The sequence below is a fragment of the Suricata suricatta genome, chromosome 1 (genome assembly GCF_006229205.1).
Source record: "Suricata suricatta isolate VVHF042 chromosome 1, meerkat_22Aug2017_6uvM2_HiC, whole genome shotgun sequence".
NCBI lineage: Eukaryota > Metazoa > Chordata > Mammalia > Carnivora > Herpestidae > Suricata > Suricata suricatta.
In genome coordinates this window covers 125,838,312-125,892,988 of record NC_043700.1, presented here as the reverse complement: position 1 = coordinate 125,892,988, position 54,677 = coordinate 125,838,312, and the positions used below count along the sequence as shown (strand labels likewise).

At 38.9% G+C, this 54,677-nt stretch overlaps 2 protein-coding genes across 3 annotated transcripts in view; both read right to left on the bottom strand.

Annotated features, from left to right (window-relative positions):
* Positions 1–13,968: 13,968 nt before the first annotated feature.
* Positions 13,969–38,512, bottom strand: HSD17B13 (hydroxysteroid 17-beta dehydrogenase 13). Of its 2 annotated transcripts, XR_003910427.1 has the most exons (8): positions 38,124–38,512; positions 33,549–33,656; positions 32,506–32,637; positions 25,021–25,127; positions 22,205–22,342; positions 18,553–18,669; positions 15,435–15,527; positions 14,895–14,984 (listed from the first exon to the last, which is right to left on the bottom strand). XR_003910427.1 is itself a non-coding variant. In XM_029943379.1 (7 exons), exons 1-7 carry the CDS (start codon positions 38,331–38,333, stop codon positions 14,894–14,896), a joined length of 903 nt encoding a protein of 300 aa, XP_029799239.1. In that variant the 5' UTR covers positions 38,334–38,508; the 3' UTR covers positions 13,969–14,893. The 2 variants fall into 2 exon arrangements, 1 of the variants encoding a protein (XP_029799239.1); XM_029943379.1 differs by lacking the exon at positions 15,435–15,527 and having other exon boundaries at positions 13,969–14,984; positions 38,124–38,508.
* A 7,930-nt stretch (positions 38,513–46,442) lies between these two features.
* The window catches only part of HSD17B11 (hydroxysteroid 17-beta dehydrogenase 11), a 38,435-nt gene continuing 30,200 nt past the window's right edge, over positions 46,443–54,677 (bottom strand). Inside the window, exons 6-7 of the mRNA XM_029943365.1 lie at positions 51,715–51,831; positions 46,443–47,286 (exon numbers count right to left, since the gene is read on the bottom strand). Coding sequence (XP_029799225.1) covers positions 47,196–47,286; positions 51,715–51,831 — 208 coding nt within the window. The 3' untranslated portion in view covers positions 46,443–47,195. The remainder of the gene's footprint in view (positions 47,287–51,714; positions 51,832–54,677) is intronic.

Below are 54,677 nucleotides of genomic sequence, written 5' to 3'. Positions count from 1 at the left end.
GTGTCTGATTCTTTTTGTTTATTCTTTCAGAAAACTGCTCTTAGATTCATTGGTCTGTTCTACTGTGCTTAAAAAAAACTCTATATTATTTATTTCTGCTCTAATCTTTATTATTTCTTTTCTTCTGCAAGCTTTGACCTTTCTTTGCTGCTGCCTTTCTTTTTAGTAAGGTTAGGTTGTATATTTGGGAACTTTATTGTTTCTTGGGATAGCCTTAAATTGTAATGTGTTTTCCTCTTGGGACTACCCTTGCTGCATCCCAAAGGGTTTTGGACCATTATGTTTTCATTTTCATTTGCCTCCATATATTTTTTAATTCCTTTTTAAATTTCCTGGTTGATCCATTCATTTTTTAGTAGGATGTTCTTTAACCTCTATGTATTTGGGGGTTTCCAGATTTTTTCTTGTGGTTGATTTCAAGTTTCATAATGTTGTGATCTGAAAGTATGCATGGTCTGATCACAATCCTTTTATACTTGTTGGGTCCTGTTTTGTGACCCAGTATGTGATCTGTTTTGGAAATGTTCTATGTGCACTTGAGAAGAATATATATTTTGCTGGTTTGGGATGAAACGTTCTGAATATATCTGTTAAGTCCATCTGATCCAATGTATCATTCAGAGTTATTGTTTCCTTATTGATTTTCTGTCTAGATGACCTGTCCATTGCTGTAAGTGGAGTATTAAAATCCCCTACACTTATGGTATTATGATCTATACATTTGTTTATGTTTGTGATTAATTGATTTATGTATTTAGGTACTTTCATGCTGGAGGCATAAATATTTATAAATATTAGCTTCCTTAATTATGATTAATGCCCTTTTCCATCTCTTGTAAAAGTCTTTTTTTTTTGAAATCTAGTTTGTCTTATATAAATATGGGTACTCCGGCTTTCTTTTGATGTCCAGAGCATGATAGATGGTTCTCTGTCCTCTCACTCTCAATCTGCAGGTGTCCTCAGATCTAAATTGACTCTCTTATAAGGCAGCCTATAGATGGATCTTGTTTTTTTTTTTTTTTTTTTAATACATTCTGATACCCTATGTCTTTTGATTGGGGCATTTAGTCCATTTACATTCAGAGTGTTTATTGAAAGATTTGGATTTAGTGCCATTGTGTTACCTCTGGGTTTTGTGTTTGTGGTAATGTCTCTCGACCTTTGTAGTCATTGCAGCTTTCCACTCACAGAGTCTCCCTTAGGATTTCCAGCTAGGCTGGTTTAGTGGTCACGAACTCCTTTAGTTGTTGTTTGTCTGAGAAAGCCTTCATTTCTCCTTCTATTCTGAATGACAGCCTTGCAGAATAAAGGATTCTTGGCTGCATATTTTTCCTGTTCAGTACATTGAATATTTCCTGCCACTCCTTTAAGGCCTGCCAAGTTTCAGTGGAAGGGTCTGCTACTACCCTGTGTCTACCCTTGTAGGTTAGGTGCTTTCAGAATTCTCTCTATCTTTGTATTTTGCCAGTTTCACTATGCTGTGTCATGGTGTTGACCTGTTTTTGTTGATTTTGAAGGGAGTTCTCTGTGCCTTTTGGAATTGGATGCCTGTTTCCTTCCCCAGATTAGGAAGTTCTCAGCTATAATTTGTTCAAATAAATGTTCTTCCCTTTTCTCTTCTTCTTCTAGAGCTCCTATGATACAGATATTATTTCATTTCATTGAATCACTTAGCTCTCTACTTCTCCCCTCCTGGTCTAGTAATTTCCCTTGCCTCTTTATATTCAGCTTCATCATTTCCCATAATTTCATTCTTCTGATTCAGCTAGTCTCTCCTCTGCTTCTTCTATCCTTGCTGTCACTGTAACAAATTTATTTTGCATCTCATTTATAGCATTTCTTAATTCATTGTGATGATTTCTTAGATCTTTGATCTTGGCAGCATTAGATTCTCTGCTGTCTTTGAAGCCCATCCATTCATCTTATGACTGTTACTTTAAATTCTTGTTCAGATATATCATTTATATCTGTTTTGAGAAACTATCTGGCTGTCATTTCCCCTGGATTTTGGGGGGGGTGGGGAGAATTCTTCCCTTTCATCATTTTGGCCAGGCTTCTGTCTTTTATGTGTTTTAATAGCTTGTTGTGTGCCCTCCATTGCAAGTACTAATATAGTAAAAAGGGGTCATACACCATCCAGGGCCTGGCACTTCAGGAAATGTTTTTGGAGTGTGTTGTGAGCACTCTGTTGTTGTGTTTAGCTGCTCTATCACACTGGGCAGTCCTCTGCAAAGCTCCTACTTGCTAGTAGTGATAGAGTGTTTGGACCTTCCACCAGGTGTGCTTTGATTTGTTTGTTGAAGTAACCCTGGAAAAAAGGAAAGTTGGCTGGGGGGAGCCTTATCTCATACAAAGAGAAAAATGAAAAGAATGAAAAACAGACCAGAGAATCAAAAAAACTATAAGGCTTACTCCAGAGAGAGAAAGGAAAAGAAAGAAGGATATATAGAAAAGGTGTAAAAAAATAGAGTAAAGGGACACCTGGGTGGCTCAGTTGGTTAAGCATTTGACTTAGGCTCAGCTTATGATCTAGTGGTTTGTGAGTTAGAACCCCCATGTCGGGCTCTATGCTGACAGCTCAGAGCCTGGAGCCTGCTTCTGATTTTGCGTCTCCCTCTCTCTCTGCCCCTCTCCAACTCACTCTCTGTCTCTTTTTCTCAAAAATAAATGAATGTTAAAAAAGTTTAAAGAATAGAATAAAAATTTCTGAGTAAACAAACAGAACAGAGAAAAAAGTATATACATAAGAATTGACCAAAAATAAAACCAGAAACTATGAGCCTGATTCCAAAAGCAAAAGATGGTGGAAAGAAATAAAAAGGAAAAGAGAAGAAAAGAAAAGAAAGAAAAAAGGAAAAGAAAAAGACAAAAAACACAAAACAGTTGTTGGTTGGTGCCTGGGACCAGTAGCTGTGCTGGTCTGGAGGAGAGTCGGTCTGGTTGGTTCAGCATCAGTCTTTTTCTGGTAGATAAACAGTTACCAGGCCCAGAAGGGGTGGGGTTTGGTGTAAGCAGGTCCTGCCGCCGCTGGGAGGGCTGTCCTGTCCCCTGAAAACCCACAGTGTTAGTGATGGGGAGAAAAATGGCGGCACCCCAGTCTCCTCTGGGGACTGGGTGTCTCAAATCACACTGTTCAGACAGCCCTTACAGAGCAGCTCCACAGTCTCCCATGTCTCCTAGGTGCTTGGCTGCGATTAAAACCTGATGCCTTAAAGGATCCCGCACCTGTGTAGACCCCTTTCTGTGGTGGTGGCACTTCTCCCCGCTGATAAAGGGTCTTTGGTTGGCGGCTGCAGGGTCTTTTGTCCTTCGGGAGGCAATAAACCCTCTTCCCTCAGTACTTGAGGAAGGGGACTGTTCTTTCCCAATGTGCCCGTGAGATGGCTACCGCCTCTGGGGCGGGCCTCTTCCCCACAGGCATGCACATGCAGCAGTGGCTTTGGTTTGGAGAAAGTCTGTACTTTTGAAAACTCTGATCTTCAGCTTCTGAGGCTGTTTGCACAATAGAAACAGGCCCTCTCTGTGTTACTTGTTCCCCATCCCTGGTTCAGAGACGTTTTCCTCTTGTAACGAACTCAATGCTGCAATCCCACAGCTTCTCTGTCTTCTTTCCCTTTTGTCTCTCCTCAGAAGGGGTTCCCTCCCCTCTGTGTCTACACCTTTTATTTCCCCCAAATCAAATCCAAGCACCCTGATCCCACCGTGTTGTCTCCCTCCACCTGTGGAGATCATTCTGCCACTCTGCATATTGATTTCCTGGGTGTTCCACGTGATCTGACCTCAATACAGCTGTGTTTGAGGGAGGAGGGAAATTCCAGTTCCTCTACTTCTCTGCCATCTTAACTCCTCCAAGGATCTGACTCTTGAATTCGGCTCAGGTCATGGTCCCAGGGCTGTGGGATGAAGTCCCAGATCGGGTTCCACTCTGAGCATGGAGCCTCTTAAGATTCTCTTTCTCTCCCTCTGCTCCTTTCCCTGCCTTGAACGCACACACACATTCTCTCTGAAAACAAACAAATTACAAAAAAACCTTTTCCTTCCTATTTTCCTTTTTTTCTTTTTTTGTTCTTCTTTCTAGATATTTCCTCAATTTCATCTGCCAAAGTTTTCATAGAATTTTTTATGCCTGCTATGTAATTTGTAATTGTCAAGGACTCAATTTTGTTCTCTGCTGTTTCCTCTTAATACTATCCTCTCTTATCTCTCTGATCATGTCAATTAAAGAGTAAGTTTTTATTTTCCTCTCTTTATCATTTATTTTTTAGTCTTTTAAAAATTGTTTATGATCTTTATCTGCCATGCAGAAGGCAAATTTTTCAAATGTCTAGCAATCCATGTGTCCCCAGATTCTAAAAAAAATAGGAAAGTTCTGGAGAAATGGGTCAGTAGGTCTTGTTAGGTGTGCTTCACTGTAGTATATTTTGAAGGACCACTAAATTTCTCCATTTTGGACCCCCAAGTGTCAGAAGCTATAGATCTCCTCTCTTGAGTGATTCAATTTCTCAAAGAAATAGCTGCCAGTCTCTTGCCTGGGCCATTGCAATAATCCAGGCAAAACAAAGATAATGACTTGGGCCAAGACAGCAGCAGGACAAGTGGTGAGAAGGGGCTGAATTATGAATGTGGTTTAGTGAAGAGTGGACAGGATTTGCTGATGATTTAAATAGGAAGATGGAAAATGACAGTTAATGACAACTCCAAGGGTTGTAGTCTGAGAAGTCAGAAGGATGAGGTTGCCATTTACTGTGACAGGAAAGCCAACAAGAAGAGCAGGTTTGAGTAAGAATAGTGAGAGCTTGGTTTTGGAAATGTTAAACTTGACATGTTTTTTAGACGTCACATGCATCATCTTAATAACTGCCAAAATAATTCTTAAAGTAGGTATTGTTGTCAATTTCATTTTACAGATGAGAAAATCAAAGTTGAGAGAAGTTGCCAATGCTCACAAACTAATAAACGGCAGAGGCGGATTAGAACCCAAGTCTTTGGGAATCCCAAATCAGGGTTCATCCCACTACCAATTTGTGCCATCTATTTCTACAGACTATTTTTCACCTTATTCTTATGACCTAGAACTTCTTCAAGTTGCTTTCAATCCAAATTCTTAGTAACTCTCCATCTCCAGAACCTACTCAAGATTATCTCCTCTTTAATCGTTGAATGAACTCTGTGTGACCCTGCATCATGTTTCAGTTTAAATAATGAATTTTCTTTTATGAAACTGCACAAAATCATCAGGTCTTCACCGGCTAGGGGCCCTGGCAAATCAAGAGTAACTACTGCCATTTGTGTTGGCACCACTCCCAGATGTGTTTCATTTGTTTGTTTTTGATTAAGCTTTGCCAGGCAAAATTTATAATGTCCACCTTTCCCTTCTTTAGTAAGGGTCTGCAAACAGAGACCAGGACCTTTTGTGAAATGTGTACAGATGATCTTAACACCATCAGGTGACAGGTTATGTAAGTGTGAATAAAACACATTAACACTTTCCATGCTGACAACAGTGACTACAGAATCAGACTGGACTTCCCAGATTTCCAAAATTCCAGGAGCCCTCCAGGTTTCTAGTCTATCTTCTCTCCCTCAGATCCATTTTTCCAAGTCATTTCAGAGAGATTCCTTGTTTTCTAAGACATCCTTTAACTTAAAGGTGGATTTTCCTTGTATTCAGTCTGGAATAATCACAAAGCAGAGAATACAAATTTTAAAAAAGTTTTAAAATTTTATTGGTTTGAGAGAGAGAGAAAGAGAGAGAGAACCAGTGGGGGAAGGGCAGAGAGAGGGGGACACACAGAATCGGAAGCAGGATCCAGGTTCTGAGCTGTCAGCACGGAACTGGATGCAGGGCTCAAATCCATGAACTGTGAGATAATGACCTGAGCCGAAGTCGGACACTCAAATGACTGATCCACCCATGTGCCTAGGGAATACAAATTTTAAATGTGTGTTGGAACAGTCAAGGGACAGTAGTTGACCCCATCTCTGCAGGATCAAAAGGACCTGAGAGCGTGGTCACTTTAGGAGTACAGAGGTGGCATTGGCTGAAACTCTAAGCCAGGTTGTCTCTATTCACACTGGCTGCAGAGACTCCAATTCTTGAAAGTCTCATCCTGAATGGGGAATGGGGTGGGTGAGGATTAGATAGAAAGGAAAGGAGGAGAGGAGAGTGAAAATTTGAAGCATTCGAAATGGGACAGAGGAGGCAGAACGAAGGAGGAAGAATTGGTTAAGTGGTGGGTGAATCAGGAAAGGAGGAAATGGAAAGAGAAAAAAGAATGGATGAAGACTGGTCGGTCCTGGAGGTGCCCTCAGCAAGAGCAGGTCCACAATTTGTAGGGCCCTCACAAAATGAAAATGCAGGATCCCTTGTCTCAAAATTAAGAATTTCAAGATGGACAACAGACACATGAAATGATGCTCAACATCACTCATCATCAGGGAAATACAAATCAAAACCACACAGAGATACCACCTCACACTGATCAGAGTGGCTCAAATGAACAACTCAGGCAACAATAGATGTTGGCGAGGATGTGGAGAAACAGCAACCTTCACTGTTGGTGGGAATGCAAACTGGTGCCACAGCTCTGGAAAACAGTATGGAGGTTCCTCAAAAAATTAAAAATAGAATTACCCTACAACCCAGTGATAACACTACTAGGAATTTATCCAAAGGATACAGGAATGCTGATTCATAGGGGCACATGTACCCCAATGTTTATAGCAGTGTTATCAACAATAGCCAAATTGTTGGCTATGGAAAGAGCTCAAATGTCCATCAACTGACGAATGGATAAAGAGATGTGGTTTATACACACAATGGAATACTACATACAATTGAATACTACAATGAGAAGGAATGAAATCTTGCCATTTGCAGCAACATGGATGGAACTGGAGGGTATTATGCTAAGTTAAGTAAGTCAGAGAAATACAGATATCATGTTTTCACTCATATGTGGAAATTCAAGAAACTTAACAGAAACCCATGGGGAAAGGAAAGGGGAAAAAAAGAGAGGGAGGCCAACCATGAGACTCTTAAATACAGAGAACAAACTGAGGGTTGATGGAGGGGGGCTGGGAAGAGGGGTAAATGGGTGATGGGCATTGAGGAGGGCACTTGTTTGGATGAGCACTGGGTGTTGTAGGTAAGTGATGAATCATGGGAATCTACTTCCAAAGCCAAGAGCACACTGTATACACTGTGTGTTAGCTAATTGACAATAAATTATGTTAAAAAAAGGAATTTCAAGATGGTGACAGCAGATCTTTAAACAATTATGGGGCCATTCTTAGCACAGGCTCTGTGCTATTGCACCGCTCACATTTCCACAAAGCTGATCTTGTCTTCAACATACTGGCAAAGCTAGAAAATAATTAACATTCAGGTAGTGTCTATATGATATAAAACCATCTGGTTTACTGAAACTGGATCTTTGGCACCATTTAAGTTTGCCTTGTGTTATATCAATTTAACTCAGTTTTTTCATACCTGGCTCTGCTGCCTACAGCCTTATCTTTAAGATAAGACCTGTGCTTGCTTACCGGATAATAACTACTATGAAATTAATAGCTACTCATAGTTTTAAATATCAGGCTCAACGATGTTCTTAATTGTATATTAAAGTGTCAGGCACTAACTCAAATTTATTGAACACAGGGAGACCTTGTGGTAAGTTCATGTAGACGCATAGGAAGAAAGCATGAAGAAGACATTCATGAAAATGTAATTATATCCAATTATTAGGAAAGCAGAATTAGTTCACTTAACATATATTTTCCTTCGTGCTAATGATAATAAATAGAAATGACACTGAGTCCCTTTTCTCCTGTATTCTGCATGGCTCTTTGTTTCATATATAGTTTGCCTTTTTGCAGATAAGTATTCCGTTTTATAGAAAAAGTCAAAGATTAAGAATTTGATGAGTATCTCTGCTTAGTTATTGGTGCCTGGCCTTCCTTTACACATCAGGAAGATAATTGGGTCTCTGGGCAGGCAGCTCTCTGCATGTCTTGCTGTTTGCTGGGATGTAGGGTAACCAAGACCATCATCCGTTTATTCTTACCTTCTCACAGTATGCGTTTCTCTACTACAGGCATGCCTGGCTGGCTCAGTCAGTGGAGCATGTGATGCTTGATTTCAGGGTTGTGAGTTCCAATCCTATGTTAGGTGTAGAGATAATAAAAAATAAAATCTTTAAAAAAATAAAAGAAAATGTTCAAACCACTTAGAGAACAACCTGGTGGTTGCCAGAGGGGAGGTGGGTAGGGGGAGGGGTGAAATAGATAAAGAGGAGTAAGAGTACATTTATGATGCGCTGAAGTAATGTAGAGAATTGTTGAATCACTATATTGTACATCTGAAACTAATAAAACATTGTATGTTAATTATACTTGAAAAAAATTTAAATGTTTGAACTGAACGTTAGTAACAGCTGATAACATGTCGTTTTCTGATTTAAGAATTTTTCTCTAAAATGTGTTTACCATCTGAGTTGTTTGTAGTTTTAGAGCAAACACTGATACTGGTGAAAATATGAATTTGTCATATTGAGGCAATCTATATAAATTATCCAGTTTTAGTGCTTGAATGGGACATTTGTTGCCTCCTAACTAGTCCCCTCTTAACTATGGAAAGATAAATTGGTGAGCTTCAATATCAATGCAACGACCCACTAGATTTAAAAAAATTGAACATTTTACTCACTGATAAGCTCTTTCTCTTCTTTTATTATGCCCTTTGCCCAATTACATATCATGTAATATAATAATTGTATATAATATTGAATTGATGGCTTGACTTACTTAATATGAAATGACATAACTTGCATTGGATTAATATGAAATAAGGAATATTTCCAATAATATAACATATAGGATTTGCTTAAAAATAATAGAAGAAAGAGGTGGAAGCAATCCAAATGTCCACTGACAGATGAATGGACAAAGAAAATGTGGTATGTATGTCCAATAGAATGTTATGTGACCTTTACAAAAGAAGGAAATCTTATCATATGCTACAACATGGATGAACTTTGAGGACATCATACTAAATGAAATGAACCACTCATAGAAGGACAAATACCATAGGACAAATAGCTTTGGCTATTTGAGGGTCTTTTGTGGTTCTATATAAATTTTAGTATTATTTGCTCTAGGTTAATTCTTCTAATGCTTATTTATTTTTGAGAGAGAGACAGAGGACAGAGACAGAAACAGAGCACGAGTTGGAGAGGGGCAGAGAGGGGGGGGGGGACACAGAAACTGAAGCAGGCTCCAGGCTCTGAGCTGTCAGCACAGAGCCCTACATGGGACTTGAACTCATCAACCATGAGATCATGACCTGGGCTGAAGTCAGATGCTTAACCAACTGAGCCACCCAGGTGCTCCTAAATCAACTTATTTTTCTAGATAGGAGCCCCACAAGAAATATTTGCCCAGGGGCCTGCAGACACTCTGAGTTAGCCCTGGAACTAGGATTTTATGTGAGTGAGAATCCATAGGGAGAATCATGACTTGGTGCCTGTCAAAGTAAAGCATATAGAAATTCAGTTTGAGCTTATAAGGAAGAAGTCTACACTCAAAATATTCAGGAAAATTGACAAAAAGAGCTCAATATTTGTGCTTCTAAGCATTTCTCTGAGTTTCCCTCATAAAGGATTAAAACCAAAGATGGAAATAAAAAGGAATGTTTTCTTTGCAACTAACACAAGGATTTTATTTATTTGGGTCAATCCCTAACTCATATTTCTCAGATCCTTCCTCTCACACTCAGAAAAATAAAAACTCCTTACCACTGTCCTATGTGGTGCTCAGTAAGCTGGTTCCTGCCTACCTCTCTTAGTGCCTCACCCACAATTCTGCCCACTTAGCGCTGCCACTCTGGCCTCAAACAGTCCTTTCCAGAAGTTTGTTTTTTGTCAGAATGTGCATGTTCCTTTCCTTAGGTATTTTCACTAAGGTATGCCTTTATTTCACACACATTTCTGACCCAAAGTATTGCTTTCAGAGAGGTCTTCCCTGACTTCATTATTTTAACTATGCTCTCATAATACTTGTCGTTTGTTTTTTAATTGTTTACCCGCCTACTAGAATGCGAGCTTCATTAAAGCAGGAAACTCATGCTTCCCCTGGGTCTAGAACTGTGGCTGATATTCAGTTATTTGTTTGTTTGTTTAAGTATAATCAACAGTGTTATATTAGCCTCATGTGTACAATCTAGTGATTCAATAATTCTATACATACTCAGTGCTCCTTATGATAAGTGTACTCTTAATCCCCTTTATCTATTTCACCCTTCCTCTCTCCTGTCCCTGCTCTGGTAACCATCAGTTTGTTCTCTGTATTTAAGAGTTTGGGTTTTTTTGTTTGTTTGTCTCTTTTCCTTTTTATTCATTTGTTTTGGTTCTTAAATTCCACATATGACTGAAATCATATCGTATTTGTCTTTCTCTGACTGACTTATTTCACTTAGCATTATACTCTCTAGCTTCCTCCATGTTGTTGCAAATGGTAGGATTTTATTCTTTTTTGATGACTGAGTAATATTCTATTGTATATGTACACCACATCTTCTTTATCCATTCATCAGTTGATGGACACTTAGGCTGATTCCATATGTTCGCTATTGTAAATAATGCTGCAATAAACATAAGGGTGCACATGTCATTTGAGTTAGTGTTTTTGTTTTCTTTAGGTAAATACCCAATAGTGGAATTACTGGATCATATGGCAATTCTGTTTTTAACTTTTTGAGGAACCTCCGTACTCTTTTTCAGAGTGACTGCGCCAGTTGCCTTTCCCACCAACAGTGCATGAGGGTTCATTGTCTCCACATCCTCAACAACACTTATTGTTTCTTGTGTTTGAGTTTAGCCATTCTGACAGGTGTAAGGTGATATCTCATTGTGGTTTTGATTTGCATTTCCTCGATGATGAGAGATGTTGAATATCCTTTCATTTGTCTGTTGGCCATCTGTATGTCTTCTTTCTAAAAATGTCTACTCATGTTATTTTGCTCATTTTTTTCATTAGCTTATTCGTGGTTTGTTGGTGTTGAGTTAAGGCTCCTTATATATTTTAGATATGAACCCCTTGTTGGATACATAATTTGCAAATATCTTCTCCCATTTAGCAGGTTGCCTTCTTGTTTTATTGATGATTTCCTTCACTGCACAAAAGTTTTTTAATTTTGGTATAGTCCCAATAGTTTAATTTTGACTTTGTTTCCCTTGCCTCAGGAGACATGCATAGAAAAATGTCTCTACGGCCAATGTCAAATAAATTACTGCCTATGTTTTCTTCTAGGAGTTTTATGGCTTCAGGTATTGCAGTCAGTCTTTAACCCATTTTGAGTTTATTTTTGTGTATGGTCTAAGAATATGGTTCAGGTTCATTCTTTTGCATGTAGCTGTCCAGTTTTTTCAACACTGTTTGTTGAAGAGACTACCTGTTTCCATTGCATATTCCTGCCTCCAGTGCTGTAGATGAACTGACTGCATAATTGTGGGTTTATTTCTGGACCCTTTATTGTGTTCTATTGATCTATGTGTCTATCTTTGCACTAATACCATACTGTTTCATTTACTATAACTTTGTAATGTATTTTGAAATCTGGAATTGTGATGCCTCCAGGTTGGTCTTTTTCAAGATTGCTTTGGCTATTCATGGGTTTTTTAGGATCATACACATTTGAGGATTATTTGTTCCAGTTCTCTGAAAAATGCTTTTGATATTTTGATAGGGATTACATTAAATGTGTAGACTGTTTTGGGTAGTATGGACATTTTAACAATATTGGTTCTTCCAATCCATGAGCATGGGGTATCCTTCCATTTGTGTCATCTTCAATTTCATTCATCAAAGTTTTATAGTTTTCAAAGTGTATGTCTTTCACCTCTTGGTTAAGTTTCTTCCTAGGTGTTTTATTCTTTTTGGTGCAATAGTAAATAATAGTAAATGAGCTTGCTTTTCTTAATTTCTCTTTCTGCTGCTTCATTTTTAGTGGCTCTGCTTAGGATTCTTCCCCACCCCCGCTTCTCGCCTGCTTGCGTGCACACTCTCACTCTTGTTTCAATGTCTTAGGACAGTTAGCTACATCTCCTGATCTTGGAAGTAGTGGCCTCATGCAGAAGAGGTCCTGAGCAGTGTCCCCAGTTCACTAGAACCAGATGTTTCAGGGGTGTCTTCAATGCATGTGGCCAGCACTCTACTGTTGTGGCTGAGCCATGTTTGCTTTCAGTCCAGTTGGCTGCAATGGCCCACTTTGCCTGTCATGGGCAGGATTTTGTCCCTGTGCTGGTAAGGGGCCAATCTGGAAGGCACCTTAGGCTTGTAGTTGGGTCAGACCACGTGCCTGCCCTCAATCTGTTTGCCAGGGCTATGGTTGCACTGAACTGCAGGGCACTCTTCCTGGGTTGTCCTCTGAAAGCTTTTGTTGATGGGCAGTGCCTGAAGTTAGATGAGATATCTTCTCCCAGTCTGTCTGTTGAGATTTCAGGACTAACCTACAGGACTCTCTCCCTGTACTGTCCCCTGTGAGCTTTTTGTGGTGAGTGAGTTGGCAGTCAGATCAGGTTAAACTCTAGTGAAAGAAAAAGCTGTTTGTGATACACTGGTAAGTTAAAAAAAACAAGTTACAGAGTATAATGTATGTTGCCAACACATTACATAACATGTACAATAAAAGAATGTAATGTATTTATCATATATATGCTTGTATACGCATTAGAAACTGATCAAAAGATTGTGCATTAATAGCCTGACCTCTGGGGAGTGGGATTGTGGAAGACAGGCTTATATTTTCTTCTTTCCATATTTCTGTTTTGAATTTTTATAATCACACGTTTATTTATTTTTAAAGATTATTTATTTATTTTTAAAGAGAGAGAGAGAGAGAGAGAGAGAGAGAGAGAGAGAGCGAGCGAGCGCCAGCAGGGGAGGAGAAGAGAAAGATGGAGAGAGAGAATCTCAAGCAGGTTCTGTACTGTCAGTGCAGAACCCGAAGCGGGGCTCAATCCCATGAACCATCATATCACAACCTGACCTAAAATCAAGAGTCAGATGCTTAAATGACTGAGCCATCCAGTCACCCCCTGTAATCACACTTTTTCTTTTTTAATGTTTATTCATCTTTGAGAGACAGAGGGAGAGAGACAGACAGAGACAGAGCATGAGTGGGGGAGGAGCAGAGAGAAGGAGACAGAATCTGAAGCAGGCTCCAGGCTCTGAGCTGTCAGCACAGAGCGCAGTGTCAGGCTCAAAGCCACGAACCATGATGACCTAAGCAGAAGTTGGATGCTTCACCAACTGAGCCACCCAGGCGCCCCTAAAATAATACATGTTAGAGCATCACTCATAAAGTTATTAGTTTTATTATTTTTAAAAAATTTATTAGTTATTATTTTTAAAATAGAGAGAGAGAGAGAGAGAGAGTGTGTGTGTGTGTGTGTGTGTGTGTATGCAGAGGGAAAGAGAGAGAGAATCCCAAGCAGGCTCCACGCTCAGCATGGAGCCCAATGTGGAGCTCAGTCCCAGGACCCTGGGATCATGACCTGAGCAGAAATCAACAGTTGGATGTTCAACCTACTGAGCCACCCAGTGCCCCTACAGTTCTTAGTTTTATAGCAAAAAAATTAAAATGTCATCATGAACAAAAATTATTGCCAAAGTAACAAGGGAAAAGAAACCTCTCACAACAATCATACCCTCCTCAGGGGTATACATAGAAAGGATTCAGTAAGTCACTTGGTAAACCAACACTCTTACTTTCAAAGAAGCCAAAGTTGAGAGAATCCCCCACACCCCTTAATATCTGGGCTATATTACTATCTAGACTACTGCTTCCTGAAGGAGATTCATAGAGACTCAAAGATTAGAAATGAAAATTCTATTTTATAACCACAAGAGGTTAATTTTTAAAAGCACAACATATTTATCATTTGTTTTTTAATAAAAAAAGGAGAATAGTTGATGTAAAAACAGTTTATTACATATGAGAAAAACACAAAAGCAAGATCAGTCTTGATGCGGTGGGAATCAAATTTCTTCGCTATTAAAAAAAAGAGACCACTCTGTTTTCTCTTTCTCCTCTCAGATCCATCATCTAGTATTAGGTAGTCAGCCTAATTCCTTTTTCTGTGTTAGTTTTCACGTTGAAGGTCAAAACTATCTAAACATCTCTGGTCCCAATGATATGTGAAAGCATAAACTATAAAGAAAGAGGTATTATGAGGTTAAAATTTCAGATATTCAGAGGTTCAAGAAAGGGTCACCTTTTGTAATGACATAGTATTTAAAGAAGTAATGAAAAAGGCAGAAAGTATGGAAGGTCCACTCTTAGTGGATATAAGACTGGTACAAAGGACAGAATTAAGCAAGAAACTATAGAATACGGTTGCACTGTTTTGGGCTGAAGAAAAAAAGAGAAGCTAGAGAAAGATCCAAATGTTGAATTTCACAGAAGTAACCTCTCTGTCCTTTGGAGCATAGTTGTCCGCTTAACCTTGTTTCTAAGCACTAGATCACACTGTGTACATGTTGACAAGGTCTTCAAACTTCCCTGTGTAAATAAGTTCTCCTCATATTTACTTTCAGAGAGTTAGCTTTTTTCCCCTGTAAGCATAAAAAAATCTTTTAAAGAAAAACGGCGTTTTAAGTATGTTTATGAAAGCATAGAAGTTTTTAAGAATGAAAAATGGATCTGACTGTTAAAACTAAAATAATATGCTTTGAGAAAGACAGGTAATTAGTCTTGTTCATTTGACTGCTGCTAATGTCAAACCAATGTTTTTCATATTAACATTGTTGAAAAATGTGAAATAAAGCTTTGAAGCATTGATTCTAAACTTAGATTTATATCATTCAGGTGCACTTCTGGCTGGAGCGCACTTATTCATTTCCCTTTGGTTTTGTGTCCAATCACTGCTTCAAATTGAAAATCCTGGAAATGACTTATAGCTGCCACGGCACGTTCAGGAAGAAATCTGTACGAAAAAAAAGAAGCAAATTTTTCAATTAAAAATTTTTGACACCAGGGTTCTTTTTTGTCATCAGTTAAAATACCTTGAGAGTCATCTGGTTTGCATTTAATCTTTCTCTGTTCTTCGTTTCTTTCTTCACATCTACGTCTCTTTCCTTTGTGTGTGTGTGTGTGTGTGTGTGTGTGTGTGTGTGTGTGTCTTTTAATACTCATAGTTCAAATACTATACATATATAAAGAAAGCACTGATATATGCCACTCTTCAAACCTTCTCATATTAGTAAAATCTTATATGAGAGTTTATATGATAGAGATATGAAACTGAAGGTCTGGACTTACTGCTGAAACTGTCAATGAATCATGATAGTAAGCATTCACAGAAAGATACCACCAGAACACATCCCATCCATCCCTCCACCTCTCCTTAAATATTTATTGAATATTTATTACATACTTTATAGTAAGGTTGACCAAAGTCCTCGAAAAACAGCTCCTGCTTGAGGAATGTACTGTTGAGCTGAGACGCTAAGATGAAGTAAGACGCCATCTTGAAATAATTATTAAAAAATATTAGTCTTCTCTAATTAAGGGCTATTACTGTGACGAGGATTAATATGGGCTGGAATAGTGAAGGAAAACTTCCAAACTGCTCAAGGATAAGTAAGATTTGAGTGGGCATATGAAAGGAAGAGCCTATGTGTGAATATAAGAAAGCAGATGTAACACATTCGCAAAGAAAGTCTATTGAAAAATACTTTGGTTTTGTTGACTAATGCAAGATTTACATTTTTGCCTTAGGTAGGATGGAAGATGGATGAATAAGCAGAGGTGCAGGGAAGTTCTGGCTGGGAGAAAGACAAATATAAGAGAACTTGTACATGTCTTGCAATTATGCTCACAAGGAAACCTCCATATTAATACTTGCTTCTGCCCACGAAATTGTCTATCTCTGTAAAAGGAATTATTTGTGGAGAATATTTAACTATATTTCCTTGTTGCTAAGTGACAAACCATCATGATAATTCCACAATAATACCAAAGATTTTGCAACATTTGTTTCTTGCACAGGGACACTTATTCTCCAACTCTGACAGGATAAAAATGCTCATTATCTTGTTCATATGCAAATATTCCATGATTTTTTATTTTTCCAATATTAATATGATCTTTTGTGAGCCCCATGAGAGGAGGAATCCCATGACACTCATTTCCTAAATATGCTCAGCAACAAAACACTTAGTCAACGCTTGAGATGATGTTGCTATGTGGTCAGGTTAGGCTAATTTAAGTTCGTCTATTTAAGCTAAAATGGAAGATTGAAATTGATGAAGCAATTCAGTTTGTCTATTGTTATTGAATTGTTCTATCCCAAATTAGCAGTTTATATGGATTTGTATCAAAATGACCCAAGAGCTTATGAAGTTTGTATAGTTATCTTCTCTCTGATACAGATTTGAATTTATTATAAACTGTCCCTCAGAAGAAAGCTGAAAGATTATCTCCTCTGGGTAAATAATCCTATCTCTTCTTAGCATTCTTTTTTTTCTTTAAGATTTTTAAAAGTAAATACTACACCCAATGTTGGACTTGAACTTATAAACCCAATAGCAAGAGTTGCATGCTATACCAACTGAGCCAGCCAAGCACCCCTCTTCCTAGAATTCTGTGTAAGTTCTGCCTCCTATGTCCTTACTATCTAACTCCTGTGCCTTTTTTAATAGCAGGGGACTTCCTCTAAATGAATTAACTGCTTTGCTGTGTTGGAAATGACCTTGTTTATCCTTAGAAGCATACTTTGCTGTGAAATCTACTGATATAACCACTTCTATATCTTACTATATCTTATTCTTATATATCTTATATACCTATATATATCTTATCTTATATATCTTATATATCTATATCTTACTATATCTAAAAACAGTGCACAGGGGGAAATTTATAGCGCTAAATTCTTATGATGGAAAAAAAAACCCAATGAACTCAGTTTCTACATTGACAAACTAGAAAAAGAAGAGACAATTAAATGGAAAATAGTCAGAATAAAAGGAATAATAAAGATCAGAACAGAAATTAGTGAAATAGAACACACAAAAAATAGATTAAAAATAAAATAAACAAGTACAAGTTCTTTGGAAAAATCACTAAATTGATAAACCTCTAGATAGACTGATGGGAACAGAAAAATAAAAATGTAAATTGCCAATATCAGGAATAAGATATTCTAAAGATATTGTAAGTACAATAAGGAAAGAATATCAATAAATTTATGACTATAAATTTGACAACTTGGATGAAATGGACAGATTCCCTAAAGGACCCACATTACTAAGAAGAAATAAGTAGCCTGAATAGTCCTCTAGGTCTTAAAGAAATTAGATTTATAGTTAAAAACTTGCTTATAAAGAAAACAGCAGACCCAGATGGCTTCACTGGTGAATTGTACCAAGTGTTTAAAGAAACAATAATGCCAGTACCATACAAGCTATTCTGGAAAAGAGAAGAAGAGGGCATACTTTCCAACTCATTCTATGAAGTCAATATTATTCTGATACAAACTCAGACAAAGACATTACAATGCAGGGGTGGCTTATTCTTTAAAATGAATCTGTGTAGCTATCAACAAACTAAAATGGAAAGAACATATGATCTTAATATCGTCAGCAAAAGCATTTGAAAATTGATATTTACTCTTGATAAATACTCTCATCAAAATAGTAATAGAAGGGAACTTCCTCAACATGATAAAAAGCATCTATGAAAAAACATCTACAGCTAACATTATGCCCAATTGTGAAATACTGAATACTTTTCTCCTAAGCTCAAGAAGAATACTTGGATGTATGCTTTCACCAATCCTGTGTGACATTGCATGCAAAGTTCTAGCCAGTGTCATAGAGTAAGATGAAAAACCAGATAGACTGGAAAAGAAGTAAAAGTGTCTTTATTTGCCAACAATACGATCATCTAAAATAATATGTAAAAAATCTGTTAGAATCTACAAAAAATTACCAGAAATGAGGTTAGCAAGGTTGCTGAAATACCAGATAAAATGTAAAAATCTAATGTACACACCTGCACCAAACAATGGGAAATTGAAAAATTGTTTTAAATGCCTTTTGCAATAGCGTCAAAAACACGAAATGCTTTGCGATAAACCTGATAGAAGTTGTGGAAGACTTACACTGAAAACTATAAAACGTTGGGGAGAGATATTAAAGATAAAAGAGCAAAAAGGAAAGATATTTTTTGTTCTTTGTTTTCTTGGATTGAAGGCCTCAAAATTGTTAATGTCAATTCTCCCCCAGTTGACCAATAGATTCGATGCAATTTCAGTCAAAAGTCTAGCAGGCTTTTCAACAGACCTGTGTTCTCTTTCAACTGTCTTTCCTTCAATTGGAATAGTCTCTGTCAAAGAACTGAGAGGTTAGAGCAAACAAATAATTTTATTTTTCATAGATTGAATAAGGCACAGAGGGTTTCCACAGCAACTTTCACAACTGAGAGACTCTTCATCATGACAATAGTTCGACGGGTGTTTTAGCATTTTAGATATTTTGTGCTGTACTTACCTCTCTAGTGTTAGAAATATATTGATATAAGACGGAACAAAAATCATTTTCTTATTGGTAAGTATTCCATCTATCAAGCTTCTTGCAACCGCATCTGTCTCCAATATAGGCCACAGTCTATGATTAAGAAGAAAAAAAGGTATTTTGTTTTGTTTTGTTGTTGTTGTTGTTGTTTTAATTAACAAAGGCAGGAAAATATACTTATCATGTCACCAAATTCAGATTTAAAAGATTCCAGGATTGGGGCGCCTGGGTGGCTCAGTCAGATGGGCATCTGACTTCTGCTCAAGTCATGATCTCACAGTCTGTGAGTTCAACCCCCACGTTGGGCTCTGTGCTGACAGCTCAGAGCCTGACCTGCTTCGGATTCTGCTTCTCTCTCTCTCTCTGCCCCTCCCCTGCTCACGCTCTATCTCTCTCTCCTTCAAAAACAAACATTTAAAAATTCTTTAAAAAATAAAAATAAAAAATAAAAGTTTCCAGGATTCACCACCTGCCCCGCTCCCCTCCACCCAACCATGCCATGGGAATGTTTTGTTTTCATAGTCTTAAACTTTCACACCCAAGATGCATGTTTTATGGCTCACCCAGTCACAATATCAAAAGGGTGGAGAGGAATTAGATGACAGATGTGAAGAGGCAAGGAAGAGTCGTGGGTAGGATTACTCATGGGACAGAAAGGAAACATCTGACATCTCTCTTCAGGGTTTATTTAATACAAAGCTATTGCTAAGCATACTCTTTCTTCTAGAGTTTTCCCATGTCCCTTCAAGCTGGATTTGAAAGCTTACTACTTGAGATCCACCTCTGTATTGTCTATCCTGAAATTTAATGAGAGTTTGAGGGGTGCACAGGGAATATTGCATTGCAGCTGGAGGTATGACCTTGCTTTTCTGAAGACTGTGTACATGGGTTCTTTCTTTTTTTTGAGAAAGAAAGAGAAAGGGAGCGAGGGAGGGTGTGAGTGGGAGAGGGGTAGACAGGGAATCTCAAGCAGGCTCTACGCACAGCTTGGAGCCTGATGCGGGCCTTGTTCTCATGACCCTGGGATCATGACTTGAGCCAAAATCCAGAGTTGGACACCACCCTACTGAGCCACTCAGGTGCCCCCACATGGGTCCTTGAGAAACATTCATAACCACAGTCCCAGTGTAGAATGCCCATTAGTGCAGGACGATGATTAGAGTTTCAAATGTAAATGATTTGGAAGTGTTGCATCAAAATGAAGATGTCTAGCCATGGGCTGAATGGCTAGGTTGTGTAGAAAAGTTAAGTGAGTCGCTAATGAATATTAAAACTTCCTTCCCTGACATATTCTGTGATTTACTACAGATTATTATGTGATTGAAGTTTCCATGGCAATGAGTCGTAAGCCAGAAGACAGTAATACGAATCAATACCTCTCTAAATTATTGGGTTCTGCCTTTTCTCTCCCTGATTTTTCCTAGCTGGTTTCATCAACCCAGTCTGTGAGCCAAACCTCACTTTGGTATGTGGACATTTTAGCCTTTGTGGAGGAATATTCAGAATCCAGCTGCCTGGTTGTATCTTTAGCATTGGCTGTCAGCCCCTGAGGTTGCTGCCAGGCATCCGCATTACCCGGGATCATATTAGCCTTACTCTTCTCATCTACTGTGCCTTCCCTACTAGTTCAGCCGGTTCCACTGGCACACGCTAAGTGTAAATGCTTACCAAGAGGGTTTTTATTAGGCCCACTTTGCTTTTTAAAGAAAACTGAGCCCAGAGTCCCAATCATACCATAGTATTTACTTAAATATTGTATTATTGCTAAGTAGCTATGGTCCAGCACTTTTAAGGACTCCACTGCCACGGAGTGACCACAGCTCCAGGGACAATCCAGATAATTCAGACTTCAGAGGCAGTAGCTTCAAATGAGGATAAGCTTAAAAGAGATTCCCTTAGCTCTTTTGAAGGAATATATTTAGGACTAATTCCCCTCCAGAAATAAACTGGCTTCAGATTAGCAAGGTTAGTATATTTTATTAACCTGCAGCAGAAAACAATACCAGAATGGAGGCAAATTTGTGAAGAAGGCATCTTAATTTTAGTCACCTGTCTGCCTTTTTACTCTTCAAAACCAACATCTCCTCTCCTGATCAGCACGGGAGTTTTGACCTGCTCCGTTTCCGACCTGGGCCGGTTCACCCCTCCTTAGGCAACCTGGTGGTCCCCCGCTCCCGGGAGGTCACCATATTGATGCCGAACTTTGTGCGGACACCCGATCGGCATAGCGCACTACAGCCCAGAACTCCTGGGCTCAAGCGATCCTCCTGCCTCAGCCTCCCGAGTAGCTGGGACTACAGGAGCGCGCCACCGCGCCCGGCCAACATCTCCTCTCCTATGGTCTCAAATCCTCCCTTACCAGAGACTAAGTTGTCATAGAAATTCACCTTGACTAAGGGATTAGGGACTCAATTTATTGCTGCTTCGAAGAACATTTGCAGTTTTAGAGAGGACAAGGTGATAATGGTAATCAAATAGCAATCAAGGTGATAATCAAATGCTGTGATTATATTTCATACATCGATGCTTTCCACACCTGTCTCCAGACTCACCGGGTAGGTATGCTTGTAGTGCAAAGCAAAGCAAAGCAAAACAACTTGTTCTTAGAGCTCATCCCAGCCTCCGGAATCAGAATCTCTAAGGAAGACCCTAAGAACATTTATTTTTTATGGAAGCATAGGTGATGATTCTTAGCACCAGACCAGTTTGAAAAACGTTAGAGTACTTCATGCTAGCAACATGGACAATGGAAAAGGGCATATATCTGTACCATTCTGTACACTATTTGAGGAGGATGAACCACAAATGGGAGAGAGAGATGTTATGTATCATTCATTTTCGGGGTAGGGTTTCTAGGGGAAGACATTCTTGACATCCCCTTACACACATCTCTCCAGGGGGGCCTGAATGGCTTAGTTGGTTGGGTGTCTGACTATTGATTTCAGCTCAGGTCATATCCCATGGTTGGTTGGTTCGAGCCCTACATCGGAGCTGTGCACTAAGAGCACAGCTAGGAGTCTGCTTGGGATTCTCTCTCTCCCTTCTCTCTGCCCCTTCTCTCATGCTCTCTCTCTTTCTCAGAATGAATGAAGACATAAACTTAAAGAAAAAAAGCACACCTCTCCAGGCTGCCCCACCCCCGCACGCCCTCTTGGCACCCAGATGTGTTGAACGTTTAACCTGATCACAAATAAATCCCAATTGCCCCACTCATTTGTAGCTGGTCATTCCTGCTAGTCCTCAATGCATTTTCCCCCTTTGTTCATCTCATTTCAAAGTGAAAAAGGCAATACAACATCAGGAAAACATTTTGGGGTGTCTGAGTGGCTCAGTCTTCTTTTAAGCATCCAACTTCAGCTCCGGTCATGGTTTGTGAATTTGAGTCTCGCATCAGACTGTGCTGACAGGTTGGAGCCTGGAGCCTGGTTCAGATTCTATGTCTTCCACTCTCTCTGCCCCTACCCCACTCTTGATCTGTCTCTCTTTCAAAAAGAAATAAACATTAAAAAAAAAAAGAAAACATTTTCCTTGTTCATTTTTTTTCTCAGATTACCCACCTAAAAACCTCTACAGTTTTCATGTCAATTTCTCAAGTCATATTTTTATCCTAACTTGACTTTGTTCTCACCTTGTGCTTGGGTTTTTGGTGAACCCAGTATTCACAAAAACTGGGCAGAGACACGAGGTTTTGATCCCAGTTTTCCCCAAGGCTTTAAGTTCCAATGTCAGAGCTCTGTGGAAGCCAACAGCAGCAAATTTGCTGGAACTGTAAGAGAATCACCCACCATTGTTAGCTAAGGTACAGTGAAACATATTCTCCAGTTTTCTGTAAGAAGGCAATGCTGATTTGGTTCAAGAACAAGTAGAAGCCAATATCCCAAATGCTCCACTTGGTCATCAATTTTCATTTACATTTTCTTAAATGTACCAGCTTCTTACTTAGCAATGATAGCAACAGAACAAATCCTAGTAATGTATTAACTGGCTTATTGCACACTTTTCCATCCTATAGGTAAGGTGTTCCATTCAGTCTTCAAACTGTTGCCTAATCAGTTTAAAAAATTTTTTTAACAATTTTTTATTTTTTGAGAGACAGAGAGAGACAGATCATGAGCAGGGGAAGAGCAGAGAGAGAGGGACACACAGAATCGGAAGCAGGCTCCAGGCTCTGAGCTGTCAGCACAGAGTCTGACACTGGGCTGGAACCCATGAACTGTGATATCGTGTCCTGAGCCAAAGTTGGATGCTCAACCAGCTGGGCCACCCAGGCGCCCCATTGCCTAATCAGTTTCAATTGCTCTTATATTTTGAAAAATATGAATCAAGAAAGACATATGTAGAAAAACTACATAACTAACATCTACATTGAAACTTCTATAACAACTATATTGAAATGTATAGTGGGACCGTATACATTTCTCCTGTCTTGTTAACTGAGTTGCTAGTTTCTCTCTTGACACTGGAGTCCACTTTGGTCTCTTAATTTCATTGTGAAAATCTGGAGTAAAAAGACCTTGGATGGTGTGAGTGTGCTTGTGTGTGCAGCCTTCAGCATATCACTTTACCTTCTTTGATTTTCTAATTTCTTCTTTTTAATGTTTATTCATTTTTGATAGAGAGACATATAGAGCATGAGCAAGGGGAAAGGACAAAGAGAGGGAGACACAGAATCCAAAGCAGGCTCCAGGCTCTGAGTTGTCAGCACAGAGCCTGACATGGGGGTCAAACCCACAAGCCATGAGATCATGACCTGAGCTGAAGTCAGACACTTAACCAACTGAGCCACCCAGGCACCCCTGATTTTCTGGTTTCTAAATGCAGGTGATAAAATATAGGGCTGTCTTAAGGATTATGTTGTATAGCATATGCCTATAACTGCATTACCTATAATAATCTATATAAATGTTCACTATCTATCTATTGTCTATCTATCTATCTATCTATCTATCTATCTATCTATCTATCTATCTATCATCTATCTATTGAGAGAAAGTGAGAGAGAGAGAGAGAGAGGCAGAGAGTGTGAGAGAGAATCCCAAGCAGGTTCCACGCTCAGAGTAGAACCTGATGCAGGGTTCAATCCCACAACCCTGGGATCATGACCTGGCTGAAATCAACAATTGGATGCTCAACCAATTGAGCCACCCAGGTGCCCCTATTCATTGTAGTTTTTACCCAGGTGGCAAGAAGAACAGTAAAGTTAAAGGCTGCTTTCTTAAGGGAGAAGAGGAAAAGGAAAAGTGTTATTATATTGGGTTTCCACATTTCTAAACATTAAAACAATAGTAAATGTTTAATCTGTGAAAGTCTTACTTGTATTTTAAGATGGTAGAGGTAGCTTGAGGGGCACTGGGTGGCTCAGTCGGTTTAAGTGTCTGATTTCAGCTCAGGTCATGATCTCACAGCTCAGAGCTTGGAGCCTGCCTCGGATTGTGTCTCCCTATCTCTCTGCCCCTCCCCCACTCTCTCTCTCTCTCTCTCTCTCTCTCTCTCTCTCTCTCTCTCTCTCTCTCTCAAAAATAAATAAACATTAAAAAAAAGATGGTAGAGGCAGCTTGAAACGCCATATGTCTGTGTGATGACCCCCTAACTTCATTGAAATGTAGCCATATCTGTGACTACATTCAGTGTCAGAAGTAATTTTGTTCATGATCTACTCAGTTTAACCTTAAACATTACATATAAGTATATAAAAAATCCATTAATTATGCATGCCTACACTCTCCCACTGATACTCATGTGTTGGCTGTTACAAAAAGAACTGGACCACATGTTAGCAAGTTAAATTTTTCTGAGGTTGATATAAAGCAGAAGTAAAGAAATGAGATGCCATTGAAGAAGTGTATAAGGAAAAGATATTTTACAAATAGTGTAACCTCAGGGCCTCCCAACCTTTCTCTTTGTGTCCTCGGTAGACCATGAGGTATACTATCTGCATCTATTAATCAGGTAGACAGTTTCTCTCAATCTCTCTCTGTCTCTGTTTCTCTCTCTCTCTCTCTCTCTCTCTCTCTCTCTGTCACACACACACACACACACACACACACACAATCTTTCATGGCACAAGCATACTGGAAAATGTTTTGATTCAGTGGTCACTCTAGTTGGCTTATCTTGGGCATGCAGGTTATGGCATACATTTATGTTCATTTGGACTTCTGTACGTTTTGCTTCTTAGTCTGTGGGTTTCCTGTTTCTTTAATCAACATTTACTCATTCCAGAATATGATGGAAACATACTTGGCATTACATTTCACTGCTTTACAGAGGAGTTTTCATGAATCTAAAACTATTTTAAATAATTACAACCAGTTTCATAGATAATCCTGCTATGAGGATTAGAATCTAAGATCTAATAAACCCTTAAAAGTATGTATGTATGTATGTATGTATGTACCCATCCATCTATCTATCTATCTGGAATTGCTGGAAAATAACACTTACCAATATGGAATAAGGTATGGAATCACTCCGTGGCCACACATTGAAGCCACTGTGACGATGTGGCCATGATTTCTTTTCATCATTGACGGAAGAAGTGCTTTTGTGATCTTAAAGATCATTGAAAAAAGAAAAAAAAAACAACAATGGCACAGCTGTTAAGTTTCTAAATTAGGTAGTTTTATTTTAAAGAAAAAATAGCATTTAAGACTTTTGTGATGAAATGGAATATGTGTTAAGATTTCATGATTACTTCTACAGAAATGAAAAAGATTGAAATGCATTTGTCTAAACTGGCATTGAGGGCTGTGCACATGCTAAGAAATTATCTTAATATTCCTCTGTCTTCCCTTCAGAAGGAATCAAATATCTCCTTTATGGACATATCATATGAACAATAATATCAAGGGAAAAATTCAGTGTTTTCAGAACTGAGAAGATTCCCTATGGTATCTGGTATCATAAAACTTTTTTTTTTTTTTGGTTTGAGCTTTATCATTCTAATGAAAAGAATTGAAATCATGTGTAATTATATCAAGTTAAATAGAAAAAGATGAGTTCTGTCCTGATTCACAATCATTACCCATCACGAATAGACTTAGTATCTCCCTATTTGTAACATCATATATTATATATTGATGTTACAGGAAATAAAAAGTCTTTTTTTCCAAAAACCTTTCACTGTTTTGTGAGAAATATTAATAATATTTTATGAGAATTTTATAAACACAACCACTCCCAAATTTCTGACCCACAGAAACTGTGAAAGGAAAATAAACATTTACTGTTGCTTCAAGCCACTAAAAATTTAAATTATTTTTGTTTAAGAGTAGAAGCTAGTGATTCATCACTTACAAATAATACCCAGTGCTCATCCCAACAAGTGCCTTCCTTAATGCCCATCGCCTATTTAGCCCATCCACCCCATATCTCTCTCCATCAACCTTTAGTTTGTTCTCTATCATTAAGAGTCTGGGGGCAACAGGGTGGGTCAATCAGCTGAGCCTCGGACTCTTGCTTTTAGCTCAGCTGATATCTCACCATTGTGGTATTGAGCCCTGCGTCAGGCTCTGAGCTAAGCATGGAGCATACCTGGGATTCTCTCTCTCCCTCTCTCTTTGCCCCTCTCCTGCTCATGTTCTTGCTCTGTCTCAAAATAATAGTAAAAAGTCTGTTTCATGGTTTGCCTCTCTCTTTTTTATTCACCTATTTCATTTCTTAAATACCACGTATGAGTGAAATCATATGGTATTTGTCTTTATCTGACTGACTTATTTTGCTTAGCATACTATATTGTGACTCCATCCATCTTTTTGATGGATGAGTAAAATTCCATTGTATACATACACCACATCTTCTTTATCCATTCAGCAGTCAGTGGACATTTGGGCTCTTTCCATAGTTTGGCATTGGTTGATAATGCTGCTATAAACATTGTGGTTGATGTGCCCCTTTGAATTAGTATTTTTGTATCTTTTGGGTAAGCACCTAGTAGTGCAATTGCTAAATCATAGGGTAGATCTATTTTTAACTTTTTGAAGAACAGAGGTTCTGTTTTCCAGAGTGGCTGCAACAATTTGCATTCCCGCCAATAGTGTAAGAGTGTTCCTTTTCTCCACATCCTCACCAACATTTTTTGTTTCCTGTGTTGTTAATTTTGGCCACTCTGACAGGTGTAAGGTGGTATCTCATCATAGTTTTTAAAAAATTTTTAATGTTTTTTATTTATTTTTGAGAGACAGAGAGAGACAGCACAAGCAGGGGAGGGTCAGAGAGAAGGGGAGATACAGAATCTGAACACAGGCTCCAGGCTCTGAGCTAGCTGTCAGCACAGAGCCTGATGCGGGGCTCAAACCCACGAACTGAGAGACCATGACCTGAGCTGAAGTTGGCCACTTAACCGACTAAGCCACCCAGGTGCCCCTCTCATCATAGTTTTGATTTGCATTTTCCTGATGATGAGTAATGTTGAGAATCTTTTCATGTGTCTGTTAGCCATTTGTATGTCTTCTTTGGAAAGATATCTATTCATATCTTTCACCAATTTCTTAACTGGATTATTTGTGTTTTGGGGGGTTGAGTTTGCTAAATTCTTTATAGATTTTGGATACTAACTCTTTACCAAATATGACATTTGCAAACATCTTCTCCCATTCAGTAGGCTTCCTTTTAGTTTTGTGGATTGTGTTCTTTGCTGTGCAGAAATTTTTTATTTTATTTTATTTTATTTTGTTATTTTCATTTTGAGAGAAAGAGTGGGGGAGGAAGGGCAGAGGGAGAGAGGAGATTCTCAAGCACAGAGCATGACCCATGGCTCAATCCCACAACCCTGGGAGACTGACTTGAGCTGAAATCAAGTCAGATGCTCAACCGACTGAGCCAACCAGGTGCCCCTGTGCAGAAGCTTTTTATCTTGATGAGTACTAATAGTTCATTTTTGCTTTTTTCCCTTTGCCTCTGGTGATGTGTCTAGTAAGACATTGCTACAGCCAAGGTCAAAGAAGTTGCTACCTATATTCTCCTCTAGGATTTTGATAGTTTCCTGTCTCAACAGGTCTTTCATCCGTTTTCAATTTATTTTTGTGTATGGTGTAGGAAAGTGGTCCAGTTTCATTCTTCTGCACGTTGCTATCCAGTTTTCCCAACACCATTTGCTGAAGAGATTGTCTGTTTTCCATTGGATATTCTTTCCAGCTTTGTCGAAGTTTAGTTGACCATATAGTTGTGGGTCCATTTCTGGGTTTTGTATTGTGTCCCACTCATCTCTGAGTCTGTTTTTGTGTCAGTACCATACTGTCTTGATGGCTACAGCTCTGTAATATAGCTTGAAATCCAGAATTGTGATGGCTCCAGCTTTGCTTTTCTTTTTCAAGATTGCTTTGACTGTTTAAGTTCTTTGGTGGTTCCATACAAATTTTAGGATTGTTCTAGCTCTGCAAACAATGCTGGTAGTATTTTGATAGGGATTGCATTAATGTGTAGATTGCTTTGGATAGTACAGACATTTTAACAATACTTTTTCTTCCAATCCTTGAGCATGGTATATTTTTACATTTCTTTGTGGCCTCTTCAATTTCTTCCAAAATGTTCTGTAGTTTTCAGAGTACAGATGTTTGACCTTCTTGGTTAGATTTATTCCTAGGTATTCTATGGTTTTTGGTGCAATTGTAAATGGGATCGATTCCTTGATTTCTTTTTCTGCTACTTCATTATTGGTGTAGAGAAATGCAACAGATTTCTGCATGTTGCTTTTGTATCCTGTAACTTTACTGAATTTGTGTATCAGTTCTAGCCATTTTTTGGTGGAGTCTTTCAGGATTTCTTCCTCTTTTTTTAATGTTTATTTCTTTTTGAGAGAATCCCAAACGGGCTCTGTGCTGACAGCAGCAAGCCTGATATGAGGCTCACACTCATGAACTGCAAGATCATGACCTGAGCCAAAGTTGGACACTCAACTGACTAAGCCACCCAGGTGCCCCTCAGATTTTCTACAGAGTATCATGTCGAATAGTGAAAGTTTGACTTCTTCCTTGCTGATAGGGATGTCTTTTATTTCTTTTTGTTGTCTGATCACTGAGGCTAGGACTTCCAGTTCTATGTTAAATAACAATGGAGAGAGTGGACATTCCTGACCCTAGAGGAAAAGCTCTCTCTCAGTTTTAACCCATTGAGGATGATATTAGTGGTGGGTCTTTTTATATGGCCTTTATGATGTTGAGGTATGTTCCCTCTATCCCTACTTTTTTGAGGGTTTTTATCAAGAGTGGATGCTACATTTTGTCGAATGCTTTTTCTGCTTCTATTGAGAGAATCAATTGGTTCTTATCCTTTCTTTTATTAATGTGGTGTATCATGTTGATTGACTCATGAATATTGAACCACTCCTGCAACCCAGGAATAAATCTCACTCGATCATGGTGTATAATTCTTTTAATGTATTGTTGGATTCAGTTTGCTAATATCTTGTTGAGAATTTTTGCATCCATGTTCATCAGAGATATTGGCCTGTAGTTATGGGGAAGAAGCTTAGGAATTCCTTGAGGCTGCGCTGATGGGTTAACAAGGCATAAAGAATTAGAAAACCATGGGATGAATACACCCACGTTTGGGTAAACAAGATTAGGTAAATATGTTTAGGTAAATGGGGCAAATGCCCCCAGTATAGGACAAAGGTATAGGGCAAAAGTAGAAAGCTGCTTTCACAGGAGGGAAGGACCAAATTAGGTAAACAGGTAAATAGGGCTATAGACCTCTGTGGGGTGAAGTTGCCCAGAGCAGAGCTAATTAGCAAAAGAAAGATGCGTTGTTAACCCTGAGGTAGCATTCTCCGTGTTTCTTGTTCCTTAGGCCAGTTTAGGTAAACAGATGTGGGGCCTCATGTTTGCTGTACAAAACTTTCCACCCAACACCAGAATCTTGTTTTGTATTGCCCAAACCCCTAACACTGCGTATCTCCAAAACTCCCTTTTCTCTAGGCCCATGAGTTAATAGTGTCTCTCTGTGCATGCCCATCATGCTTGTAAACCTTCTGATCTTAATAAAAATGGAGCAAGGACCCTTATTCAGGGCTCTTATCTTCTCCTTGACATTAGCTTCTTTCTCACATTTTTAATCCTGCAACCCACTCTCTTACTGGACAAGAGAGAACTTCAGACCCAGAGTCTATGACAGTAGTTCTCCTTTTTTGTGGGGTCTTTGGTTTTAGAATCAAGGTAATGTTGGCCGTAGAATAAGTTTGCAAGTTTCCCTTCCATTTCTATTTTTTGGAACACTTTGAGAAGTATAGGTATTAACCTTTAAGAATTTGGTAGAATTCTCTTGGGAAGGTATTTGGCGCTGGACTTCATGTTTGTTGGGAAATTTTAAAAATCTTTTTATTTTTTATTTCTTAATAAAATTTATTTATTTATTTATTTATTTATTTAGAGAGAACATAAGCAGGGCAGAGGGGCAGAGGGAGAAGGAGAGAGGGAATCCCAAGCAGGCTCCCTGCTGTCAATGCAGAGCTTGATGCAGGGCTCAAACCCACCGTGAGATTATGATTATTTAGTCCATTTCCTTTCGGAGTGATTATTGATAGATATGAATTTAGTGCCATTGTGTTACCTGTAAAGTCATTCTTTCTGGAGATTTTTTCTGTTCCTTTCTAGTCTTTGTTTCTTTTGGTCTTTTTTTCCCCACGCAAAGAGTCCCCTTTAATATTTCTAGCAAGGCTGGTGTAGTGACCACAAACTCCTTTAGTTTTTGTTTGTCTAGGAAACTCTTTATCTCTCCTTCTCTTCTGAATGGAGCCTTGCTGGATAGAGTATTTTTGGCTGCATATTTTTCTTATTCAGCATATTGAATATATCATGCCATTCCCTTCTGGTCTGCCAAGTTTTTATGAGATATCTGCTGCTAACCTTAGTTGTCTTTCCTTGTAAATTGGGAATTTCTTTTCCCTTGCTGCTTTTAGAATTTTTTCCTTATCTCTGTTATTTTTGCAAATTTTACTATGATATGTCTTGGTGTTAGCCTGCTTTTGTTGATTTTGATGGGAGTTCTCTGTGCCGCCTGGATTTAGATGTGTTTTTCTTCCCCCAGATTAGGGAAGTTTTCAGCCATAATTTGCTCAAATAAATCTTTTGCCCCCTTTTCCCTCTCTTCTTTTTCTAGGCCTCCTGTGAAGTGAATACTATTATGCTTTATGGAGTCACTGAGTTCCCTAAGTCTACATTTGTGATCCAATATTTTTCCCCTCTTCTTTTTAGCTGGTTTTCCATAATTTTATCTCCTATATCACTTATTCATTCCTCTACTTCTTCCATCTTTGTGGTCATTACATTCAGTCATGTTCGCATCTTAGTCATAGAATTTTTTATTTTGACTTGACTAGATTTAGATCTTTTATCTCTGCAATAAGAGACTCCTGGTGTCTGCTATGCTTCTCTCAAGCCCAGCTAGTATCCTTCTCATTGTTGTTTTAAATTCTGGATTAAGCATATTACTTATATCTGTTTCAATTAGATCCCTGCCATGACTGTTTTTGTTCTTTCTTTCGGAATGAATTCCTCTGTCTTGGCATTTTGTCTAGCTCTTTGTTTTCTTCTCTGTGCTAGGAAAGCCTGGTATGCTTCCTACTCCTGAGAGGAATGGCTTTATTAGAAGAGGTCATATACTGTCCAGGGTCTGGTGCTTCAGGAAGTGTTTCTGGTATATGCTGTGCACACTCTGCTGTTGTGTTTTGGCTGCTCTTTCCCTCAGTTCAATCCACTGCAGAGTTTCTCCTTGCCTCAGCGGGGAGTATCTGGACCTCGTCCACTGTGTGGTGAGTTTCAACTTGATATGCTTTGGTCTGTTTGTTAAAAGAGGCAAGATCCTATTTTAACTGTAGCTAAGACTTTGCAGCACTCTATGGTCAGTAGACTTGGTGCATGTGAGAGGTTTGTACTGGTCTTCTGGGGAGGGGCCTACTGCTGCTCTGGCTCTCAGGTACACTTGCCTTAGTATAAAAGCACCTGCAGAGCACAAAGGAGCAGGGCTTGGTGTAAGCAAATCAAGCCTCCACTGTGGGGGCTGCGCTGCTCACTGAAGTCTGTCCCTACTTCCATGATGTGGCCTCTTTTCTCCATCTATTCGTGCATTTTGTTCTCTCAGTCCTCGGGTCAATTTATTGGGTGTTCACAATGATTTGACATTTATCTAGCTGAGTTCCAGGGATGAGGCAAGCACAGTACACCTGTACTACTCTGCCATCTCTGCCCAGGCCACTAAATTTTGATACATTTGTTATGCAGCTATACATAACTAACACAGGAGGTCTCTCTGCACTTTGGTGGGCATAATAATCAACCCTAATTACCATGTGTGAGGGGTTGGGAAAGATGGGAGAACATAACTCTTTTTCTCCTCTCTTCCAGAATCTGGATCTGTTTTAGGTTCTACACTAATATTGAGGCACTGGAAGATTAATCCACAGAAATGCTTTCTACAAAGGCATATCTTGGTCTTGTACTAACCAATTACAAGAGGTCTGTAGAGCCACATATCTAAGTTCCAGCCTGAATCTAGAGCTTGACTGAGTCCCATGCAGAAATGTTCCAACCCCTACACACATACAAAGTTGTGATTTATGTTGTCCTCTCAGTTCGAAAATCCTGTGACATGAGGTCACAAGTGAATGCATGTTTTATTTATTTCCTCTAAAGCACTGGAAAGATGTATACTGACCACCCTTAGCAAAACTCCACAAGTATTTTAGAACCCTTGGTCCATCCATACCATGCTTTGTGTTAGATTCTGGTGGATAAGACAGACCAACTTGCCTACAGTCCAGTGAATTGTGTCTCTTCAAATTCTGTGGCCTTCTCTCAGAGGGTTTTCCACTCAGATTAATTTGGTGACTCTTGATTTTAGGCAAATATAAAGGTGTGAACTCAATTACAAAGTTTATGTTCCCTAAGAGGATGTATCAGACATGCACAAACCAGAAATGTTTCTCACACTCACCCAAAAATGTCCTAGGATGTTGACCTCAAAAGTTTTGCTAATTTCTTCATCCTTGGTACTCAGAAGGTCAGCTGGAAAAACAGTCCCAGCATTATTCACCAAGATGGTTACATCTCCCACTTCTTTCTTTACCTTTGAAGTGAAAAAAAAAATCCTAGACGTTTTATAGAAACTCAAAGTTTTGGAGCTGATGTCATCCAGGGATTAGATTCTTTATTCCATTTGATGAGAAATCTGAGAGTTTAGGCTAGAAAGAGCTTTAGTGCGAAAAAATGGATGCACAGAGTGCACCATCATAAAGTTAGGAAAACCATGTTTTTTAACATTTGAATTTTCATACTCTGTAAATGATAGATTTTTAAAACTTATCTATAAAGTAAAATTAATATTTGTGTTGACTAATTGATATATTGGTTCTGACCAAATTTTTATAGTGCTGAGTAGTCTTGTTCCTACCACCTACTAGTTATATGATCATGGATTGGCTTAATCCCTCCCTAAAAGAGCAAAATCTCAATTTGTTCATCTGTCAAATGAGGTTAATAGAGTTATTGTAGAGATTAACGGATTCAGTAGTTTATTAGAATACTTCGTTAACTTGATATTTACTCCTTTAAAAATTGTTATAATAATTACTAACATTACATTTTTCTATAGAAGACTAGATTACTAGCAACATAAATAAAATACCATAAAGAAAATAAAGGAAAAAAAAAGGAATTAGCTGCAGAAGTGATAGGATTAAAATAAAACTAAGAAAGTGATCCTTTCTCCTGGTGATGAATCTCTTCTCTGTCACTCTGTAGCACTGTTCACACTTCTGATCAGAAAGAAGTTGATTAAAAGTATGAAATAATATTAATAGGCAGAGTTGATTAGGTTCTATACAAGGGCGGAAATGTATGCCCGTCCTTATTTACACAACTACCTTAGTTAGCAGAGGCTAAAATATAATTTAAATCAGGCAGCCATAAAGAACCTTTCCATTGTCCGTGGAAGTATATTCAAAATTATTTGAAGGAGTTTGTACTCTGAAATCTCACCTGCTTTATGGAGTTATAAATGTCCTCTCGGTTACTGCAGTCTACCACAAACGCATGAGCGGTGGCCCCCAGTTTTCTGCACTCAGCTGCTGTTTCCTCAACACTGTGCTGTAATTGGAAAAAAAAAACAAATGTAGAAAGACTTGGGTCAGTTAGGGGCCAAGACTAGGGGAGAAAGGCTGGAGAAGAAATTTCTTTAAAGATTAAAATTCACAGGACGCCTAGGGGGCTCAGAAGCTTAGGTTAAGTGTCTGACTCTTAACCTCCGCTCAGGTCCTGATTTCAGGGTTGTGAGTTCAAGCCCCATGTTGGGCTCCACACTGGGCTCTGCACTGGGCATGAAGCCTACTTAAAAAAAAAAAAGATTAAAATTCATCTCCAAAATGCCCTCCTTGTTTGTACAAAAGTTTCATGAGAGACACTGCCTGCCTAAATTGCAAAGAGATTATACCTGCATTTCTGCCAGCAAGTGCTCTTATTAGATATGGGTTTTCATCTTGTTTGGCTACATTTTCAACAGCCATTCTGCATCTAAACAAAATAAAACAAACAAAAAAAAAAACCCTTCATGTTTTTCCAGCTTTTTGTCTTGGGTTAGAGGTTCCTCAGGAGGCAGTTTTTCTAAAGCAGTCTATTCTCATAGGCAGATGAACATGTTTGAAAGATGTTGCTCTTTGTGGGGTCATGAATGGAGATGCTGGAGTGTGCAGAAGAAAAGAAAATTCAGCTTTTCATTTGACATATCATCAAATTGTTGTTGAGCACCAATCAAATAATAGGCAGTAAAGCACCAGGTAGCAATTCTAAACTAGTGGTAATTTTTAACAATATGCCTCTGCCTGTCATACATTTCTTTTTCTTTCTTTTTTTTAATGTTTTTTAATTTATTTTTGAGAGACAGAGACAGCACGAGCAGGGAAGGGTCAGAGAGAGAGGGAGACACAGAATCTGAAGCAGGCTCCAGGCTCTGAGCTAGCTGTCAGCGCAGATCCTGACGCGGGGCTCGAACCCACGAACCGTGAGATCATGACCTGAGATAGAGAAATTTATTTTCAGCCTAAATTCAAAGACCTTTTTTCCAAGATAAAACTGTCCTGATGTTTCTTGATCTGAATTTCTGGAAAATTAGAATCCTTTGCAAGTTTTGATATCCATTGATTTTATAGAGAAGATTATAAGGTTTTAAAAATTACGTTTTAGGGTGCCTGAGTGGCTTAGTCCGTTAAGCATCTGACTTTAGCTCAGGTCATGATCTCATAGTTTTTGGGTTTGAGCCCCACGAGGACTCGAGGCCACATCTAGCTTTGTGCTGACAGCGCGGAGCCTGCTTTGGATTCTGTGTCTCCCTTTGCCTCTCCCTGCTCATGCTCTGTCTCTCTGTCTCTCTGAAAAATAAACATTAAAATATTTTTTTAATTACACTTTTTCCTCTGACAATTTGTAGATTCTTTGTGATAAAGAGGTAAGGCCACCTGAAAGCCCTTTTCTCCACTGGGATGTTCACAGTGTGGCTCTTATGTAGGGCAGTCCCTGAATAAGCGGCGGTTTTCCTTGGCCAGTGCTGCCTCCCCTGGGCCCTGCATATCCCACTACCTCAGGCTAAGTCCTGGAGCAGCAGCCTGAAATCGCAAAGGACAGACCCTGGCAGAAATTGGGACAAAGAGTCACAGAGCCAGTATGCCCTCATAGCCTTTTGGGGCTTGCAGAGGAGTCAAGAAGGAGGAGAGAGCTCTTTCACTGATTTGGACTTCGGCTGGTAGCTTGTTCATTGTCAGATTACAAGAACCTCCATGCATTTTTTTGTCTCGAGACTCATGGTCAGTAGAGAGAACTCGTGACCAGAGCTTTCATCAGATGCTTTGGTTGAAGAATTAAAAATGTGTCAGTCTTATAACTGACCTAGAGAACTACAAAATGTAATGTCTTGTCTTTCTGTAAGCAAAGTATTGCTTCAGCTTCAACCCCAGTTTTCAGTGACTCCACTTCTCAGCGTGTTCCTAAAGGCAAAAGAAGTCAGCCATAACTATGAGAGCTGGCACTTTCCACAGGTTCAAGGAGATCTGAGTTACATTTATAGCCTTAGCGTGAATCATTTAATGCCTTGAATGTTTGGTTTTTAACATTTTTTTTTTTGAGAGAGAGAGAGAGAAAGAGAGAGCACGTCCACATGCGAGTAGAGGAGGGGCAGAGAAGAGGGGGAGAGAGAGAATCTCAAGCAGGCTCCGCGCTCTCAGCAGAGAGTTGGGGCTCCATCCCACAAACTAGGAGATCATGACTCAAGCTAGAAACCAAGAGTTGGTTGCGTAACCAACTGAGCCATGCAGGTACCCCTAACACCTTCATTATTTAACTGTAAAATTCAAGGATTCAGATACCCTATGCAGTTAGGTGACTCATCCTTCAGGCAGACTCTTAAGTAAGTCATTTTTATTCCTTGTCACTGGAATTTTTAAAATGCAATAAATAGGAGCGCCTGGATGTCTCAGTCAGTTAAGCATCCGACTTTGGCTCAGATCATGAACCCATTGTTCATGAGTTCCAGCCTCATGTAGGGCTCTGTGCTGACAGATCAGAGTCTGGAGCCTGCTTTGGATTCTGTTTGTGTCTCTCTCTCTGTTCCTCCCCTGCTCTCTCTCACTCTCTCTCTCTCTTTCTCAAAAATAAATATTAAAAAAATTTTTTTAATAAAAAAAACAAAAAATGTAATGAATATCAGTCATCTCCCCAAAACACACATCTGGAAAGAGAGTCAAAGGTTATATTTTATCAAGCCTTTTTCTTGGATTTATACTTCTTTTTTTTCTCTTCCTTTTTTCTTTTCCTTTCTCTTTCTTTTTTTGATGAAAGCCTAAGGACAGCAGACAGCAGTTTTCTCAATTGTAAATCTTGTCCTCCTCTAGAAACGTCATTGGAATCTCTTCAGGGACCAACTAATGCCAAATCACCTTCCTGTATATCAACTCATCTATTAAATGCCTGTGTCTGTTGTATAGAAATGTATCAATTTTTCCTTATATAGTATTTTTTACTGTCTGGAAAGAACCAGAGAAGAACTACTTTTCTAAGATCTAGCGGCATTTTTTAAAAGATTTTATTTTATTTTATTTTTCTTAAAATTAAAAAAAATTATTTATTTTGAGAGACAGGGACAGAGCACAAGTAGGGGAGGGGCAGAGAGAGAGGGAGACACAGAATCTGAAGCAGGCTCCAGGTTCTGAGCTGTCAGAGCCCGACACAGGGCTTGAACTCATGAGCTGTGAGATCACAACCTGAGCTGAAGTCAGTGGCTTCACTGAGCCACCCAGGCGCCCCTAAAGATTTTAGTTTTATGTAATCTCTACACCCAACATGGGGGTTGGACTTACAACCCTGAGTTCAAGAGTTGCACACTACCTACTGAGCCAGCCAGAAGCCTGAAAGTGACATTTCTGAAAGCTTTAAGAAATAGGGCAACTCGACATGACAACAAAGAACATCAGAGAGTAGTAATATAATGGCAACTAAAATCTCACTGTGGTCTGTGGAAAACAGATTCCTTTTTTCTTTTTCATGTTTATTTATTTTTGAGAAAGTGAACATGGATAGGAGAAGGGCAGAGAGAGGGGGACAGAAGGTCTTAAGCAGGCTCTGTGCTGACAGCAGAGAGCCTGATGTGGAGCTTGAACCCATAAACCATGAGATCATGACCTGAGCCAAAGTTGGACGCTTACCTGACTGAGCCACCCATGTGCCCTGAAAATCTGATTTTTAAAAAACTTTACAGTTTTTCCAATCTTAAAATCCTGTAACATTTTTCTAGGTATATTTTTATGACCTTCCAGAATTTACAAGTGTAGGGGAAATGATACAAAATTTCAGTTACTTCAGTTTTATTTTTGAGTAGCTAATATAATGTTTACAAATAACAGTTCAAGAAAAATATGAATGCTCAAGAGAAAGCCTGACCCACTGCATGTTGTTGTTGTTTTTTTTAAACGGCTTAGTTTAGTAGGGCCAGACATTGTTCTAAGCACTTAAAATTTACCTATTTAATCATCTTGCCCAAGTGTCCATAAACTATTCCCGTAAATTGCCAATGAGTAAACATTTTAGGATTGTGTAGGTGGGAGTGGAGGCACTAGAAGTTCTGTCCAATGTTCTTTGTTTCATTATTTAATTTTTGTTTTGACAACCCTTTAAAAAGGTAAAAAAAAAAACATTGCTAACGCAACAGCCTGCCCAAGGACCAGATTTGTCCCATTAGCTAGAATTTGCTAACAACCTGTTCTTACCCATCCTGGGAGGTATTACCCTCATTTCAAAGATAAGGAAACTGGAAGCTTGGAAGTAGTCTTGCTCTTAAGTCTGTGTTATCAACTAGAATATCAGGGCATAAAATAAAATCACGGCTTAGTTCTCAATTATGTTCCCTTTGTCGAACCATCCCAATGCACATAGAATAAGGCACCAGAGAATTTAGCTATTAAATAACTAAAAAAGAAAAATACAAGGTAAGCAGATGTTAAGTCAACTAATTTTTAAAACATATGCCTTACTTGTGAGGCATTTAAAAGATGGGGCAAATGAATCCATTACCTTATTAATATCCCACAGAATTAGTCTGCTCTTCCGTTTTGCAAATTCATAGGCCGTCGACCTGCCTATTCCATGCCCGGCTCCAGTAATGAGGACAATCTCCCCAGCCACAGATTTTCTTCTTTGGGGAATGAAGACTTTCACCAATGCTTCCAAGTAGGAGTAGATGATGGTGAGCAGAAGTAGGAGCAGATCCAAGAGAATATTCATGGCTGTGCTCTGTACTTCTCCTCTAGTTCAATCCTTGTCTGTCCCCAGCAAAGAGCCACCTTCTGCATCAAGTTCCAGGAGAGAGCTGTGCTCTAGGTGTTGATAGGACTGGCGGAAATAAGCCAGATTTGCAACAGGCTTTCTCTACCTATTTTAATAGGCTGGCTACACCACGAGTTTGGAAATGTTGCAATTGCTACTAAAAGCTTGGCACAGGGACAAAGGAATCCTGGAGAAAGTTCTCTTTGGACTTGCTCAAGAAGAGGCAATTCTGTGCTGTGTTGCACAATGAAGTGCAATTATTCTACAAATAATTCTAGAGACAGTACATCAGCTAATGGTCTCTTGATAGTCTCTTTGTATCTCTCTGTAAACCATTGTGTGTGTGTGTGTGTGTTTAATTGAAGGAAAAAGAGCAAGTAGAGATATTTTCCTGAAGAGTATGGGCTACCCAAGCTTAGTTTGACTCATTTATTCATGAAAGCTCAGCAACAATATTTCAGTTAACTAATTTTTTTTTTACATGAGATGCCCAGTTCCCTAAAACCCTCTTACGTTTGGGGGAGATTGGAGGTTATATAAAGTAATCAATTCCCTTAGTGATACTATGGGAATGAACATTAGATCAGGAGCCAAAAGTCTCCACTTAAAAGTGGTGTGACTTCCAATATCCCAAAGTAGAAACAGCCCAAGTGCCTATCAACAAATGAATGGATAAACAAAATGTTATATATATATATATGTATATATACATATATATATATATATACAATACAATATCATTCCTCTTTTAAAATGAATGCGACTCTGATATATGCTACAACATGAATGAACCTTAAAAAACGTTATGCTAAGTAAAAGATACAAAAGGACAAATATTGTTTGACTTCATTTATATAACCCACATTAGTCAAATACATAGAGACAGAAAGTAGAATGGTGGTTATTAGGAAAATACACTATTTCTTTGGAGAGCACAACATGAGAATGTTACAGGATTCACGTACATTGCTATAACCCACTGCTTTAGTCTAACTATAGTAGTCTGCCACGTAGAGGTTGAAAATTATAATCTCTTCAAATAAATACTTTCCCCTTCCATACTGGAGGCTTCATTAGTACATTGTCAAGGGTTCTGTGCCCTACAAAACTGATAAGTCACTTTTAGATAGTCTTAAATGTCTTATAAACTTCTTGAGTCTCCAAAATCTAGTTCCTACCTGAACAAATCCCAAGTTCACATCTTATAGAGGCCTCTACATATTTTGGTTTATGAAACCCCTTGCTTCATCTCTGCATATCAATCCTACCTTTTTCCCTTTATAATAGCAAAGAAAAGGTCTTGATCTCTATTGTGTACTTCTGAAGATTTCTTTCCTCATTCCTCTGATTATTCTTTTTTCCCTATTAATTCCAACTTCTTTCTGCCTACCAGACCTGTCTCTTTTGCTTTCAACTATCTTCTGATCTCTCTTATTATAAAAATATTCTGTGAAATCTTTCCCTATCCCATCCATCCCCTTTTACTATCCTGTCTTTCATATCTTACTGTCAAATTATTATATAGTGATTACCTTTGTTCTCTGGCTACCCATTTCCTTGGGAGGATAGACATCTCTTGCCTCTTTATTCTCCAACTGGTGCAAAGTGCTATGTTGGTCCTAAATATAAAGAGCTATGTGAGCATCACCAGTCCTGAAGATAGGAAGTGGATGGAAGGTGAGCCATAAATGAGACCTAAAGGGTGAGCAGGGGCTGGCCACATGGTGAAGAGGATAAGAATGTTCCAGGTAAAGGAACTATGTGTAAAGGCACTGGGAGGTGAGAGATCATGGCATATTGGGTAACAAAGTGTAGGGCAGAGAGAAGATAATAGAGAAGATAGAGGCTCAGTCATCGAGTCTCATCATCAAGGAGGGCTAGTAAAATGTTTTGAGCAGAAGACTGCCATCATCAGATTCAGAAATGCTGCTGGATGGAGAGTGTATTGGAAGAAGGGAAAGACTAGATGGAGGGAAACCATTTGGACAGCTGTTCAGTAACCCAGGATAGATACGGTAGTGGCCTGAATGAACGTGGTCGTACAGAGATATTTGGGAGAGGGAATAATAGAGTAAGTGGGCATTCATTTAATAAATATACATAAAACTCTTGATATAGATTAGTGTTACACCTAATAGCTGGGAACTAAGATAGTCTAAGATATAGTCTTAGGCATTGGAGGTACAGCATTGAACAAAATACATAAAAACAAATCACTTCCCTTGGGAAATTTATGCTCTAGGAGGCAATAAAGATGATAAATAAAGAAGATATATAGTATGCTCCACAATGATAAGTGTCAAGCAGAAAAATCAAGAACAGAGGGGGAAATGGAATCTGGTAAGGCATGGTTGTGTAGGCAGAGTTGCAGTTTTAGGTACAGGGTACGAAGCTCCGAAAAGACCTAAGGGAAAAAAAGACTCAAAGGGAAGACAGAACTAGCCATGTGTATATCTGCAGGAAGAACATTCTGGAGAGGGAACAGTAATGTACAAAGGAACATGTGTGTTGGGTCACGGAACACCATGGGGACTAGTGTGGCTGGAGTGAACTGAAAGAGAGTGAGGGTAGTGTGACAGTTTTGTGGGTCAACATGGAGAGGCTATAGTTCCCAGCTATTAGGTGTAACACTAATCTAGGTATCGCTGTGGAAGTATTTTGTGGTGAATATCTATGATCAGTAGCCTTTAATTAATTTTTTTAAAGGTTATTTATTTATTTTGGGAGAAAGAGCGGGAGGGGCAGAGAGGGAGAGAGAATCTCAAACAGGCTCCATGTTGCCAGAGCAGAGCCCACTCAGGGCTTTCTCTCTTCCTCTGTCTCTCTCAAAAATAAATAAACATTTGAGAGAGGGGGGGAAAAACAAGGAGATCCCAGAGAGCCCCCTCACCTCTTCTGCCGTATGAAGACACAGAAAGAAGACAGTCTGGCTGGTTGTGAACCATGATGCCAAATCCTGATGGCTTGATATTGGAATTCCCAGCCTCTAGAACTGGGAGGAATAAATTGTGGTTGCTTGTAATCTACCTGGTCTTTGGTATTCTGCTATAGCAGTCTGAACTGACTAAGACACCCTAGGACAGAAAAAATTCTGCCTCAAGACTGCAGCTTCCACTTGTGCCTTCGAGTTTCCAGCCTTCAAGTCTCCCCTACAGATTTCAGAGTTGCTAGCCTCCCACAATCACGTTAATCAATTCCTCAACTCCTTGGAATATATCTCTCCTTGTATGTATGTATGCATATAAAATCCCTTACTGGTTCTGTTTCTCCAGAGAACTCTAATATAGGTAATAAGGTAGTGGGTAAGAAGACGAGATTACATATGGCCTTCTAGATCATGGTAAAAATTTTCGCTTAAAGCTTTAGACAAGAAGCCAATGGGGTATTTTGAGCTGAAGCATGACATGATCTCATAGTCTAAAGACTCATTCTGGAGTGCCTGGGTGGCTCAGTCGGTTAAGCATCCGGCTTCGGCTCAGGTCATGATCTCTCAGTTCATGGGTTCGAGCCCCACATCGGGCTCTGTGCTGAAAGCTCAGACCCTGGAGCCTGATTTGGATTCTGTGTCTCCCTCTCTCTCTGCCCCTCCCCACTTGCACTCTGTTTCTCTGTCTCTCGAAAATAAATAAATATTAAGAAAAATGGTAAAGATGCATTCTGGCTGTTGTGCTCAGGGAGACAAGAGGTGATGGTGGCTTGCATCAGAGTGGTGGTGGCGGGGGTGGTAAAAGGTAATAGAATTCTGGATATAGATACATATATATTTAATATTTATTTATTTTTGAGAGAGAGAGAGTGAGCTAGGGAGGGGCTGAAAGAGAGGGAGACAGAGAAGCCCAAGCAGGCTCTATGTTGTCAGTGCAGAGCCTGATGCAGCTGGAACTCATGAACCATGAGATCATAACCTGAGTTGAAATCAAGAGTCAGGCACTTGACTGTCTGAGCCACCCAGGCGCCCCTGGATATATTTTCAAGGTAGAACAAACAGCATTGTTTTTGTAATGAATGTGGGGAGTGAGAGAGTGCAATCAAGGATGACACTAAATTTTTTGACCTGAGCAACTGGAATAATGGGGTTTGGAACAGGTTTGGGATTACATCAAAATCTCAGTTTCAGAAACATTCTGTTGAAATGCCTGCGGGTCATATAGGCAAAGGCACCAAGAAGGTATTTGCATATGTGTGTGGCATTCAGAGGAGAGATTCAGCTGGAAATATAAATGTGGGAATGGTGAGCAATACTTAATGTGTGTGCCAAGGATTAGAGGATTTTGCTGAGACGAGGGATGAGGGTGAAGAGAGGGAAGGAGGCAAGTGTAACAGCAAGTTTTCAACTTGGACACTTGTTAAAGGTGCCATTTTCTAATAGGGAACACAGATGGTGTAGAGAAGACACTAGCTTGAGTTAGATTGCCCAGTGCTCTTTTTGCCACACTAGGCCACCTGCAATTATAGGGAAGTCTGTGAAATTATAGGGAAATTACAGGGAAATCCATCTCTCTATTCCTGAGATTGTTCCATCAACCCTGGACCAACTAAAAAAGTAAAGAGGAAAAGAAAAAGAAAAAGAAAAAAATAATTTGCGTGGTCAGATTGGTTCTAAAGTCAAGTGGGTATTCCTTTTTGGGAAAGGAGGAGATATCCAGTGCAGATTAAGACTACGCAATGTTTTCAGGCTCAGCATTTTAATTTCAGGAAACTTTAGACTGTTGTGATATTGAGTCAGTCCAGGCTAGGATTTATTTTTAGGTAGATTACTTGCACATCTAGGATTTAGGATTTCATTCTACCTTAAAATAATTCCTAGATGAAATAGCTTAAATTCCATCAGAAATTTTCATTGGCTAATTATGGAATATTGTTTGAATACCAAGGAAAGCTTGGGTAAAAGGACGCAGAGGGTGCTTAGAGTGATGGTTCAACTCTCCAGGAGTTCCACTGAGGTTGTAGGAAAGTGAGTTTAAGATTTAATAGATGGAGGCAGAGATGAGAGGAAAGAAAGAGACCAAGTTATGGAGTCAAGAAAGCCTTTATTGGGATCTGCAGTTCCCGGGCGAGATTCCATGACCTCGGGAGTGGGGAGTCAGGGAAGTTGCGCCTGGTTTGGGAAGGGCGGGGGTTTTTTATGGGTGAGGGGGTTCCAGGTTTGCTCTTGGGAGGGCAGATTATCAAATAAGGGCATTTCAGGGACATGGCAGGATGGAATAGGTTGTCTCCTTTGTCAGGGTGATGGGAAGCTGGAGCTTCATGATTGGCTGTTTTCAAATTGGCGAGGGACATTCCAGGTCTGCAGGTGAGGGTGGGGGTCATCGGTGCACGGTGTTTTTCTCTTACCCACAGCAAAATGGCCACTCGGTCGCCTTCTTAAGGTACCTCTTACAGTGAGATCAGCAAACTGGGGTTCAAATCCTCGGCTTGACCTCTGAGTAGCTTTCAGGTTAAGTTTGATGAATGTCTTTGGGCTACCTCATCTATGAAATGGGAATAAGGATGTCCACCACCCAGAATTCTTCAAGGGAGTAAATCTATCACCCAGCCTGGGAGAGGAGGCTCTTAATAATTGCTCTCCTCGCCCAGAGTAAAATCCTTATTAGCATTTTACTCACTAGTCACCTTGGTGTTAATAACCTGTTAAGGGTCAATTTTAACCCTTTCCTTGGCTTGATGCCTCACTCTTTCTAAGCCTTATTTCCATTAAAAAGAATAGATTTCCGGCATAAGAATGGTGGCATGGGGACAGGGACAGGGAAGAGTGCTTCTGAAGGTAAGAAATGGGAATATTCTCAAACCAGATAGGCGAGGCCAGCGAGTCCCAGCAGTCCCATGGCAGGGCTCCAGGGTGATCACAGGGCTCAGAAAGACTTTTATGATGTGTCCAGGGAGTGCTACTTCCTTGCCGACAGTCACAAAAGAGAGAACCATCTGTCATGAGGGTCCTACATTAGGACCACAGAGTACCATGAGAGCTGACAATTAGAGAAGTATCTCCCATTTACCCCCAAGCCAATGTAAGCCTCTTTGATTTTGGTGTGACTCAGAAGTAGCCCTGTTGATTGTTGAGATGACTTTTCCCACTAGATTGTTAGGACGTGGGTTCAGTGTTAGCAAAGTGGATGGACCTCGAGGGTGTCATGCTGAGTGAAATAAGTCAGGCGGAGAAGGACAGATACCATATGTTTGCACTCATAGGTCTAACAGGAGAAACCTAACAGAGGACCACAGGGAGGGGAAGGGGGAAAGAGATTTGGGGAGAGTGAGGGGCACAAATCATGAGAGACTATTGAATACTGAGAAAGAACCGAGGGCTGAAGGGGGAGGAGAGGAAGAAGGAGGAGATGGTCATGGAGCAGGGGGGGGGGGGGCACTTGTGGGGAGAAGCACTGGGTGTTATATGGAAACCAACTTGACAATAAACTATTATTTAAAAAAAGAATTCATTCATTCAAATAAAAGTTAAAAGTTTTCAGACATAGAGTAATAGCAGTAATTGCCTGATGTTAGTGAACCAGAGCAAGCTTAAAAAAAAAAAGTCAGAGAGAGAACAAAACCCCAGCACCTCTACAGCATTCATTAACCTTTCAACAGTTAGGGCGTCAGCCTCAAAGGTTCTCCCTTCCTGCTTGTCACAGGAATTTCAGCAATGCCTTCAATGACAACGGCTACTACACAGACTTGCTAGAGGATGAAATGGCAAACTGTGCCTAGCATGTGGTTAACATGCATAAAAGGGGCTGCTTAGAATTCTGTCAGCATACTTATCCAAGAAGTAGTACTTTTTCTCCTAACCCTCCAAGTGTTAATTTCAAACAAGTGTGTTAAGAGCTAAACATGTTTATTGTCAAAAGAGGAAAGTTATCAGTGTTCTTGGAGACTCAGTCAGCTTACTGAAGGTTCACTGTGTTTTCTCCTAACCTACTTCATTATTCTGTGGCAAGTTGGAGCAGGCATAACTTAATCAAAATAATAAACACTACATGTATTTCAAAATGAGTCCCAAGCTGACTGTAGGAGACTCCCCAACCTTCTAGTGTCACTCTCACCAAACAGGACAGGGTTTAGGTAAATCTACAAATTCTTTGGTTATTCACAGGTACTCCAGTAGAGTGCTACCAGAGCATGGCTAATGTGTGGAGAAGAATCTAAGTTATGTTATTCAAATGTGACAATGCTTTTGAAGGAAGGAATTTTTAACTCAGATATGTATTTATATCAGTTGAATGTAGAATGTAGTCTGACAGCAATTGTATTTAGATTCTCTGTATTAGAAGGTAGTTGATGAACAGGGAGAACATTATTGCAGGAATACCTGCTATGAAATATTTTTATATATTATAGAATCCACAGTATAGCCCTCCTTAAGCTGATTATCTTATGATCTTTATCATCTGCAGTGGCACTGATGACATTACTTAATTGTTGAGTAAGCCAAGTATTTAGGACAGTACCAGATACATATTAAATAAATATAAGTTTTGGGGTGCCTGGAGGGCTCAATTAGGTGTCTGACTCTTGATTTTGGCTCGAGTCATGATCTTATGGTTCATGGGTTCAAGCGCATGTTGGGTTCTGTGCTGGTGGTGCAGAGCCTGGTTGGGATTCTTCCTCTCCCTCTCTGCCTCTCCCCTGCTCACTCTCTCTCCTTCAAAATAAATTTTAAAAACTTTTTTAAAAAGTTAAAAAAGTAAAAATAAATAAATGTTTCTGCTTAGAAACGGAATCAAGATCTTTTACCATGAAATTTCTGTACCTAAATGTGACTCATTTACTACATTTCACAAGGGTCAGTGATTCTGAGTTACATTTTCTAAGTATGAACCTTCTGATGGAAGGACCAAAGCTCTTTACTTTGTGTATATGTGTCTAACACAGTCCTGGAAATATTTTTCTTTGATAGAAATCCAACAAACCGGAATTATTTTTTCAATTCATATTCTCATTTCACTGAGCCTCATTTGCATCCAAGAAATTTCCAGATATTAAAAAAAATCTTTGACTATATAATGTAATGTCCTTTAATTTGAAGGATAAGTCAAGTTTTCTGTTCAAGACAAAAAATAGAGACAAAAGTTTAAGTTTGAATTGTTTATTGTTGCCACTCTGGGTGCATACTCCTAATTATCTGCCTCAAATCCCAATGGTGCTTTTATACCTGCAACATGTGTCCATCTCTGGCTTCCTTGACTGAAATGTTTGGCTTTGAAATGAAACAGCATGGTAATGAGCAGGATGAAGTGTTTGAGCGGTATTTCTTACATCACATGAAACTCATTGTGAAATGCCATTAGATACAGTTCTTTATTAGATTTAGAAAGCCTGAAGTTTTTGTTTTTATGGAGAAGAGAAAAGGAAACAGGTGAATTATATAAAATTTAAGTGCAATTAGAAATAGCACTATATCTTACACATTTATAGTACAAATTTTGCAAAGCCTTCACAAGCCACAAATCTCTGAAACTATTGTAAAATTATTTTTGTTCCTTTTCTCAATTTTCTATAAGGTCAATTCCTAAAATATTCCCTTCTTTGTAGTATATGAAATTAGCTTCCAGCTAAAGGAGTGGTGACATGTGAACTGTCAGGGCATCAAAAGATTATATTGAAGAACAAAGATAATTAGGAAAAGCAGAAGTCTAAACATTAAAATTCTGATGAATATTAGATGAAAACCACTTAAACCTGGTAAATCAGTTTTATTTTTGGCTAATGTGTGAAGGAGAGTTTTGAGTTATATTACTTAAATTTAATGATGTTTTGGAAGGCAGGCATTTGTGAAGACATGTATTTACATCAACTAAATGTAGAATGTAGTCCATGTCGGACCTATTGTCCTTTTGTTTTATATCCAATAACTGCATCAAACCTAATATTGATCTTTCGTTTTAAAAATGCCAGGAAACGCTCAGGAAGGATCCTAAAAAAAGATACATGAAGATAATTAGGAAATTAATTTTAAGTGCACTTGTAAAACATCTTCTTTTAAAATACATCTATCGTGTATCATCTATTTTTTTTTTTGCATGAGAAAAAGAACTTTAGAATATATATTCTATGATTAGGCAGCTATCTGCCATGTGTAAATCAAATACTGGAATACATTCATGCAGCCCTGGGATAACAGGAGAGGAAGTTAGAGCAGGCACATAAAAGACAGAAACCGTTTTGTTGGGCTTCCTTTCTCTCTTTCTCTTTCTTTTCTCTCTCTCTTCCTCATAAGAATAAGGAAGTTTTTTGGATATTTCTTAAAAAGACAGACTTTAGCCCCATTGCGCTAGTCCCCACCTAATAATGAATATACTTATTTTTTTGGTCGGCTTCATGCCCAATGTGGGGCTTATACTTATGATGCTGAGCTCAAGAGCTGCATACTCTACTGGCTGAGCTAGCCAGGTGCCCCCATAATAAATATTTTCAAAGTCTCCCCATTATAATGCTCTTTTCTCATCTTCTGCTGGCTGTGCAAGCACCTGTAGGATGGAGGCTTGGAGAGCCTTGGATGAAGATGTACAAATAAGCCTGTCTAAAACTGAATACATGATTTGTCTCTTACTTCTCTGACTTCTTTCCAGCAAATGTACGTGTTGCTTGTACATGTTGCTGTGACAGCTAACGTAACAATTAGAAGGAAAACTTTATCGTATTATAGTAACCTTGTGTCATCAGTGGTTTCATAATCGGTAGAAATTACATGTATAATCTGCCAGGATGGGTGTACCCTTTATCAGGTATCATCTTAAACAAGACTAAGAACTTTAATTCTGAGTTACTACTATATGTTCTTTCCAATTAAATCTATTTTGTATTCAAAAGGAAAAGGAAGGTTTAACTGCCTTTCAGGAGAAGTGTCTTGAAATATTTAGTTTTTGAAATAAATATACTCCTGTATATTTCAGAAGATCCAGAGAAGAGGCGTGTAGGACTGAATAGTTGAGATGTTAATGGCTTTTAAAATAAGAAACATCACATTGGGAAGGAAGTGAGAATAGGAACTAGTTGTACACTTTGTAATATAAAATATTATTCAAATGCTCCACTAAGAGACTAAAAAACAGAACTGCTAAATGAAAATGCAGAGAATGCACTTGGTTTTGAGCATAATGCTGAACAAATTAACTTTTGAGTTTAAACTCATGAAAATGGAAATATTAATACCCACTCCACAGTGTTCTTGTGAATAATCAATGTGCTAAAATAAAATACTTTAAATATTTTATTTTGTGTATGATGGATAGATGGATGGATCTAATTTATTTCTCTCCATCCTATACAGGCATACCTCAGAGATATTGCAGGTCTGGTTCCACACTACTGCAATGAAGTGAATATCACAATAAAGTGAGTCAAATGAATTTTTTGGTTTCCAGTGCATATAAAAATGTTTATACTCTACTGTGCTCTATTAAATGTGCAATAGCATTTGTCTAAAACAATTTTACATACTTTAATTAAAAAATACTTCATTGCTAAAAATGCTAACCCTTATCTGAGCTTTCAGAAAGTTGAAATTGCCAATCACAAATCACCGTAACAAATATAAAAAGTCTGAAATATTGAGAGTTATCAACATGTGACACAGAGACATGAAGTCAGAAAATGGTGTTGAAAAAGTGATATTAATAGACTCGCCTGATATAGGATTATTACAAACTTTCAACTTGTTAAAAACACAATATCTGAGAGGTATGCCTGTATTTAAGAGTATTGCAGAACTTGTCACAATCCAATGAGTCTGAGAGGATCTAAACAGAACATGTAAGTCAGTGTAACTATAGTTGACCCTTGAATAACACACATATACCTTTGACTCCCCCAAAACTTAACTACTAATAGTCTACTGTTGACTGGAAGCCTTACAGATAACATAAATAGTCAATTAACACATGCTTTATATGTTATATGTGTCCTATACTACATTCTCACAAGAAAGTAAATAGGGTAAAGAGAATGTTATTAAGGAAATCATAGGAGAAAATACACTTACAGTACTGTATTGTACTTCTAAAAAAAATCCACCTATAAGTGGATCCCTGCAGTTCAAAACCATGTTGTTCAGGGTCAGCTGTATATATAAGACATCTAACCAGATGGCATTAAAATAAGGTTTGGCAATTGAGCATTGAGCATTCACAGTCAGAGAAAAATCAGAGCAATGATGATAATAGTGTTAATAATAATAAACATAGTAGTACATAACCTTTATTGAATACTCCAAATGCATCATTTTATTTATTCCTTACAGTCCTATGAAGCCTTACTCTCTCCATGTGTCAGATGAATATATTGAGCTTCAAAGAAATTAAACAACTCATCTGTGTTCATGTTGTAAGCAAGTCACAAACAGTGTCATCTAACTCCAGAGCACAAACTTTGAGTCTCTATGCTAAAGGTCTAGGAAATAGAATTCATATGTTCAATCAACAAACATGTGTCTATCCACTCTCCAAAGTACAGGGGTTACATACAGTGATGAAAAACAGGCAAACTTCCTTCCCTCATAGACTTACATTCTGAGTGCTTATTTATGAAATATAACAAATAAAATGCTAAACACTTCTTTTAACTTGGTTATTCACCAAGGAGATCCTTGAGTTTCATTATCTAAACCTCTAAGATATGTTCAACCCTAATTCCTTATAGAAGGGGCTAAATAGCCTGACATGTGTCATGTATGCTTTCGATCTCTTGAGATGTTTTCAGTTCCTAGGTCAGTAATTCTCAAAGTATGATCGTTGAACCAACAGCCTATGGCAGTTGCCTGTAAAAATACAGATGTCTAGGCCCCAACCAAAACATCCTATATTAAAGCATCTACAGGTGAAATCCAATAATCTATTTTTAAAAATCATCTTCCTAAGCGATCTTGATGTTCCACCATGTTCCAGAAGCCTGACTGTAGGGACAAAGAGCAAGACGCTTCCTCCTTTCCTTCCTCGTTCTTCCCTCCCTGCCTTCCTTCCTTCCTCACCCCCCTCCTCCCTTCCTTCAACCTAAGCCACCTCTTCACCTTCCCCTCACTACCTGGACCAGCCTCCCTGCTATACAGTGTTCCCACATGAGTAATGAGGCAATGTGTTATGAAGAAAGTAGTTAAGCCAGTGGTTTCCAATCTTGGCTGTACATCAGAATTACTGGGAAAGTCGTATCTCTCAGAGAACACGCCATATTCCAGACCAGTGATATCAGTCTTGGGGAGTAGGTCCCAGGCATTAGTATTTTGAAAACTCCTAAGTGACTTCCAATGCGACCAAGGCTGAGAGCTGCTGCTCCAAAGTAGTACTTCTCAAATTTGAATATGTATTCAAATAAACTACATGTAGATCTGACTAGAATGCAAATTCTGGTTCAGGACACCAAGAGAGTCTGTACTTCTAACAAACTCCTAGGTGGTGCTGAGGCTGCTGGTCCATGGAAGTAGCAAGGCTCAAGGATCTTTAAAATTGTAAAAGATTATTTAACAATTTCTATGGTTCAGTTTGATTTTGCACAAAACAAGAACTTGATGATTATCTGTTATATATTTAAATGAATATCTAAAACCTAACTATGATCTCTAATATTGTTGTCCTATGATTCTATTATGTAACAATGCTCAAAAACTATCCTTCTTTGGGGTGCCTGGGTGGTTCAGTCAGTTCAACATTGGACTTTGGCTTAGGTGAGTTTGAGCCTTGCGTTGGGCTCTGTGTTGACAGCTCAGAGCCTGGAGCCTGCTTCGGATTCTGTGTCTCCCTCTCTCTGCCCCTCCCCTGCTCATGTTCTGTCTCTCTCTCTCTCAAAAATAAACATTAAAAAAAATTTAAAGAGAAACAAAAAAACTCTATCTTTCTTTATAGTCATTCATGTATGAGACAAAACTTCCAGAAATATACACACTTATTTCTCTAACCAAAAAAAACTTTAAAAGTTGTGGAAATTATTCGGTTCATTTACCCAACTGCTGTACACACCCTGTTTCAAGGATTAACAAATGTGGTTTTAATAAACTGAGGGAGTGGGGCTCGTGGGTGGCTCAGTTGGTTAAGCATCTGGCTCTTGGTTTTGGCTCAGGTCATGATCTCATGGTTTCATGAGCTCGAGTCCCACATCCGGCTCTGCACTGGCTGTGCAGAGCCTGCTTCAGATTCTCTCTCTCTGCCATTCCCCCACTCTCTCTCTCTTTCTCTCTCTCTCTCAAAAACAAATAAACTTTAAAAAAATACTGAGGGATTATTTAAGCCTATCATTTTTATTACCCTAATTCCATTTAATTATACTGTATCAAATGTCTGGCTTTAAATCTGAGTAAAAAAATATAATACATAAATCTTTGTTTATAATGCAGATAGACATAACTGTCGCTTACCTTTCCAATATTGTTAACAAACGTATAGAAGATGGAATAAAAATCATGCTCTGCTCAGTCAGGATCCCATTCATCAGCTTGTCTACCACTTCCTCAGGTTCCAGGATGGGTCCCAAACTGAAATCAGAAGCGGTCTTTAGCAACAAAACATTTCCTGAAACTTTAGCTTTAGTTCTGTGCTAAACAAATGTCAAATTACCACAGGAATCATAACATAAAGGACTGGTAGCATCTGACCCATCGTAAGGGCTCAAAAGTCGCAGCTGCTTTAGCATTAATAATAACTGCCATTTATTCAGTGCTTCTCACGTACTGCACGCTGTGCTAAACAGTCCACAGAGGCCACTCCCTGAAGTTCCACAACAGTCTGCGAAGGACACATGACAGCCCCTATTTTGCAAATAAGAATTAAAGAAGTAGCCAGGACTCAAAAATAATCAGCTAGGTTAAGAGTGACAAATTCACTTCTAAATCTTTAGAAGTCTTGGGGAAGTGTTATTATACACTAAGACTCTTGAGTGAACATTTCCTAAAGAGTCAGAGAAAATCAAAATATAAAAATGTGCTAGCTCAAGGTCCTTGATCTTCATATGGAACCCTTTCATTTACTAGGTCTTGATTTAAGTTTTGGCTTTGTTACTTAGTTTGATGTTGCATCTTCATGGTTGAAACACCCTGGCATATATGCACTATGTGGTCCCTAAAAAGTGGCCTTTGTTACCTGGGTGTTAGAACATGTACATTTAGAATGATGTTACACAAGGGGCGCCTGGGTGGCTCAATCGGTTAAGTGTCTGACTCTTGGGTTCAGCTCAGGTCATGGTCTTGTGGTTTCATGAGCTGGAGCCCTGCGTCAGGCTCTGCACTGACAGTGTGAAGACTGCTTGAGATTCTCTCTCTCCCTTTCTCTCTGCCCCTCCCATACTCTTGCTCTCTCTCTCAAAATAAATAAATAAAATTTTAAAAAGGGGAAGGGGGGCTGGGTGGCTCGGTCGATTGAGCATCTGACCCTTGGTTTCCGCTTCCGTCATGATCTCACAGTTTCTGAGTTCAAGGCCCACATTGGGATCTGTGCTTGCAGTGCAGACCTGCTTGGGATTCTCTCCATCTCTCTCTGCACCTCCCTGACTGTGCTCTCTTTCTCCCTCTCAAAAGAAATACATAAACTTAAAAAAAAAAAAAAGGATGGTGTTACACAAGAATTAGTTGTCAGTTTTTAACATTTTATTAATGACTTACAAAAAGAGGTACATAATTAAATACACTCATGAAATTTGCCAACATCACCAAACTGAGTGACTAACATTTTGGGGAGGCAGACTTTAAATGTGTGTGACTAGTTAAGAGAAGTGAGGCAAAAAGAATTGGATGGGAGTCATTACAAACAAATATAAAATAGTTCATTCAGATAAAAAGCATATGCAATAAAGTAAAATTAGGACAGTTGAGAAGTATAATAGTATGCTTATAAGTGAGTGTGATCATTGACTATATGAAAGAGAGCAGAGTTGAAAATATACATATAGGATATCATCTTTCATTCTCAGCATAGGTCAGACATTTATTAGAACACTGTATTCACCCTAGACCCTGAAGAATTACGTAAGAAAACTTTGGGGATGCAACAGGAGAGAAAATATAATAATAAAGGTGATAGCTTTTGGCCCAAAGGAGGCAATAGAAGCTTGAAGAAGACTAAGCAATCTTTAGGCTGTGGCAATAGGCAGTGTATGAGATATTTGGGCAATAGGATGATGAATCTAGTAGGTGAAGGATGCTTGTGCCTTGAAGTATCCAGAAGGAAATTCACTCTCTAGCATATTGCTACCAGACTTCACTATTCCCAAGCTCCATGAAAGCTCACGAACACCTGTGTAAACAGTATGACATACTCCCTCATTCACACAGTGGTCTCGTGAACCTATCAAATGGTGTTGCATTGACTAAACTTTTCCTAGTGTATTTGATCTCTTTATCCAAAGTTTTAGACTCTGCAAGAAAAATTTTCATTAAATTTAATAGCTAGTCAATATCATGATTTTTCAAAGAAAGACCAAAATAGAAAGCTTCCAGAAAATCAATTTCTTGGCAGAATAAAGTCTTAATTATTAAAATATTAGTTTTAATGGGAAAAAACTGAGAAAAATGTTTTCCCATGACAACCTAATGCTAACAGGAGTGCAAATCCTATGAAATAAATGTTCATGATTGATTTTGTAGAAACTATTCAAAAATATTTCAGGCCTATCTGTTGGTGTGGGGTAGGAGAATGCATGGAGGGCACAGAATACTTAGGGACAGAGGGCATTTTCAGGTACAAGGACCATGTTTGATTATCTAACTACCACTTAAGCGGCTGAGTAATTTGGGGGAAGATATTTCTACTCTTTAAAGTTTAGATGTTTTTATTTTTGTCTTTAATCTGAAAAATGGGGCTAATGCAGTGGTATGCTAACAAATGTTTCACAACTAGCTCTTTAGGTCATGGAGTTACCGGTTTTGCACCATTTAATTTTTATGGTGGCTGATTTTAAGCTATTAACATGGTGTCCCTGAATGAGGATAAGCTGGCTTCTGCACTCCACTGGTAATGTATATGGAAGTACTTTATACAGTCCTATGACATAAATGTTACCCATCACCTTCTTTTATAACGTTTTCCTTTTTATGATACTAGACAAGAAAAACTAGTATCTTTCCGTAGCACACACAAAAACTAAAGTTTTAGAGAAAAATTTTAATGTATATTTTATGCAGGAGGATAGATGTTTTTAAAAGAATATCAGAGGGTGGAGCCAAGATGGCGGAGAGGAAGGGAGCTCTGTAAACTCCCTCCGCACCGTTTTTCGAACTGAGAAGGATATTACGTTCAACTGAGAGAGCGGAAGGAGAAAATACGAACTCCAGAAGGAATAGAACCTCAAGGATACCTGAGTGAGTGGGGGCGAACGGGGGAGATCCGA

What these genes read in the sequence shown, in the direction of transcription:
- HSD17B13 (XM_029943379.1), bottom strand. Translation starts at nt 38,333, where the DNA reads ATGAATATTCTCTTGGATCTGCTCCTACTTCTGCTCACCATCATCTAC. An exon ending in ACATCCTAGGACATTTTTGG is followed by an intron (nt 25,128 to 32,505) that starts GTGAGTGTGAGA and finishes ATGATCTTTAAG; the next exon opens with ATCACAAAAGCACTTCTTCC. An exon ending in ACCAAAAACCCAAGCACAAG is followed by an intron (nt 18,670 to 22,204) that starts GTGAGAACAAAG and finishes TCTTAATCATAG; the next exon opens with ACTGTGGCCTATATTGGAGA.